The sequence below is a fragment of the Diceros bicornis genome, chromosome 15 (assembly GCF_020826845.1).
Source record: "Diceros bicornis minor isolate mBicDic1 chromosome 15, mDicBic1.mat.cur, whole genome shotgun sequence".
Classification (NCBI taxonomy): domain Eukaryota; kingdom Metazoa; phylum Chordata; class Mammalia; order Perissodactyla; family Rhinocerotidae; genus Diceros; species Diceros bicornis.
The window spans coordinates 43,017,095-43,089,183 of NC_080754.1; positions in this window are offsets into that span (position 1 = coordinate 43,017,095).

The following is a 72,089-nucleotide window of genomic DNA, read 5'->3' on the forward strand; positions in this document are numbered from 1 at the left end:
TTCCCGTGTTTTTATCTGTGTGTCCATATATGTCATCTGATATTTTCAAATTAAGAATATAGTGCATGGGGCCAGCCCGCTGGCACAAGTGGTTAAGCGCGTGCTCCGCTGCCGCAGCCAGAGGCCGAGAGTTCACCGGTTCGGACCCCAGGTGTGCACCGATGCACCGCTTGTCAAGCCATGCTGTGGCGGCGTCCCATATAAAGTGGAGGAAGATGGGCATGGATGCTAGCCCAGGGCCAGTCTTCCTCAGCAAAAAGAGGAGGACTGGCAGATGTTAGCTCAGGGCTTATCCTCCTCACACACACACACAAAAGAATATAGCGCATGTGCAGTTATGTGAACACCTAAAATTATGTCAGGAGAATTCTCCATGTTTATGAATATTCTTCAGAAATATGATTTTTAGAATATCTTTCTGACCCATCTCATTAAAAATAATTAAATGATCTTCTAATATCTGGATAAAAACAATAGCTGGAGAAAACAATAGCTGAAGTTTAAATTGAACAACTGATTTCACTAGTTTGGTTTCTAGTTCTCTCTTTTTCTCTTGTTGAAGTCATGGATATTAAATCTATTAAACTGATTATTTTATCCTGTGATGAGAAGCAGTGGAGTGGCCCCGTAGTAGTCGAGTCAGATCAGGATGATGGTACATTCCCGGGCTGTGTCAGAAGGGTTTTGTTCAGATCAATGAGGGTCATTTGAATCTGAAAAGAGTTTGGACTATGAGGCTTTATTATAAATTAGGAACTATTAATGTAATTCTAGTACAGCATCTGAAATATAAAGCTCTCAATAAATGTTTGCCCAAAGTCAAAAGTACAGGTGGCCACTCCACAAATAAAGGCTATTCTGTGATGTTCTGTAGTTGCGTTGTTCAAAATTCCAGACTCTCTACACATGCCACGAGGATTAATTTCACTTCTAATCATTTTAAAGTAGAGAAATTGAATGCTGAACATAAATTTGCCCCATTAGAATAGACATGAAGGATTCCAAGATTTTTTTTAAAAAAAACAAGAATACTGCTATTAGCCAGAGTTTAGGCTTAACCTGTAAATATTCGTGCAACAAATGGTAGTCTATTACTTATATACTCCTCCATAGACCTGATTTAGTGAACTCACTTTTTGAGGACACTTCTTAGCATCAGAGTCTCAGTAATATTCTGGGGATGTTGGGAAGTATTTAAACATATTTTCTACCTCGTGAGCCATAGCTGGCTCACTAACTAGGTACAGCAACTACTTATAGGTCAGAACAACATAGCAGAGATCCTTTCCTGGCACAGAAGGGGAGGGTCTTTTAAAAGAAAATTTGAAAGGAAAAGAGTGTTATTCATTGAGTATGAACCATGTTCTATGAATTTCACAAAGTAGTTTAAATGGTAAACATTGTATTTATCTGGAAAAGAAATCAATAGCTTAATTTCTGTCACTGTATATGATGGATTAGCCTTAAGAATGTGAGCATTCAAAAAATTGATGTGAGCTACACTGAGAACCTGCTTAAGGAGGACAAGTCTGAATTCAGTACATATTTCAAACCCTCCCTGGCTTATATTCCTTTTCCCTTTGTTTATGTGGTTCATATGGTTATACCTAACACCCTGCACTTTCTTGCCCATAGCTAGGCCCATACAGTAATAAGCTGTTTTTCCAAAAAGTGAGCACTGCTAGCTTTCCCTTTTCTCTTGTTTATTTGTAGTTTTTTATGTAGTTTTGGTTCAACTTATCTACTGATACATTATATGTGTCTAAGTCACTTGGTGGCCAGATGTTGAGAGGACCCAGATCCACAGAGTGACATTTCCAGAGCTAATGACATGGGCTATATGTCACAAGTTTCCCAGAACTCACAAGAAAAAAGACAAGGTTACCAGACCAAAATCCCAAATACAAACATTTGTGAATTCATAGCAAAGATCACATTTATAGTCTTGCTTATTCTAACCCTTCCAATAACTTCTAATGTAGTAGGATGTGGATTGTTACGGCGATAGAGCACAGAAAAGAGTACAGCCCAGTTTTTCTCAAAATATCATTCAAGAATTTTCTGCATCAGAAACACCTAGAATACTTGCTAAAAAATGCCACACCTGGGGGGCCAGCCCAGTGGCTCAAGCAGCTAAGTGCGTGTGTTCACTGCTGCAGCCCGGGGTTTGCTGGTTCGGATCCTGGGCGTGCACCAAGAAACAGCTTGTAGAGCCATGCTGTGGCGGAGTCCCATATAAAGTAGAGGAAGATGGGCACGGATGTTAGCTCAGGGCCAATCTTCCTCAGCAAAAAGAGGAGGATTTGCATCAGATGTTAGCTCAGTGCTGATCTTCCTCACACATACACAGACACACACACAAAATGCCACACCTGGGCTCTCAGAATCAAAATCTCTAAGGGTTAAGCCACTAAACTTAGATTTCTATTAAGTTCCCTGGCTGATTCTTATGCGTGATAAAGTTTGAGCTTCTCTGCTATGATGTATAACAATATTTATCAGAGTCAACTCCGTGAAGCTGGGCTAATAAGCAAGGGGCATCATGAATACAGGTCAGGAAATTTTTCTAACATTCTTCAAGCCAAGCTGTTCTCTGTCATCACACCTCGACCTGGATGCCACAGAGAAACCATGACGGCTAACAGCAGGTCCTGATGGCGGGAGCAGTGGATTCCAGTTGGCAAGTTACAGACTTTATGGTATAGATTTCCCTTTGAAAGTGCACATGGAGGCGTATGCACATACGACCATATGAGGCACCATGAAACAGTGAAATATATTGTGGAATTAGAAGATTGACTTTAAATCCTAGCTCAGTAGTTACTGTTTGTTAGATGATTCCTTACTCTGTCCAGTCCTGAGGATTTTCTATGTGATCTTGGGGAAATTGTTTAAATTTAAACCTCAGTTTCCTCACCAGAAAAATAGGGATTCATAGTGATTACTTCACAGATGTGAGGACTAAATGAGTCTGTGAGGACTAAATGAGTACCAAATGAAACTGGCAAACAGTTAGCCATTGATGATTAAGCAGCTAATAACTATGGGGGATTGGAATTGGCCCCCTCAAAATATGTCTCTGCCTGAAAGGCACTTTGAACCCCACCGCCACGAACTGACCATAAGAGTTTGGGACTGGAGGGCTGCCCCCAGAACAGGCCATTACCATAGACATTTCGGGGAATCTGGGAGGGTCTTTGCTAAGCTCATTCTTAGTTCTGGTTACCCTTTGTAAGAGACATTTACATTTGTAAAGGAAATCTCCATTTGCAAAGGTATTTTCTTCCTTGTGTTAGGAAGAAGAGGGGGATGGCTTTACCTAGAAACTTATCAGAACCGAAGGCGTGGACTTAAATCTGCATGATAAACTTACCCATTGTCAACTGTGCGGTAATGAGTGTTTGAGTTATTTTTTTCAGGAAGTGGAACCCTCTGTCCACTTCAGGGGTGGACATCAACCCATCAACCCATCAACTGGGCCCACACAGACATATGTCCGATAAGTGACCTGTTGACATCAAGAGGTTGGAACTCCACCCTCAGGGCATGCTAATGCAGCCATTCTGTGAACATGCGTCCTACAAAGAGGCATGAAGCCTGACTATGCTTGCACAGATCCTCAATTACCTCATCTCTCCTCACTTACCTCATCTCTCCTCACCTCCCATCATTTCAGACCACCTTGCCCCCTACCCCATAAATATCTCTGAGTCCCTATTTTTGGGGAAGCAGATTTGAGATTAATTCTCCCATTTCCTCACTTGGCTGCCTTGTGATTAATAAACCCTCTCTCTCTCTCTGCAATCTGGTCATCTCAGTGTTTGGCTTTCTGGGCGGTGGGCAAAAACAGACCTGGTGCAGTAACACAAACACAGTTCCTGAATTATAGTAGGTACTCAACAAGGCTTACTCAGTAATTCCTTTCACAGACGTGTGTGTGAACAGTGTGTAAATTATAAAGAGCTACACAGAAGGATGCAGTATTATGTAGTCAGAATGAGCATGAACTTGAGACAAACCTGTGTTGGAATTCCAGTTTAGTCACATACTATCCATGTGATGTTGGGCAAGTTACTTAATCTCTCTAAGCCTCAGTTCTCTCGTCTGTAAAATGGGGATCATAATAGTATCCATTTCATGAAGCAATTGTAAAAATCAAATAAGACAACATGAGTAAACCCCTTAGCACAGAGTCTGATACATCATAAGCACTCAATAAATGTTCACTATTATTATGTTAATAGTGTAAGATGTTAATAGCGATGGTTATAATTATATAATCATTATCTTAATTAATCTCCATGATAACTCTGTCAGGAAGGTTGATAAGTCTGTTTTCCTCATTTTACAGATGAGGACACTAAGCATATAGGGTCTAAGAGCGCTACCATCATCACACGACTAATAAATGGCAATTACAGTATGAATCTAGGTCTTCTGACTCTAATCTGGTTACGTCTGGTTCTCTGCTTCTTTTTCCTCAATAGTAGGAAGTTTGCTAAAATTATCTAGATATTTATTCCAGATCTCCACTTTATTTTAACTGTCTAAACCTAGTTTAGGACTAGTAAAACAAATTTGTTTAAAATTCATTTTCAGAAAAGTGTTTTTCATAAGGGTAGGAGTCAGAAAATTCTTAAGACTGGACAGAGTAAGGAATCATCTCCCTAATTTGTTTTAAAGACATTTGAACAGTATCTCTATCATCATAAATCCTAGGATTTTCTATTAAAGATGTGTTTATTTCTATATTAAAGACTGCCTAATAAACAAGACAATCTATAAAACTACTTTTTTTTGCAAGTTGTCATGGCACTAGTGGTTCTCTTTTAGATTCTGAATTCTCTTTTGAATTCTGCCCCTCCTCTCCAGTTCAAATTCCCCTAACCTGGTGTAGTACCTCATTGGCCCTCCCCATAACCAGCATATTTAGTCTTCCTACTCTGGTGAATCCTCTGCACTGTTCCCAGAAATATTCTAGAAATTAAATCTTATCATGTAACTCCTTGGTTTAAAAATCTTCATTGCTCATAGTGTCTGTGTAAAAAAAATCCTGTTACCTTGGCTGGTCATTAAGACCCTCGCAACCCAGCTTCCTCTCCAGCCTTGTAGTACCCCCTCCCCACTGCAGCCATACTGAACATTCCGGAAGGTTTCACTTGCTGCTCCCTCTGACTGGAATGTCCTTCCCCGACCAGACTCTTTATCTGGAAAATGCCTACTTATCTGTCAACTCTCAGTTTAAATAGAACCTTCTTTATAAGGCCTTCCCAGAGGACTTTGTTACACATGGTAAAATATAAAATGCATTGTGTTGCTCCTAAGAATATGGTAATTCCTTCCTCTTATGCCCTGAGGGCTTTCTTCTATGGATTCAATCCTCAGTAGCTGTTGATTACTGTGCCTGGCACATAGTAGAAGCTCAATACATATTTAATACACAGAAGATTAGACAATAAGAGCTAGTTTGAGCAGGGCTTTGTGGGAATGGATCCCAGGATGGGAGAAAGAAATAGGCAGGGATGCTGGAGAGAGGAGGCAGGAAATACAACAACTTTGTTTTGCTGGAGTTCTGCCCAGGGCTAATGTTTGGTGAAGACACTCCCTCAGGCTTCACATCAATCTTCTTGAACTCTGGTCACCTGTTTGCTATTTCCCATCCAGGTGGTTTTGAGCTACAAATGTCCCTTGAGATCCCCCTGAACCAGATAAGTACCAAAGATAATAGACAAGAAACAAATTTTTGGAGTTCACACAGAGGATAAGGTTGCCAGATTTAGCAAGCAAAAATATAGGATGCCCAATTAATTTGAATTTCAGGTAAAAAATGAATACATTTTAGTATAAGCATGTCTCATACTTACATCCTGTATTTTATCTGGCAGCTCTAAAACAGGACCATCAGTTCAGTTTGGCAATGATGAGTATTTTATTGAATTTATAAACGTCTGCTTTGCTCCAAAAAAATTTATACCAGCTTAAAGCAAAAGACACAAAATAGGTTAGTGAATTAGAAACAGAAAACCAAGAATGAGTAAAATCTATAATTAATATAATTGAACTTTAAATTTTGCTTTAAGTTTTCTGAAACAATGCAACAAGTCATGATGAATTGCATATGTCTTGGGATTAAAAAGATCATTCTTTAGAGTGAAAAAAGTATTATTATCATAAAGAAGAAATATGGTTTACTAGACTGCATTTCTAGTAAGAGAGCTTGGATACAAGTCCTTAAACAAGTCACAACAGCTCTCTAAACCTCAGTTCAGAGTTCATCTATAAAATGGTATTATTATTGTCTGTTCAAGTTATCTACCCATGGTTGTTTAACAAATTATCCTATAACTTAATGGCTTAAAACAACAACCATTTTGTTATAGCTCATGATACCTGGATCACGAAATTGAACAGGCCTTAGCGAAGTAATTGTCTACTCCATGCAGCATTGACTGAGGTCGCTCAGAGCTATTGAGCTTGAGTGTGGCCTGTTCTGAAGGTCCAAGATGGCTCACTCACATATCTGTGCCTTAGCAGGATTGTGTGGAAGGCCAGGCTCAGTTGGGACTGGGGGCCAAGTTTCCTACAGGTGGTCTCTCCAGCATGACAGTCTCAAAGTAGTTGGACTTCTAACATGGCAGCTCAGGTCTCTCAGAGAGATTGTTCTAGGAGACAAGAAGTGGAAACTGCCAATCTCTTAAAGCTTGGACCCAGAAATGGAGACAGTGCTACCTCCTCCATATTCTACTGGTTAAAAAGTCACAGGGCCAACCCAGATTCAAGAGGCGGGGACACAGACCCCACCTCTCAATAAGAGGAGGGTCAAAAAAATTGTGGCCATCTTCTACTCCGACTCTTCACCAGGTTCATGGGAAGATGGAATGAGGTGATGTATGCACAAGTACAGATAAGGTAAATGACCTATTAGGATCTAGGGTGCCAGCCCTATCAAAATCTCCCCTAACTATAGCCTCCACCTAATCCCTGCTGCAGACAGTCCTTTAAACCAGGGAAAACATATACATGTTCTATGTAAATCAGATGACTGGGATCCTCACAGGTACTCCTTGGAAAAACACAAGAACCCTGAATGTTAAGAGTGGCTGATAGATCAGACACTGATTTCCAGCTCTTTCTAGGATTCTGAACCCTGTCTTAGACCACTGGACCAGTACAACCACCTTGATTTTCTCAGCAAGTGACCCATATGCCTAAGAATATTTATTTTAATGATCGTTCCCAAGATTGGAAAGACAGTCAATATTTTAGGAAGAGAGAATACTGTAATTAAAAAAAAAAAAAAAAGGTAGCTAGTTCATAAGAGAAAAAACATGATTTTCTTTAAAAATATTCTAATGATTTTGTGCTTTGTTCATTAACAAAAGAAAGCCTTCTTTAAAACTTCACTTCACATAATGAGTTGCCAGCCTAAGGACTATGCACCAAGGCTTGATTCCGTACTATAGTATTTCTCCTGGAACGCTGGGCATTTCATCCCAGCTCCATTCACCAGTAGCACCAAGATTTGGAAACAAAGCTCCTCTCATTGCTCTTCTTCCCCAAAATAGTTCTTTGGCTATCACCTTGGGGTTATTAATCACTTCCTTGCGCTGAAGAGTTACTTTAGAGAAACCTTTGTTAAAATGGCATTTAGCACCTGTTGGACTTTAATAACCCACAGGACTTTAATGCTGGCAAGGACTTCACTGTCTTCATCCTTACCTACAGCCAAGGAAACAAAAGCCCAGGTAGGTTAAGTGACCTACATAAGCTCACAGAGCTTTGAGTCTGTCTGTGGAGGCAGAACATGATCATAACAACAACTTTACGTCTATATGATATTTGACAGGCCACAAAGCTCTTGTGCTTATTTTATGACATTCGATCCTCATAACCTCTTATAAGGAAACTCTAAACACCAAAGCATCCAAGACCAGCCAGGGGTCTTTCAACCACACATCTGCCCAACATCTGGGCCCCAGGAGAATGGGACATGGGACAGGTAAACTTTGCTTTGCAGGATCTGGGTGGGAGAGGGATGAGGGTGCACCAGGTAGGCTGGTCTAGGCAGGCGGGCTGGATGGGTCATCAGGGTGAGGAAGAATAGGAGAGTGCAAACTGGGGAAGGAGCTCCCAAAGGAAAACAGCTATTTCGCAAACTTCCTTAGGGGTTAATCTGAAGAGCTTATTCCTTTTCCATAAGTCTTTTTAACAGCCTTAAAGGACACTTGGCCTCACGTGATCATATCTGCAGAAGAAGGACTTGCCTGAATACAGACTGCTTAGCCTTTTCGTTAACATCTTGCTGAACTGCCAATAAATTCCCAACTGTTTGAGCTAAGCAATCTAGTAATAATTTCCTTTTCTGCTTCTCTCAGCATGAAAGAAGGCAATCTCTTTCCAATCCAAGGAACTTGAGTAGCAAACGTTAAGTATCAGGAGCTACCAGTTTCTGTGACCCTTTTTACTTTTTTAAAAAGAAAAGAAAAACACAAATTATTATTTTTGTTTGTTTCTTTTGCAGCAGGAAGTATTTGCCCCCAAGCTTCTGAGATGTTATTTCTAGGCTTGTTCTGTCATCTGAAGAACACTTCACAGCAAGGAGACAGCTTTTGGGAGCATGGGGAGAAAACGTGCAGCATACAGACCCTCAAGGGACACTGCTGCAGCCGTGGAGCCTGAGAATATGGCTCATATGCTTTATCCGTGTCAAGAGACCCCGAGTGGCGTGGCTTGCACCAACAAATCCAGTGGTTGCATTTCTAAATTAAAAATCATGGGGCTATTTTGCAGTATCTGAATTTAGATAGATTAGATACATAGATAGATAGATAGATAGATAGATAGACAGATGAGAGAAAGAGAGATTGATTCATTTAAATAGTTATTTATATATTAAAATAGCTAAACTCTATCCAATGTTTTATGAAAACCTAATTATAAGAAGGCATAACTGAGGGTAAGTACTGGGCCCACTGTGGTGAGAAGATAAGGAAATAATGGTGCCATCTACCCCAAATGTGTCTTAGTGCTAGAGACGTAAAGTGACACAAGATTGGCATGGACAGTAACAGCAATCCCAAGAGATGTTATTGTTCTAAAATTTTCAGATGCTCTCAGGGAGATATTTTTTAAAATTAATATATTTTGTTGTTTTTATTATAAAATTATTTTATAATTTTTGTCATCAAAGATCAAATAATAAAGAAAGTAGACCTCTCTTGGTGCCCTCCGTCTCCACACACTCTCCTCCCCACCCCTGCAACACATACATCTCCTGTAACCCCAACCCCTGGAGGAACCCACTATTAATATTTCTGGACTTCTATGCACAAATAAGTATTTTAAATTAATGTGTTCATACTTTACATAATGTTCTATAACATGCTTTTTAATCACCAGTATGTTATAGCCATCTTTCCACTCCTCACATAATAAAATCATCATGTCTTTTGTAATGATTACATAAAAATTCATTTCCCAAAGTCCACTTTAACCAAGACCCTACTGAGTTTAGAAGGTTTCCAAATGTTTCTATTTCAAAGAGTACTGCAATGGACATCCTTGAATTTATATCCTGATACACTTTAATGAGTATATCCTTATGGTAAATTTCTTGCAATGAAATTTTGAGCCAAAACATTTGCACATTTTGTAATGTAATACATTTTTCTAGATAGCCTTCTAGAAGATTATAACATTGCTCACTCCTTCTAAGAACTTATGAACATTCCTGGGAAGATTTTTGTGCTGCCAAAGCTGGCTTCATGGGAAGAGAAGTTTGTCTCTTCCATTCAATGACTATTGAGAAAGTGAAGATTTCTCCAGAAGCCGAAGAATCAAGGGATAAGACACCATGGGACTCAAAGACTGGTTCAAAATGGTAATAGTACCTGGATAGGTTTCTTCAAATCTGATGTCATATGGGATATATGACCGAAAAGCGTATATTCCCATGTCTTCATTGAAGCCTATGCAAGTCTTTCAGCAGCTTCTTGATGGGATGAATTTGAGTTATTTTCTTTTTTCCTTCCCTACAGAATGCACTTAGAGCACAGTATCATAGGTGAAGCATCGGGCAGGAAGTTATGATGCGTGGAGCTGATACCAGCTGTGCCACCAAGTAGCATGTGAAGTACCCAGTAGGGAAATTGATCTGTCAGGGCAAACCACAGATCAGGCTAGGCATGGCTATCTCAAGTCAGGCAAGCATAACAGTTGCAGCTATTGGCTGTGATTAGATGGGATCTGAGGCAGAAATACTGGTTTGTATGAGCAGAAGTCAAAATCGGGTGAGAAAATGAGAAGAACACACTTCAAAATAAGCAGAGCAAGAGGTCGGGTGGAGAAAATGCTTCACAGAGAAGCAGTGCCGGTTCTGAATACTGCCCTAGATAAATGTAACTTAGACTTAATTGAAAGTCCTTTGAAGTACAATCTATTCAACAAAGATATAAATACACACGTAATGCAAACATACATACATACGCATGTGTGTATGTATGTGTGTGTATGTATATATATGTGTGTGTATATTACATATTTAAGGATATAGCAGTAAGCAAAGTCTGCTCTTACGGAACTAGTGCTTCAGTTAAGGTGACTAAGGATTCTGATCACCAATTACAAATTACTGTTTGTGTGTGTTATGATAGGGGGTTTCCCCACACTAACAGCAATTCTCGGACACCAGCTGGGTGTCCTACCATTCAACTCAATTATGACGCTATTTACCCAGAGATAGCATCAGATTCCAAAAATTAAGGGCTCAGTCCCACAAGACTGCCCTCCACTTCAAATGCCAATCACAAGTTCAGGTTGTCACCTGTGCTTCTGACTGACCAACTATAGATGGAAGGGTCCAATAACCGCCTCCTTGGGTTCAATTAATTTGCTAGAGGTGCTCACAGAACTCAGAGAAACATTTTACTCTTTAGATTACCAGTTTATTATAAAAGGATATTATAGGATTTATTATATTATAAAGGATTATATTATATTATCTGGTCATTTCCATTGCAATATATTATATTATATTATAATGATGTTATATATTAATTAATTAATATACAACATTAACTAATAATGATGTTATATATTATATTATAAATTATTTATTATATTATAAAATAATTTATAAAAGTTTATTATAAAAGGATATAACTCAGGGACAGCCAAATAGAAGAAATGCATAGGGGAAGGTATGGGGAAGGGACACGGAGCTACCCTGCCCTCTCTGAGGCCACTCTCCCCAATTCTCCACATGTTTGCCAACCAGGAAACTCTCTGAACCCTGTCCTTTTGAGTTTTTATGGAGGCTTCGTTAAATAAACATGGATGATTAAATTATTGGCCATTGGTTATTGAACTCAATCTTCAGACCTTCTCCCCTCCCTGGGGGTTGGGGGTTGGACTGAAAGCTCCAACCTTCTAATCACATAGCTGGCTTTACTGGCAACCAGCCCCCATCCTAAAGTACAGTCCAAAAGCCACTCAATAACATAACAAAACATACCTTTATCACTCTCATCACTGGAAATTCCAATGGTTTTAGGAGCTCTATGTCAGAAATGGAGGTGAAGACCAAATACAGATTTCTTATTATAGATCACAATATCACAGGAACACAAAAAATAAACAAATAGAAAACTATATATGAAGCCAGGTGGTGATAACTGCTATGAGAAAAATTAAACCAGGATATACGGCATAGAGAGTAATCGGGGGTGCTGCTTTAGACAGAATGATCAGAGAGGTATCTTTAATAATGACTTTTGAGCAAAGGCTTGAAGGAAGTGAGAAAGTGATCCATGTAGATAGCTGGAGGAAGAATCTTCTATGTACAAATTACCAAGGTTGGAGTATGGTTGGGGTAGTGGAGAAGCAGCAAGGAGGCTAGTGTGCCTGGAGCCAACTGATGAACAAAATGAAGTGTAAGAGAAGATGAGATCAGAGAGGTTACTAGGGCAGACCATGTAGTGTTGCAGGCTGAGGACTCTGATTTGAGTAGAATAGTGTTTTAAAAGAGTTATTCTGGCTGTTGTGCAGAAGAGTCTGCAGAGCGGCAAGGGTGGAAGCAGGAAGACCATTTGGGAGGCTACTGCATGTCCAGGTGAAAGGTGATGGTGACCCAAACCAGAGTGGTAGCTGGAGAGGTGGAAAGAAGTGGTTGCCTATTTCAAAGGTAAAGTGCACAGGATTTGCTGATGAGTTGGATTTGGAGTATGACAGAAAGAGAAGAGTCAAGGATGATTCAAGGTTTTTGGCCTGAACAACTGGAAGAATGGGATTGCCAGAGGGAAAGCTGTGGAAAGAACAGATTTAGTGGGAAGTGGAAAACAAGATCTTGATTTGGGGGGCCTGTTAGGTTTGAAATGTTTATTAAGAATTTAAGTCGAAATGTCAAGCAAGCAGCTGGAAATATGAGCCTGGAGTTCAAGGATAAGAACAGGGCTGGAGATAAAAACGTGGAGTCGTCAGTGTAAAGAAGCCCTGGAATTGGATGACATCAGGGAATGAATGGAGATACAGACAAGGCTCAAGGACCGAACCCCAGGGCACAACCGTGTTCAGCTGAGGAGGACCCCGCCAAGGAGAGGGAGAAGGAGCAGACAGTGAGGTAGAAGGAAGCCAAAAAGTGGTGTCCCAGGGATAAGGTGAAGGAAGTGTTTTAAGAAGTGGGGGGTGACAATGTGTATCAAATGCTGCTAACAGGTCAAGTAAGATGGGGACTGTCAATTGACCATTAGATTTGATGATGTAAAGGTCATTAGTGACTTGACAAAGCAGTTTTGGTGGTACTTGATGGTCAAAAGCCCGAATAGATCAGATTCCTAAGAAATTAGAGAAGGGGAAGTAAACACATCTAGAATAGTCCAATCTCTCAAAGAGTTTAGCTATAAAGGAACAGAAAAAAGGATTGATAGCTGGAGGACGATGAGGAGGCAAAAGTGTTTTGTTGTTTGAAGGTGGGAGATATTATCCCTGTTTTCAGGCTAATGGAAATGAGCAGTAGAGTGGGAACAAATTACAATGTAAGAGAGAGATGGAAATAGTACAGGCATGAAGTTCTTGAGGAAACAAGAGAGAATGGGATCCAGTTCACAGGGGAAGAGTTGGCCTCAGGAGCAGAAAGTTTTGTCTTTTGAAACAAAAGGAAAATAAAGCATTAATTGGATTAATAGATGACATGGTAGGAGAATGTGGAAATTATCTTCTTGGTTTTTCCTATTTACCCAGTGAAATAAAAAACTGAAGTAGTCAGCTGGAGTGGGTTGAGGGAAGGAGGCTTTGAGGATCAGGAGCATGAGACAGTGGATTGACCAAGAAAATGAAGCAAGATTGCTGGGCAGCACCAAGGACCTACTTGAGATTTGTGGTCCCGAATTTAAGACGCAGCCAGCAATGTTTAGCAGATATGAAAATATTAGAAGATTGGATTTAATCAGAGTTGGGATTTTGCCAGGTGCTTGTGACAAAGGGAAAGGAGCAAGGGAGTTGAAGATGTAATCCTCATCATCATAATTATCATCAGAATAGTCAAAATTTATTGATCATCTGTATGTGCAAGACACTATGATCAATGCTCTACGATCAATTTGTCTACGATCTTTGCAACAAATCTTGATGGTAGGTATTGTTACCCCCATTTTACAGGTGAAGAAACTAAGGCTAAATGATATTCAATGATTTACAAAAGCTACATATTGTATACATCAGAGGTGGGATTCAATGATATTTTGCACATCTTAAAATAATAATAATGACTATAGTATTATTAATTTTAATTTCACAGCCATGGCTTATTAGACAGGTAACAGGGAAAAAGAAGAGCATGGCTGCTGGAGTCTGCTTTGGAAAACACCACACACACATCCCCAGACAACCAATGTTAGGGCTGCCATGACATACTAATTCAAATACTTGGAAAAGTTTTCTATTTGTATAGACTTTTGAGAGAATTAGGGAAGTATGGGAAGAGAGATTATGTTCTTTGAATTGAGCCACACCCAAGAAATTGATTCTAAGAGCTTTGAAACATCATTTAATTTCAAAGTTTCTGCATTTCTTTCTATGACTCACGGTGGGGGCTTGGTTTCATCTTTTGGGCTCAGGACTCTTGTTTGAAAAAAAATTCAATGGGCCTTTGGCAAGGCAACTAGAAGAGCAAGATCCTGATCTCTAATGGACACTGAGGAGCGACATTGCTGTGCGTGATAAATAAAAGGACCTCTTCATTGAGAGTCATTTCTGGAATCCAGAAATGTGTCCAGATTTAGGGACCCTGGACTCAAGAACAGACAGTACTTGGTCAAAGTCACTCCTAAATGGTAAAGAAGAACAGGCCCCTCTAACATGCCATTAGCCGAAGAAAATGGATGAATGGCCAGTTGGAAATAACAATACCTACCCTCCAGTTGTGTTTTCCATTTTCTGCATTGTAAACCTCATTCTGTTAACCTTAAGCCTTCTGTAAGTTCTATTATTTTTAATAGGCTGGTCTTATAAGTTTGGGGGATTTCAGATGGGACCTATGTCAACACATGGGACAAAGAGTTATGTGAATTGCTGTAGTAGACTGAAAAATAGTTATGAGAAAGCAAGAAACTCAAACAAGTCCTCTAGATGAACAAGGGATCTGTAAGTAATCTCTGGGAAGTCTCAGAAAGAGAAAGTAGGTACAAATAGGACTTCTTGCTAAGCAGGAGATACAAAGAACCTCCACTGCTCCTATTGAAAGACGAGACTCCTGAAGACTGGAGAACTTGGGGACAACTGAGTTACAGAAACTGTTTGGATTTCTCTACCACACAGTTTTAACAATACTTGTAAATATTCATGTTCCTTTTTTACAAATAATATAAACACAAGGTATCCATCTTAATGTTAAATGCCCCAAATTTGTGATTTGTCACCTACCTTGCTGGCTCCTAGCCTCTGGCTCACAATGCCACTCAAGAGATACAGAGTGACGTGAATTCTTAATATGCAAAAGAGAAAGAAAGAGGATCCTGGTGAGTAGTTATTCATAAACTCTTTTCTCAGAACCCATGTCATAAACTTAGCCTTTAACCTTGATAAATTTATGCAAAAACGTGTTCTTCCCACATTCCTTATACAAATGTGGTTCCATTTCTTCCCCCTTCACTGCAGTCACTGGAGTGATGTTCTGAAGGCCTCATTTATCTCTCTTCCTTCTTTTGCTTTATTGGAAAAACTTCATGCAAAACCTCATTTTACAAAATTCAGAAAATATGGAAATACAATGTAAAACTCAACATAAACTCACAGTATCACAGAGAAGACACAGCTAACATTTCAGAAGCATTTAATTCCAGTACAAAAATCAAACATACACACCCCCACACACAAGGGTCTCTCATTATCTGAGTATAACCTGCTTCTCAAAAACTATTGGGTAGCAAATTCTCAATTACCAGGAGCTGTATTTCATTACTCTAGATACACACACAAAAAATGTTCTCAGCCCATCAAAACCTTCCAAATAATTTCCTCAAATATCATTAAAATACTCTTAAATACCAAGAATTTCTACATGATATAAAACATATAAAACAGCAATTACATAATTATTAAATTCTTAATGAACTCATTAGTAGGAATGTTTACATGCCGTACGTATGGAACAAATACAAATTACAATTTCCCTCTCTACCACAGGAAATATGTACTATAATGTAAACAACAAAATAATGAATTAGGTAATAAAAATAGCATCTGAATTGGACCTGGGCTGGCAGGGCCCTTAGGTGCCTCACAGAAGTGATCACCGGTGGTGGTAAATGTCTAGACAATCGGGGAGAGGGTGAGGAAGACGACAATGATAACGCACAGTGTGTTCACACACCTGCCGGGAACAGGTAAAATGAGCCGGCATCCTGGCTGTACTGAACATCCTCTTGCCAGGACTCAGGGGCAACTAAAGAGTCTTCCCTAGACAATGCTTGCAAATTTCTTATAATTTTGTTTTTAATTTAGATAATGAATTTAGATAGTGAATTGGTTAGTCAATTTTTGGTAACTTGTTTTTACAAGTTATTACAATGAATGTTCATATAGTGAGAGATAGCAAGAAATTATATATATATGCATATATATGCATATATATGTTTATATATACATATGTACATGTATGTGTACACACACATACACCCCATATATACATACACATTCTGCTATACTTAATATTATGACAGAAACCACTTTTTTCGTTGTTTGCTAAGACATTTTCCATCCCATTAGTTTCCAAATCATTATTTTTAATGATGCATAGTGTTTTATCATATCTAAATTTATAAATTACCATTTTCTTATTGTTGGCCATTTGTTTCCAATTTTCCATTATTATAAACAATGCTTTATATATAAATCTTAGTGTAAATTTGTGATTTTTAAATTCTTGAAAGTGGAAATACTAAATCACCAGGTATAAACATTTTTGAAGCTCTTGATCCATATTGCCAAACTCCAGAAAAGCTACACTAATGACAATACCCCCCTGCAACGTAAGAAAGTATCCATCTCAAACACCTCTCCAATACTGAGCATTTTCTTTAAAGAAAAAAACTTGCCAACCTGATAGGTGACAATGACGCTCCTATATTTAAGTAACCATTTCTTTCATTATTATTTTTGCTAACTTTTTTATTTGTTGATCATTTATTTTTATTGACCATTTATATTTCTTTATTGTACGAATTTTCTATTCATGTTTTGCCTATGTTCCTTTTAGATTGTTTATTTTTTTTAATTTATTCATAAAAGTATTTGTATATCAAGTATAATTGCCCATTGTCTGTCTTTTGTGTTGTGCATATTTTTTCTTCTCAAAGTCTGAGAGATTCCAAAGCTTGATCTATATTCCAATTTACCGAATTGAATCAATCCCCTTAGGAGTACTTGCTGGTATAAAATGAGCCTCATCAGTTCATTACAGCGGAGAATTTATCAAATTTCCCACCCACCTCACCTCACCTCACCTCAAAAACTTTTCTTCTATGTATTGGATGGGAGAACCACATCTTCAACACTGGTCTAGGCCTCCCCTGGCCTGCCCTGGTTTTCAGGAAGGTCTGATATGCTCCTTTTCCTGAAACACTCAAGCCCTGGGATTCCAGCGCTTTTGACTTGGGCAAAAAGGATTGGCCAGGGCTGCGGCCTTGATCAAGTTAGTCTCTTAACTTGTCTAGGCCTGAGGTTCTTCATCTGTAAAATCAAGTGCATGATCCAGTTGATTTCTAGCATCTCTTTCAGCTCTACCCTTCTGTGGATCTTAATTTAGTCAATACTGCATGTGCCTAAAAGTAACTTTTCATTAGAGGGCTTAAAAGACTCCATTTGTTTTGAATGCCCAATTCCTTATTTTCCTAAGTAGATAAAACCCATAATTTCTTTCCTTGATTAGCATGACATGTTTCTTGTATATTTACTCACTAAACATTGACTGCATCACTTCAGAAAACTCAAGACATGTTATTAATGAAAAGATAGAAGTTTATTCAGTCAACAAACATTTAGTAAACACTCACAGTGTGCCAGGCACTGTGCACAGCGCTGAGGAAACAGAGATATGTAAGAACAATCTCTGCCTGCAAGGACCTCATAGGCTAGTGGAGGAGACAGATTTGTAAATAAATCATTACACTCTTGTGAGATTGATGACATGCATAGAAAACCAGCATGCAGTCACAAACAAGGCATGCCAGAATAAAGGAAAAGTTAAAGTGGAGCTGATTCTTGAGCGAAGACCCGAGACAAACATGGATTCCCCAGCACACGAAGAAGAAGGAAGAAGCAAAAGAGCTGCAAACGGAGGGAACAGCATGCATGAGGGGTGGAAGCATGATCCAGGCTGGCATATTCCAGGCACAGCAAGCAGCTGGATACTCCTGGATTATACTTGGGGACTTGTTGGGAAACGACGCTTAGAAGGAAAAAAATAGTGAAGAGCTTTTCTTGTCCTGAAAATAATGTGGATTTTATCCTCTAGTTAATGGAGAAAGTTGAAGGATTTTTTTAAGTAATTTACATTTATTTTTGAATAACTCTCGATACATTAGAGAGAATCGATTAGAATGGAGAGAGAGAGGAGGCTGAAGAAACTTAGAAGGCTCTTTTAAATTAGTCCAGAAGGGATATAATGAGTCTAAATTAAGGCACTATGAATGTTTATTACAATAATATACAATATTATATACAATATTATCAAACATACACAATAATATATACTATATATACAACACAATATATATACAATACAATATATACAATAATATACAATATTCTAGTGATTCACTCTTTATGGAATTAAAAAAAAATTAGTCTCTACCATCCAGCTAGAAAATGCCAAGGCTTTAATAAATACTAAGATTATTTTATTTTTAAAAAGTCATAATTTTACAAGCATTAACCCACAGGCATTTTATAGCACATCAAAATCTTATTTCTTCTTTCAAAAATAGCCTTAAGATTTCATTTTCCCCCATATAACTGTCTGTGGTAACAGTAAGTAAAAGGGAACAGGATAATCTAAGAAAAGAGAATAATCTGAACCAAGATTAGAAACCATGGACTTACTTTGAGAAATAATTCCCAATTCCTTGTAGATTGTATCACCTCTGTAAATTGTTTTAATATTGTGTATCTCTCCCTCTAACATGAACTCTTTAAAAAGTCAAATCCCCTCTCTTTGTGAGTAGCAAAAACAGGTCATTTTCATTGATATAATGTAAACTTTTGGTTCTATCACACTCTTAAAATGCCTTTGCAAATCTTTATGAGGATAGCTAGCTTTCAACTATTCAACCCAAGTTCAACTATTCATTCATTGCATTTTCTCCCTTAGAGTACTAATCCATTAAATAAATTTTCAGATATCAGCATTTTGTATCATGAACTGAATTTGATCATCACTAGTGTACTTTGAGTTAATTGTACTCCCAAATTCCTTTTTTCAGTCATAAATAGAATTACTTGTTTCACGTCAGTAAAAGCACATCAAGAATAAGGCACTTGGCTTGGTTGGTCCTCACATTCTTCATTTGAAAAAGGAGTGAGTCAGGCCACAAAAGCTATAAGCTTTTTTCCAGCCTTAGCGTTGTGTGATTCTACATAAAATCAACACATTTTCATTAAAATTTTATTTAAAAGAATTATATCTGAAATGTGCCATCAGAGTAAATTATTTTTAAATTATTTTATTTTCAAAGCTTTTATATTGTTCCAAATACTCCCAAAATAATTAATATTCTTCAATTATTATTTTCTATATACAAGATGTTGTAAGTTATTTAAGCAAAACAAAGAATAAAACAAGGTTCTTGTCTCCCTCTGCCTACATCTAATAGGAAGTTAAAAAGCACAGAAATAATTAAACAAGGGGAAAACGTTATGAATTAAGAGAATTTAGCATCATAAAAGAGTTCCCAGCAAGGGGGGTGTGTTCAACTGGAGGATCAATAAAGGCTTCATGAACGTAATGGAATGTGAGACCAAACTTGAACAATGAGTGAGCTTTCATTCCAAAGGAGTAGGGAGAGACAGAACATCCCAAGGAGAAGAAAGAGTCTGAGCATAACTTGGACTGTCTTTGGGAAATAATGTAAAAGTCAAGTTTTTACAAAAGTTAGAAAATACACAGAACTGAAAAAAGACAGGGGCCAGTTTGTGGAAGACCATTGTATTAATAAGTATTCTTTTGGTTACAAGTGACAGAAAATCCAACTCAACCAAAAGAGAGAATGTACTAGCTGAAAGAACTAAAAGTTCATGGATAGGCTAGCTTTCGGTGTGGTTTATATAATGGTTCAAATTTTGTCCCCCGGAGCCTGCCTAGACTCTTCCTCCGCAGGCTGATTTCCTTTTCAGGTTTCAAATGCTAGATTCCAGCAGCTTCCAGCTTACGTTATTAGAACACCCAAACCAGAGGAAGAATCAGTCTGCTCCCAAATAGTCCTGGAGCTGAGTCCGTTTGCCCCCGTTCGTTGACTTGGGTCACATGCCCTTCCCCAACTGTGACCACTGGGGATTGAATGCGTCAGTTGGCTCAGCCTGGATCGTATGATCCACCCCCAGAGCCTGATAGTAAAATGTTGCCCAGCACACAAATGGGCCAGAGTGGGGAAGAGATGGTTCCTCAAAGAGAAGAGACAGTTCTTCCTGCCACTAGAAGAAGATATGGTTCTGGGTGGCAAACTATATTCCATGACTACGAATAAAAACCTGAAGATTTTGGATATTAGTAGACAATAGGAAGCCAATCAGATTTTTGAACTGGGCAGTAATATGATCAATGCTGGCCTTTATGAAATTAATCTGGCTGCAATGTATATGATAGGTCAGATTGGGAGATGGATGGAGATGATAAAACTAGCTTTGAGGTTGGTAAGAGGTTTAGGGAGTCTGTGCTAGGATGGTGCTGGTAAAAGTAGAAAGAAGTCAAGAGCAAGAGACATTTTTGTTCCCAAATGTTTTATCACCACGACTAAGAAACTCTAGAAAATACATTTAATATTAAAAGCAATATTGGATTGCTGAAAGAAAAAAACAACTGAAAATTATTTTAGTGTAATTTCTTAAATTGGTTTAATAGGAGGCCCAACTCTGAAGCATCCAGCTTGTTTGTTCATTTGGAAGAACATTGCTGCCACCTTCTAGTCACCAGAGTCCACTTCCTTTTCTTCAATCATAATTCCCCCTGACAGCCTGGGGTCTGCTGTGTGGGCTTCTGAAATTCTTTCCTGATCTAATGCCCTGAACACCAGCTAATCCCATTCAATGTGTCAAAGGGACAAAAACGGCAAGTGGGTAAACTTGAACAAAATGTTCCTCCCTCTGATTGAACAATAAAAACCACTTAGTCATTTTAATTTGGGTCTACAGTTACTTTGACTTTTGTTCTCTCCTACACCATCTTTGAACAGCAGGGTTTGAATTGTACAGATTATAAAAGAATGCTTGAATTACCAAAAGACTGTTATCCCTGATTTTTTTGAGTCCACAAGCATACTGACATGATCATTATTACTCAGCTTTTTAAAAGATTTAATAAATCCTGAATTTTCAATACCATTTAACATTCAAGAGGATTCACTTACTAATAAACAAAATTTAATTTGGCCAGTACAAAACATATTCTGCTACCACTCAGCTCTTTAATTTTATTATAGTGATTAAAATTGCAAGTGGGATTAGCACATTTCTTGCTGTTAAGAAAGCTGGATATGCTATGATTTTGTGTCAAGTCCTCTGGCCACTCAAAATACAGTAATATTATCTTATTAATGGAGAGGGATATGCATTGTGCTTTTCTCTTGGTACTAGTGTTGCTCATGTGCTATTATTGCAAAAGGCAAGAGCTAGCTTTGCCTCTTACTTGAATAAATAAACCTTCTAGGCCACAGTACTGCTCAAATTTGATGATGCACACAAAGCAGTCAGGGATCTTGTTAAAATGCAGATTCTGACTCAGTAGGTCAGGGATGGGCCTGAGAGTCTGCATTTCTAACAAGCTCCCTGGAGACTCTGATACTGCTCAAAGACTACACTTTGAGTAACGAGGTTCTTTGAATTTAAAATGAGAAATATTTTCTGGACCTGGGATCTGGTATTAAATCATGCTCATTTTAGTTTGCAAAACAACAGTGTGAAAGGAATGAGATATAGATTATCTTTATTTTCCTCAGAAACAACGCACGCCTTAATAATATGAATTATTCTGGGTTTAGCTAGGCAGTCATGGCCCAGCCACTTTTAAGTCAGACTTGCTGATGGCGACATTACTGCCACTGAGATGTATACCTGTTTGCAGGTCTGATGAGGAAAGATTCATTGGTAACTGTTTCTCCCATGGTGTATAAGGAGACGTTCTTCTTTTGCTGTGTATGATGGATGTAATTGTTTGAGTTGACACATATTACAAATTCATCTTCAAAGTTGTTTTTCCATGATTCTAATTATTAATATGAAAGCTAGAAAATCTAGGGAAAGGTCAAATAAAGCATATAGATTTTTGGCAGAGATTTCCATTTTTATTCAAATATTTCTGGTATCAGAGAAGCAGACATATAGTTGTTGCCACTTGCCTTTGTTCCGAAAGAACCACACCTTTCTCAAACTGCGGCATCTCTGGTTGGTTGGTTTGCATTCTGCCAGTTTACCTTAATGATTCCCTGCGGGGAACAGAGATTACACAAAGAGATGCTTTCTCACCATTTCTGCGGGCAGAACATAGAGAAAGTTATACATTTTCTCCTTTCAAGATCTGGTAAAAACAAGCTACTTTGCAAAAAAGATTTCCACAAATATAATTATATTATAATTCGGCTTTTGTTATGTGTATCATGTAATTCTTAGGCTTCATCAGAATACAACTCACACCTGCTTTTCCTATCGATTTTCCACTGGTATGTCTACTTGTACATGAAGTTTCTTTTTGCACCAAAACATCATATTACTTGAGCTCAAATGCTGGATTTGGATGACAGTTTTGGGCCTAGCCAAATAAGATGTATAAATTCTAGATGGTTCTGTGAATCAAAAGTATCTTGAGATACTAATACTTGAATTGATAATTAGCCAAGTTTTTTTGCTTGAGACATTTAAATGCACTCCACCTATTTAACATATAGTAAAGACCCATTCAGTCAACAAACATTTATAGGGTACCAGAGTACCACGTGCCAGGAGGTACTGTACTGTGCTGTTATACATGGTGCAAAAACAGATACACTCCTCCCCCTAAATGTCGCGGATCGCATGGAAATAACGTATGTATAGAAAGACAGACAATACATAAAATAAATGTAAAATATACAGGATGTTTGATGATGTTAAGTGCTAGGGAGAAAAACAAATCATGGAAGGCCCTTTAGGGCACTGGGTTTGCGATTTTATATATAGTGCTCAGCGATGAATTGGGGATGGGGTGAGTGGGGAGAGTCCTTATTCACCCAGCGACACCTCGCTAACTTGTGAGAGCTGAATCAGAACAGAAGTAAACTCTTCGGAAACCCCCATGCTCAGCCTATGATGTCTGTAGGATGACGGGATCGGTCGGTATTGACGGCCCCCGGAAAGACAATTCATTTTCTTCCCACTTTTCTTGCAGCTGGCCATCCGCTCGGCTGCAACCTTCCTTGAAGCCGAAGCCGCACCTGCACGCCTAGCGCGACCACCACCCGCGGGCGCTTTGCCGCCGCGTGCGCGCATCCCGGAGCACGCGCGCGCGAGGGGCGCGCACCGCCCCCGGGCCGCTCCCGGGCCCGCCGGGGACGCGCGCGCGTGCCCGGGCCCGCGGCCACTCGGCAGCGACGCGGCCAGGAGGGCGGCGCGCGCCCCGCTCGGCAGCTGCGGCGGCGGCTGGTGTGGGCGCTCACGTCAGGGCTGGGAGGAGGAGGGGGTTCGCACGAAGAGAGTAAGAGAGACATGAGGCGGCCCGGCAGGAAGCGAGAAAGAGTTCCGCGGAGCAGGAGTGAGTTTTAGAGACGCCGGGCGAGCAGGACCTGCGCCTGCGGGAGAGCGTGGCCGCCTGGGCTCCTCGCCTCCTCCGCGCGCTCTCCTGTGTGCGCTTTCAGCACCCCGAGCGGAGAACAGTTCCCTGCAGCCCGCAGCGCGGCCGAGGGCCGGGCTACCTGGAGCCTTCGACCCACCCTCGGAGAACCCAGTGTGCACGCTGCCTTCTCCGCTCTGTTGGTGTGCAAGTAAACACGAGGGAAAAGAATCCGGCGGCCTCAGGGAGCCCTGAAGAAGCAGAAGCAGAATGTACCAGGGACACATGCAGGTAAGACATTTCCATTGAACTGGAAAGAAATCTTGGGGGCTAATTTAAGAGCAAGGAGGTTCACCAAGTTACTGTGGTGAAGTGCTGCCTTGACACAATTCAACAAGTGAAGTGATGCAACGTGACCGTGACATTTCTGTCTGATGCTATCGGTAAAACTAGACGAGTTTCTGAGGGTGGGAGAAGGGGAGGAAAGACCTTGGAACTTTGATTGGAGAAGTTTGTTTTCTGTGCATTCTCTGAGCCTGTTTCTCTAAACGAGATCAAAGAACCCAAACAGAGAAAACCTGGAGATGACCGTGTTTCCTTTGTAATCCTATTGATGCAACTCGGCATGTATGTCAACTGAAGGGCAAACAATAATAGGAAAGACAAAGCTTTTCTCTTACCATCTGCAAAGGTTTCTTGACAGAACACTTTGCCACTTCCGTATTGTTTTTTAAAGTGATAATTTTTAAAAAATGGTTTGTGCTGTATTTTTCCCCCTTCAGATGATGGGACATTGTCACCTATCCCTATAGTCACAGGATGACTTGGGAGGATGAATTTCAAACGTATGTCCAAGAGGCTCTAATGTCTTTCAGGGGAGATGCTGCCTCTGCTTATTAATGCTCATCGGAGCGGAGTCGCTGCTTCTCTCTAATGCAAACACTCTACTCTCTTGGGCAAGATTACTTTAACCTTGACTCCAGTTCTCATTCACACGGTTGGTTCTTCATCATAAAGGCAGGTGTATGCTTTGGGGAAAAAAAATGAAATACTAACTCAGCTTCCTAAAGTATGAACTGAGCTCTTTTTGCTGTTCGTAAATGCTTTAGTCATCAGATTTGATGTTTGGGCTTTCTTTCCATTCCAAAGATGGTCAAATACAGTCATCATATGTGGTGCTTCTATCCTTCTGTATAACATGAGTGAAAACTGAGCATGTTGCTTCTGTGTCTTTTAGAGCAATTGAAAATAGATAAATAAATATTATTACATTCGTGACTTAGTATTACCCAATATTTAATTTCTAAGTCTGCGGGGAAATTCTTTTGGACTATAATTTACTTTTATGTAAAATGGTGTTGTATTATACTCCTAAGTTTTGTAAGAATTCTGAATAAGCAGTATCAGAATTCCAAAAGCATTTCCCATATTACTGACATCATCCTGTTTTGAAAATTATTAATGGAATTATATCACAGTTGATGGACAATAATTAGTGACTGAAGTATATTTCTAAATCTATGTAGCAAATATGATCTGCGTGTTTCTTACTAAAGCTAGACTCATTGGAAAGTTTAGTAACAAAGAAGCATTCAAACAATGACTACTGAAAAAATTACCCAGGCATTATTACTATAGTTTTCTGCTTCATCTTACCTAAGAATGATACTTACAATTTTATATATTATCTATGTATTCTCCCTAAATAGTTTTCTCCACAGGAGTAAAATAGGAAGGTTTTAACAAATAGAGTCACTCTTCAGAAAATTGCTCATTCACACAAAATTCATAATTGAGTGCTTGGGCAATTTACAAAAACTTTCCACATTATTTTTTCATTTGACAATATGTTTTTGTGAATGAAGAATTGAAGCAACAATCTGGTAAATTCAGGCACTCAAAAACAATTTTAACTTAATTTTCTGAATATTTCAAGAGAGTCTGTTATTGAAACTAGAATTGTCTAGAACAATGTCTGAGAGTTTCATTTCTCTTTGAGAGAATAGACAAAATGTAAGACACTGCATATGCTCCCAACTTAATGATTTTTGCTTGTGCACTGCTGTAACAGCAAATATGATGGCTTGCAGTAAAACTCACAATCTTTGCTGCCAAGCTTAACTTGAAAATGTTACTAAATTAAGACTGTAATCAATATGCTTGCCAAAATTTCAGAGCACAATGCTTTTTTCCTATTTCCTATTGACCATTAATGTTAAACATAAAACTTCTAAGTCTTTAGTAGCTATTAAATATGATCATCTGAGTAGGAACCCCCTCCCTCAAAAATAACACCTATTACAACGTGATTTATGGTAGAGTTATTTTCTTACATTTTAAAACCCAAGTCTCTTTCCCAAAGAATAGTATTTAGCCTATGGACAAAATCTACATTGTGTTGGTATATTTAGATTAAATAAAGAATCTTTTCTTATCAGAGATAGCATCATCTTCCTGTGTGTACCTGACTCTAATCATAAGGGAGAAGAAACATAGCCTAAACACTCCAAAATATTTGTGATGAAAAATCTGAATACATATTTGGTAAAGTGCACCAGGGATGAGCAGATTTACTAACATTTCTGCCAACTTTGGAGTTTATTTGAAACACTGGTGTTACTTGGCTGATACCTTAAAATAGGAATGGAACAGAAAATATTTGCAATCATTTGCTGTGCCTTCTAATTCTTCTCTTTTCTGTATCCAAGAGATTTTTAAATGAAATGCTTTGTAAATAGGCAGTCTGGAGTGGAGGAGGCGTTCACATGAAGTCTAAAAAATAGTCTAATTTAAAACTCATGTGGTGCCTTTGTTTTATGATTTTAAATAAAGCCTGTTAATTCTTATATATGTGGCTAATTCATCCAGTTTACTGTGGAAACTGAATTCGTTTTAGAAGCCACAAACTTTTAAAAATATACATTTGGTTTACTCTGCTAGGTCAAAAGAAGATAAAAGTTGACCTCTGTTACAGATAGATAGACAGCATGGCATAGTAGCATGTATTTCTTGGTTTCGTAGTAAATGCCACAGATATATTTCTTAGGAGCAGGGCCCCAGAGATGTGCTGTTTTCCAACTGCTCACCAATTATTTCCAAGGGGAATTTATCACCCCAGCAACTTAAACAAAGGTTGTTTTCTTAGGGACTGTTTTAGATTTACTTTTTTTCCCCTTTTGACCAAGGGGGATGGTGGTGATTAAATATACTTTAGCCTCAGTTCTGACCAAACTCTCTATTCCTAATAGATGACCTGTGGTCTGAATCCCCACAATACCTCTGTATGCTCTGTACTACCATGCTCGTTTGTATACGTACATGAGTTAACACTGGCAATTAGAGCAAAATAATTACATGGCTCTGAATATTTCTTAACTAAACTTTTTTTCTGAAATTATAGAACAACGTGACTTCAATTTTGAACTAAGATTTGTTTTGTAATTGTTAATAAAGTACCCAAAGTAATGTTTTTTGTTATAAAAGAAAATTATTTCAGAACGCAATCAAACAAAAATCTATTTTTAATTATAGCTAGTCTTTATTACAGGCATTCAAAACTGACTTTTTTGACTAATTCAAGTTGACTGAGGAATCATTCCATACTCTGTGGCTTCACAAAACATAAACTAAAGAAAATTTAAATGACAAAAATTATGAGATTATTAAAGGCTCTAAAAGTAGCCATTTTATTTGTCTTTCCCCAAAGGGGTTTTGTGTTTGTGTTTATCTCTGACTTTACTTAAGCTTTTAAAAAAAGTCTTCTTGAAGGGGAACAGCTTGAGTGTCATAAATTATGTGAATACGTTAGATCTGGCCACTTGGGATTTGTTTGGGTTCACTAGAAACAACAGACATAAGAAACCAATCCAAAGCAAGATTATAGAATGGTGTTTTCCACATCCATACCAGCAGTTTGTTGTAACTGAGACCCTAAGCAAAACTATAAAATAGACAGTATTTAGCATAGGTACTTCCACTTCTCTAACAGATCCATTTTTCCTCTCCTGATGCCACCATTTTCTATCCTGTGTCATTTCTTTATTAACCATTTGCTAACACAGGTATAATTAATACCAATACACCACACACACACACACACACACACACACACACACACACACCCCACAGTGGTATTTGCATTTTCAGAGGAGAATCTTTGAAGACTACTTTGGGGGGTGGCATGTTTTCAGGAGAATGGAGCAGTGCTGGCCTAGAGCTGGAGCTGGTTGTGTTGTTTTAGTCAAGAGTAGCTGCTGCCCTCCCCTCTCTCTCCAGCTCGGATGGCACCTACCTCTCCTCCTCAGAGCCTTCCTATGACTGATAATGAGCGTTAATACGATGAATTTATTGTCTGAAATATTATTAACTAGAAATCTATTGAAGGAAATTCACATAGAGTGAAGCTGATGTTCAAAATTATAACACAAGCTCCAGGAAGATTCTGAAGTACCTTCTGATATCTTTACAAGCAAATCATGCTTGATATGAGTGTAGTATTGAGCTTCTAACACTTAAAAATTATAATGCTTATGGTATAATATTACAGAATGTTTGATTAACCTGAAAATTTCATTCCCCAGCCATACCAGCCAACAATTTACATTATGTACTTACTGTAAGAAACACAATATGTTCTTCCTAGATTTTGTTGATGGTTTATAAACATTCTTCCTAAAAACATGTGTTTGAAAGAAAAAATTCCAGCATATGAATGTTTTGACTATAAAACATTTTTAAAGTAAAGAATAAGAAAAGGTTAAAATAGAACTTGTTAATTTTAAAATCTTGAATCTCTAGTATTGCCAGTGCCAACCTAGGAAGCATTAAGATGTGGTGCATCGTGTAGTCAAAACATCTGGCAGGCTGCTTTTTTACACTTTTCACTGAGATCACATGTTGCCAACACAGGCGTAAGCTAGAGCTGTTTAAAGGTTTTATATTCTAGAATTAACTTCTTGATATGTTTATAGAATAACTAGTGTGCATTTCCTGCACTAAATGTGAAGGTAAACCCCAACTTGATGTTTCCTTATCAAGAGACCTAAGTCCGATTTGGGTGTTTTCAGACATCTAAATGTGATGAATTTCAAATACACTCATAGAGAAAATGGGGTTGCCAAGTTTCTGAAACATGTAACACCTTTTTATAATTCAGAATTTGTAAAAGGAAAAAATCGTCTTGAACTCTATAGCATGTAACCCACGGATCAGAGACCAGAGTGCTATGAATTGGTGCTTATATTTCTTTCAGTGGCCTCTTCCTTCCTCTCCACCTCACCCACTTCCACCCCTCCTCACCCATGCCATCCCCTTTACTAGGGATACCAAATGGAAGACTTCTTCCCCAGTCTGTTAAGAAAGATTTTGATATTTTACATATTATTATATTATACAGAATATCAAAAAGAAGATAGTTAATACCCCATTGGTTAAACATCAAGACCACGGCTGGTTGTTCAGAGCTCAGAGTATAATACAACACACTGCCAATGTTGTCTTATAATGTCATTTTTGACTGATCCTTGTTGGTACCAATATACTTCTTCTCCTGTTAAAGCTCCGTTAGATAAATGAGGATTATTATTATCCATGTGAGATTTTACTAAATTGATCATCCTTATGTATTATTTTTAGACAATTACTGTTAGAAATTGCACAGATGAAAAATAATGAGCTCATTTAGATAGGAAGAGGCAGCTTATCCACCGTTTCATTCAAGAGAAATACGTAGAACCCTGCCAGCAGCTCTGAGGTGGGGTGAACCTGAGCCAAATGGGCGAGTTTGCGTTGCAGGTGCATACACAACTCCCCAGGCCCCTGCTCATGCACAGACACCTCTGAGAAAACAGACAAACCCTGCAAGTGGGACTTGGTGTAGCAAAAACTTTTTTTTTTCTCCCAAAGAGAATGCCATATGGTGATCTATGAATCATGTAGGTTCCAAGAGAGGATCGGTGCTGTTGGGATGCCAGAAAGCTACCTAGGGAGCTACAGAATTCCCACTCCCACACCCCTTCTTAAAAAGTATGTAGTTTTTAAGCAACTGGTATGGCAGAGCAATTCAAAACCATTTCACATGAGTAATGATTAAAGGAACTGGGGATGTCTAGCTTAGAAAGTAAAGACTCGAGGAGACCATGATGACTCTTTATAAATATTTGAAGGGTTATTTATGTAGGAAGGGGATAGAATTGTTCTATACAGGCTTGAGGGTTGAAACCGGTTTTATATCGGGATGAGGTAAAAAGTTTCCTCAAGGCAATGACAAGGAGACCCTGGGTACAGTACCCAGTTCCCACTGTGGGGAGATGCCTGCTTGGAGCTGGAGGAGGCCTGGAGTGAAGAGGGAGCTGCAGGTGAGCAGAGTACAGCGTCCCTGTGCACACACAGGCCTCTGTTCCAGGACCATTATGCCCTGTGAACGAAATCCAGTGAACAGCACCATGCTATGGCATGTGTGATTGTGTGTGCATGACTATGTGTCCTGCCAAAAATGGTTGTAGTCAACTGAAGTAATGACCTAAAACAAGTGAAATCCAACATGTCCTGGGGGGAATATTCGCTGGTTACTTGAAAGTATATGGGTGAGTGTCAGACAGAGCCATGCCAATGCCATCATGCAAAGTGATCAAAAATAATAAAGGAAGTAAGAAAGAGGAAAGCATTTAAATATCATGAGAAGATGAAGCTGCTAGAGCTGAAAAACATCTTTTTCCCTCCTTTCACCTGGGTGTAACTGTAACACTAACACGCGTGCTTATACTGAATGGTATCCTTTGATCATGTGGGTATGTAACGTCTAATTGACAGGTGATTATGTGCACATGAAACACCTGGGAGCTTATTGGAAATGTGGAATCTCAGGTCCCATCCTAGAACTACTGGATCAGATACTGAATTTTTCAAGATACCCAGTGATTTATACACACATTAACATTTGAGAAGCACTGGCCTGAAAACGTCTACGTAGAGAACAAGGCCTGATCTGTTGCACTGAGACCCTAGCAAAAAGCGTGATTCTTGAGTAGCTTTCTGACATTACAAGGGCATGATGAGGTCCCTGATAGATTTGCTGGAAAGAGCGACTATCACAACTATGTTTGAATAAAATTTCTTCCTTATGGTGACACCATAACCTCCACCCAATTGGTTGTACTTTTTCTGTCTGGAGAAAGCACAACCGACCTATTATGTTCCACCTGAATGAAGCAAATCTTCAAATATTTAGAGAACTGTCATATCCTCATCCCATTAAATCTTTTCTTCTCTGAGATAAACAGCCCAGTTGACTCAATCGTTTCTCATAATGACATTTCTGATGTTTTAATGGCTCCGTGAAAGTATGGCCCTCTGAACAAGACACACTGCTCAAGATGTGATGTGACCAATGCCAAGCACTGTGAGATTATTTATCTCTTGGGAAAGACATCTACACAGACAGCCTAAGACTGCTTTAGCATCTTTAGACTAAATTGTTCTTATGTTTCTATTCTCTGAATAACTTGGGAGTTATCTCACAGGTGTTAGGTCTTTATACTAGAATAATCTTGGATCCAAATGTGCTCATTAGAATATTCTAGGTTAACAGTTCCTTATGTCTCCTACAATTGCACTAATGTTCAGTTTTGAGTCATAGAATCATGAGTTTGAAGGACTCTTGAAAATGTTTTGTTCAACCATTTCATTTCACAGATGAGGAAATTGAGGTCTAGAAAAGTAAGAGACTTGCTGAAAAAGTCCCACATAAGTTAGTTAGCAGAGCTGGTACTGGAATGAAAGCTGCCTTACCCCAATGTGCTATTTCCATTACACTATGATTCTTTATTTTGATGTTTATTATAATAAAAAATCTAAGTGAAAAGTCAACATTATAATAAACTGCTAGATGTTCCAAATATCCAGATGTTTGGCATTTAGTCACAAAAATTGATATTTTCCTGCTTTTCAGTTTCAGTATAACTGGTAATTCGATGTTTTATTTTTATTTTTATTTTTTTAATTTATTTATTTTTGTGAGGAAGATCAGCCCTGAGCTAACATCCATGCTAAACCTCCTCGTTTTGCTGTGGAAGACCGGCTCTGAGCTAACATCTATTGCCAATCCTCCTCCTTTTTTTTTCCCCAAAGCCCCAGTAGATAGTTGTATGTCATAGTTGCACATCCTTCTAGTTGCTTATGTGGGACGCGGCCTCAGCATGGCTGGAGAAGCGGTGCGTCGGTGCGCGCCCGGGATCCGAACCCGGGCAGCCAGTAGCAGAGCACGCGCACTTAACCGCTAAGCCACAGGGCCGGCCCTCGATGTTTTATATATTCAATTTTGATAGTTATTTGGCTGACAGTAGGAAAAAGTATGGTCTGTAAGTGTGTTTTAAAAGTGGAATGAGGTTCCATGAAAAGTTGTCATTTCTTTTCCTAAAAGTGTTCCCTGCTGTCTTTCCTTGGACTGACTAGATTGACCATTTGAGTGAGCTGATTTGATAGGTTCTTGGAACTAGCTGCCAAAATATACAAGTAAATCAATCAGGCATTCTTAGTTGTAAGCAACAGAAACCAACTCTGGCTCATTTAAGCAGAAAGGGGATCTATTAAAAGTATATTTGGACAATTAATAAATTTAGAAGGAATGATGAAGCTAGAAAATCACCATTTTGCAATCATCATAGTAAAAACTGATTCAAGCGAGAATGATCAATGGATGCTAAGTTTGAGGAAGGGGGCAGTTTGAGGAGAAACAGGATATTTATATAACATCAAAATATCACTCATGTAAATTACAGAAGAAAAAGTAACTTTTCAATGGAAAAATTGGACAACACCTTAAGTAATCAAAATCAGCATTACCAATAATGTGATCATCTGGATGTCCATCTCTGAGTGTGATGCCCTGAGAAGGACACAACATAGTTTATGTAATATTACTACTGAGAATGCACAGCCTGAATCTAATCTGAGAAAATCTCAGACAAACCCAAATGAGGGATATTCTGTAAATTAAACAGATTATGTTTTTCAAAAATATCAATATCATGGAGCTGGCCCAGTGGCGTAGTGGTTAAGTTTGCGCACTTCGCTTTGGGGGCCCGGGTTCGCAGGTTCGGATCCCGGGTGCGGGCCAGCATACCGCTTGTCAAGCTATGCTGTGGCGGCATCCCATATAAAGTAGAGGAAGATGGGCGTGGATTTTAGCCCAGGCCAATCTTCCTCAGCAAAAAAAGAGGAGGATTGGCAATGGATGTTAGCTCAGGGCTAATCTTCCTCACACACACACACACAAAAAATCCATATCATGAAAAACAAGAAAAAACTGAGATGTTTACAAATTAAAAGAAGACTAAAGAGACGTGGCAACTAAATGCAATATGTGATCCTGGACTGAATCTTGGACTGAGAAAGAAACTTTTTATAAAGCACACCGCGGGCACAATTGAAACTTGAATATGGACTGGAGATTAGATTAGCATTAGTGTTATATTTCCTGAATTTGATAACTAAACTGTGGCTAAATAAGAGAATATCCTTGTTCACAGGAAATAGATGCTGCAGTATGAGGGGGTAAAGGGACGTGGTGTATGTAACCCACTCTCAAGTGATTTGGGATAATGAAAATAATAATATGTATGCTGAAATTATAGATATATATATAGAGAGAGAGAAAGCAAATGTAGCAAAATGTCAAAAATTGGTAAGTCTGGGGAAAGGGTATTATGGGAGTCCATTTACTATTCTTGCAATTTTTCTATAGGCTTGAGATTATTCCAAAATAAATTTTTTTTTCATGTTTTAAAAAAAAGAACATTGGGGCACTCACAGACTCCTAGAACTATGCTCAGGATGGAGGGACCAGGCAACAGGCAGGGGCACAGCCCCAGTCAAATCCCAAACTAGGCTAGTGTGGCCCCCACTGCTGCCCTCACAGAACAAGGAACATCAGAGCTTGCACCCCTGACACCCCAGACTTGGGCACTGGTTCAGCCACTCGCCACTGCTGCTGCCCAGGGAAACCCCATGTTGGAGCTTCATCCACTGCCCCCCACTGCCAGGATGAATTCTCTACCATGACTGCTTCTATCTGCCCCCAAATCCCAATTCCAAGTGGGGGCAGGTAGCGTGGAGTCACACATCCATAGCCCATCAGCAAGATAGCGGGGAAAGTGCATCTCTGCTTACCAGCAAGACTCCAAAAGTGGGCAATTTCCCAAATACAGAGTTTAGATTTGGAAAAGTTGAAAAAAAAAAAAAAAAGACAATGTCCACTATCACATGTTATAGATATTGCTTGAAAGTAAAATAGACCCCTCTGTATCTTTTTTTTCCTAGGAAGATTGGCCCTGAGCTAACAACTGTTGCCAATCTTCCTCCTTTTTTCCTTTTTCCTCCCCAAAGCCCCAGTAGATAGTTGTATGTCATAGTTGTACATCCTTCTAATCGCTCTACGTGGGACGCCACCTCAGCATGGCTTGATGAGTGGTGCATAGGTCCGTGCCCAGGATCCGAACCGGTGAACCCTGGGCCACCGAAGCGGAGCGTGCCAACTTAACCAATATGCCACTGGGCTGCCCCGACCCCTCTCTGTCTTGACTTGACTAGAGTCCAGTCTGCCTTGAAGGATAGGAGTTAAAAGATCATTCTCTGTAAGCACTGTGCTTATTTGGTACTACCTGTCATTACATGCAGGCCTGTAGGAGAATATAGTAAAGCTCAAGTATATTGGTTTATTAAATCATGCAGCAAAGAAGAGCAGACTGATCCCTCCATAATTCATCAATGTCCATCTACTGCTCACGCCTATTCTTTCTGAGAAATTGTAAAGGACCCTGTGAAGAATTTAGTAATTAATCAGGGAATTAAAATACATATCATGTACCTTAGTGATAAGAACATTTTTTCCCTCCATATGCAGGAATTTAATGTGGAAAACTGGGCACATTAGTGTTTCATATTCATCCAAAGGATGATGATAATCAAGATGCCCCTTACATTTGAGTCATTAATATTGATATGCAGTCTATTATATAAGTCTTTAGGAAGATTTATGTAAGACAAAAAGGAAGTGTTCTTAAGCTTGGGGCAAGATTAAATTAAAGTAGAATTTTGGAGCTATAAAGGTCTTTAGAGTTCACATAGCACAACTTTGTCATTTCACATATGAGGAAACTGAGGGCTAAGTCTTGATGACTCAGATTTCTGGAATTAATTGCCTCTCCCCAAAATGGAAAAAAAAAAAAAAGTATTCTGAAAGACTTTTGATGGCGTGCACCAGACGTCGCTTAATAATCCCACACATTTGAAGAGGCTACAAAAACATACTGGTTAAGAGCTTCCTCTCCAGTTTCAGACAGCCCCTAGTTCAAATCCTGGCTTCACCGCTGGGTATTAGCTGTGTGAAGTCGCTCTAATAATTTATCCTCTCAAACCTTACTTTCCTCATCTGTGACATGGCGATAATAAATGTACCCATACATTGCTATGGCTTCATAAGGATTAGCTCTTATGTTTTTATGGTGCTGGCAGAATGTTTCATGTACATTGTGTGTGGAAGAAGGAGATTAGTCACGGCAGTGCCTATTATATACTTGGTTGCTTGCAATGGTGGCAGATGCTTGATTTTCTTGTTCTTGCACAGTTCTGGATTTTTTTTTCATTTCCCCATCCCCAAAATCTTGCCTTTCATGCACTGAATATTTACTCATCTTTTAATATTCCACTCAAATGTTGTCACCTCAGTGAGTGCTGCTCTGTGCCACACCAGCACCCTCCACTCTCCCCCACACACAATGTAAAATTAGGAATGTCTTCCTTATTGCTTCCTTAGCACCTTATATGCATTGCTATTACTATAATTAACATATAACTTTAATTGTTTATTTTTGTCAGTCTCCTCAACTACTTGTCAGCCCATCTGTGGCAGTGACTATATTCAATACATCTTTATATCCCTGAAGACTAGTAGTGCTAGGAACATATTATTAATCTAGTATTTATTGAATGGATGGATGGATGGATGGATGGATGGATGAAAGAAGGGATGAAAGAAAGAATGAATGAATGAATGAATGAAATACTCAAAAGAGTCCCTTACTGTCCTGAATAAGGACTCCAAAATGTAGTTGAGATGGTCTTCCTGATTCTAAGAAACACACAGCCCCAGAATCTGGTCTTTTCCCATGAGTTTCAGGAGCAAATGTGTATCAAGTGAAGTTTCCACAGACTTGAAAGGGAATCAATTACAGGGAAACCTTATAAACCATATAATTAGATTGCCACTGTAATTAACCAACACTCCGCTGTCAAAGCAGTCTACGCAGTTTAATGGGTTCAACCTCTTTAAAGCCTGAGGACAGTCTGAGGCTGCAGATTTAGAAATGTAATAAATTCTCCTATTGGTTTCTAACTATATCTCTAACTGGCCAAGGTCATTTGGAGTTAGAATCTGTGCCTCTAAGGTTCTAGACACCTCCTCACCACCTCAGCTAGTTGTCAACAGCGATTTTGATAATAGTGTTAACACGCACACCCCCGAGACCACTGAGACGACAGAACATCATAGTTGGAACTGCCTTAGGAGGCCATCATTTCCTTACACCCACTTGTAAGGGTCGCTGACACTTCCAGCCCTGACCTCTTTAGTTATACACAGACATACACACACATTTTTCCAAGGATCCAAGGAAAGAGCTGCACTCACAATGGTCATCCAGGAGATGTGTCTATTTTGTGAGCCTGTCTGAATATGGAGTTCTTCTTATTATGTCTCCCACACTTACTCTGATATGGGAGCCTGAGATATGGAAGAATCATTCTTCCCATTCAGATACAGGGTAAAAAGATTCAAGAATCACATGCCAAAGCTCTCTCTAATAAGAGAGAGGAAATACCTATGCAAGTGAGGTGTGCCACCTCTGGGCAAATTATAAAAAGGGACCTCCTTTGGGTGAGCCAAATACACAAAGACTCTGCTTTTCCCTGGAGGACACAATCCCACACTCAGGCACATGATTTGGCAAGGAGACTTAGAGGTTGGATTTCAGACCTAACTTGTGCCCTCTCATCTAGACCTCCTTGCACAACCAATATGTACAACCATATGTATGACTCTGAAGGGAGTTTCCTCTATCAACAGTCTAGTCTGTGTGTGGGTATGTGTATGTGTCTGTGTGTGTGTGTGTGTGTGTATGTGAAAGTATATAATGAAAAGTGAAGAAATGATCTCTATTTTACCAAAGATATTCAAACACACATTGGATGTGAGTTTGCTCAAGTCTTAATGGAAGATGGTTAAAATGGTTGGCTTAGAGGATTGCTAGCTTTCCTTCCAGCTCTAGGATTCTATCATTATCAGACCCTTAATTAGTGATACAATACATCTCTGAGTGTTTGGTCAGGGCAGATTGCCCCAGTTTACTAATAACCATATCATAGAAAATAAATTAAAATCTTTGCTAAATCAAGATCCTTGTTATTCTTACGAAGCCAAAGATCAACCGCTCCTAATTCTTCAAAGGTTATGCTGCTTGGGAGGATCCTGCTGTACTTCTCCTCCCCATTTCTGCAAATAGCAAGAGATACTTTTCTACAAAGCTATCCCCAATATGGCAGAACTCTCAGCCGCAATAGAATACTGATTATCTCTGCTACAATAGTCACTTTTTGTGAGAGCCTTATAAAAGTCAATCTTTAGAATGCTTCAGTGAGGTTGGCAAAGGGTAGATACTTTATCTTTGTCACGCTGATAAAGAGAATGCAGCTCGGAGGGATTGACTGCCTCACCCAAACTTCCACATCAGATCAGTCGGGGACTGAGGGGCAGAATCTGTGTCTTCTGTTTTTCACTCACTTGAGCCTGCATAGCCAATTCAGGCCACGTTTCCACGTCAGTACCTCAGCTGTTGAAAAATGACTCAACTAACAAGGGACAAAAAGGATTTTGCAAGTTTTCTGGAGCATTGCATAGCCTTGGAGGGTAGAAATCTCTGATGCATTCTTCCTACCATTTACACAAGACAGATGCTAAATCTGTACAGCTTTATCAATTCTCTGAAATCAACATCTGTGTATATTAACTTAGCACCTTGAGAGTACCTTTCTGTGTGATGGGGTGCACTCTCCTAGCGGAGTACAGAACAGCTGTGAAACATCCATCTTTTTGTGTAGAAAGCCTCCGTAGAATCAGAAATGCCCTGGCAGCCAAGAGAATAGTCAGGCTGTGGGATTAACCGGTCCCCAGAAGCCCAATGTGGAGTCACTCTGCGTCGCCTGTGTAGAAGCAGAATCTTGGGTTGTGTGTATAAACTAAGCCAAAATATTGCCCCCCCTAAAAAATCTGTCACTTACTTAAATATTTTACTTTTATGTTTTACTTTGTACTTTGCTATTATAAAAAATTCAGAAATAATATGGTGGTGAACCAAACGTCTTATGTTTTCCTTTAATGCTTTAACCTCTATTAAATCCATCTTTAAAATACCTGATTTAGTATTGAGCAATTAGTCACTACTGGTTTGGGGGAGCTCTCTTAATTTCTTCTGCTCTCAGAGATCTGTTTTTTGCAGGGAATGAGAAAATACCAGCTCTGTTGAAAGAGAACTTCTAAGTGGCATCAAGATTACTGTGGAGGAAACATGTATAGATCTTACTAGTCTCAATTGATATTAAAATATCTACTTAAAATGGAACCACTGTTCCTTATTTCTTAAAGTTAATTTAAAACTTTCCATTACTTGAGGAGTGGAAGGCCAAGACGTAACATGATAAAAATCAGAATGTGACAGTATTGATCAACTAACTCAATGTAAAATTTAAAGTATCAAAATAAAAATCATCTTCTTTCATAGTTGATTTTGTTAAAATTAATTTTTTCAGGGATCAACTTGGAGCACATTCATGTGATTATGTCTTGGTTTCAGAATCAATGATAAAAGAATTTAGATGTTCTGTGGTATGTCAGGAAGCATTAATCTAACTAACCTTCTATTTTAGGAGTTAAAACATAATTATTCTGCACGTAGCTTGTCAAAAATTATTATTTTACGTATGGCTTGTACTGCACATAATTCTTCCATTTTAATAAATATTTAAGTGGATAGCCTGTTTACAGGTAAAGAAATGTTCAAGTAACTGAGCTGAAAACATAGTTAATCTAGCATCTATGCTCATCCTAAATATATATCTACAGACCAGTTATTTCTTCCCAATTAAATACCAGTATTACTATCTGTCTACCTCTACCTGATCCAACACAAAGTCAGCATGTTCCAAACCAGGCACATTATCGCCCCAACAACCTCGGAAAGCCAGCCTCTTCTCTTATTTTCCTGGATTGTTTAATAGCACCACTGCCCACTCAATTACTTAAGTCAGAAACCTGGGAACTGTCTTCTCCTCTTTCTCCCTCATCTACTACTCTTTCTGCCTCACTCCTCAAATCAAATCTAAATGCTCTAGCACTTACTTCCTAATTCACTCCTACTCTGCCCTAGCTCTCCATCCTCACAATCACCATCTTAGATCACTTTATCATCTTTAACTAAAGAGTCACTATAGCCCCCAACTAGTCCTTCTGCTGCCAAGCCTACCTGTATCTTACCGCTGTCTTTGCTACAGCATTAATGTGATCATATCACCCTTCTATTTAAAGTCCTTTCAAGGTACACCATCATCTATAACAGTGTTTTTCCAAGTGCAATATTCTCTAGAATCATTATCTAGAATACGTAAATACTTAAAAATGTAGATTCCTGGACGCCACTGCAGCCCTATTGAATCAGGCTCCATCAAAGTAAGGCCTGAGAATCTGCACTTCAACATTCTGCAGGTGACTTTAGTGCATGCTGAAGTGTGAAAAACACTGGTCTCCAGAATAAGATATGATTTTTAAAGCCTACTTAGCTGGCCCTCTCATCTACACCTTCCCCATAAGCACCCTGGACTCTAGCCTTGCTAAATTTTGGTGCTTCCCCAATTTGCACCTGTGCTTCCATGCCTCTGACCTTCTTTAACAATGTTCTCTTTGACCAGAACACCCACCATCTCACCCACTTGGCTAATCCTTGCTTATCCTTCAAAATTCAGCTAAAGTGTTACTTCCTGCAAGGAGTCTTTCCCGAGTCTCGGGGCTGGGGTAGATACCCACCTCCATGCTCTCATATCACCTGCACCTGTGCATACCTCTGTCTCACCTCCCCTCACCCTGCTCTCTGGTGAGTTCCCTTGGTGTCTTATTCATCTTTTTAACCCTGGCACCTAGCACAGAGCCTGCTCATGGTGGGTGAGCAATATATGTTGGATTAAGTCATGAATCATTGAATTAATTCATCTTTTAATTAGCCTGAATTAATCTGTTTGGTTTGATTTAAACTTCTGGAGATTCCCTTAGACCAGTATAGATTGAGCATCTTATCTGGGCTCTTTGAAGATGGAATTAAACTAAATTATGAAAATGGACTATTCCCTTTAAAAATCAATTAATCCTGAGTAATGCATTCAAATTTCTATCTGATTAATTTAAAAAGGGGAGGAAGGGCAGGTGTGAAGAGACAAAGAGGGAGTATGAGCCAGCGGACCAAAGAATTAGGTCCCAGGCCTCTTTCTGCCCTAACCAGTGTATGATTTGGGAGCTCTTCTTCATCTCTGGGAGTCCCAGTTTTTTCATCCACAAAATGACTATATAGAATCTTAATCTTGCCCCAGTGCTATTATTTTATCATTGTAAACTAAAGTTTAGTAAATTATCATTTTGAGCTATTACTTACTGCAGTAAAGAAGCAATTTCAATAAATGACATGTAGAGTTTATCATACATATGAAAATGGATTTTGGGGAGGAAAAACTTTTGATCTAACTTTATTATCCAATATAATATTACACCAATATTATATTTATTCTACTTTTTTTCTACTTAGTTGTAATATTTTGTCATGTAGGTTTGGATTTTTCTTTTATTAGTTCATTGCATGATTTGCTTGTTACATGAAATGATAATCATCTGTTATTCATCCTCATGAATTATATTATTATGAAATGAATGTCATAGCATTATTTGACTGATGATCTTCACATTTGCCTTTTGGTTTTTAAAGACATGGGGAAAAATTTTATGTAAAGTATTAAGCCAAGTTGTAGCACTCCCCACCTGTGTGACCTTGGACAAGTTTCTTAACCTCTCTGAGCATCTCAAAGTAGAAAATTGAAGTGTGCAATCAGTCATACAAAAGCCTGATGTCTTGGTATCTGACTCTTGACAATAAGAACACAGATTTGTTATCAAATTTTAATACTGAATTCTCTGCTTAAGAAATACTCTTATGTTATTGAGGATGAAAAAAGTTGCTCACAGTATCCAATTAACACAGAGTGTCTTATTAAAACAGAGACTAGGGGCCGGCCCGGTGGTGGAAGCGGTTAAGCGCACGCGCTCTGCTGCAGTGGACTGGGGTTCGCCAGTTTTGATCCTGGGCGCGCACCGATGCACTGCTTGTCGAGCCATGCTGTGGCCGCGTCTCATACAAAGTGGAGGAAGATGGGCACAGATGTTAGCCCAGGGCCAGTCTTCCTCAGCAAAAAGAGGAAGATTGGCATCAGATGTTAGCTCAGGGCTGATCTTCCTCACACACACACAAAAAAACAAAACAGAGACTAGCACTTCCTCTTTTTAAAAATTCTGCAATAAGATTATCATAATGGAAATTATACCCTCAAACTAATTAATGGAATAAGTTAGTTGCTGTGAGAAGTATTGCTATTTCCTTTCATCTCTCTGATTTCCATGAACCCCCAGGAAATGTGGGGGGATATTGGTGTGCTGCTCCTCTGGTCCAGCTACAGATCCTTTGTAAACTGCCTTTAGTCTACCCATTTAGAGAGAATTAGAGGAGCAAATGTGATGATGTATAAAAATGGGAATCCAGACCCTAAAGCTATGCTTCTAGTTAAATCACTGAAATTGCCTGTTTGAAAATTTAAAATAAGGTGACCTTGTAAGTCAAAAGTAGAGACCAGAAGCTAAAACTCTAACCAAAACCAGGAGCTCCCTTTTCTAGGAGGCTAGCAAATTCAATATCTTGGGGCAGTGAAAGTTTTTGACTAACATTGATTTATTAGAGAACAAAAAAAGCTGATCAAATGGGAGGTATATTTATTTATTCATGCATTCTTTAAGTAAGCATGATTATACAGATGAATCACAATCTACATAAAAACCTAAAAACCCAGAGACTCAGAGTTCGTATTCTTATCTTTATTCCCATCTGTGGCTCCGTATGGCCTTAAATAGCCTACTTGATCCATTCCCTGGCCTTCTCCACAGCTTGTCAGATGCTCCCCCACTTGATAATGAGAGAGATTATTGCCACTTCTTCCCTCTCCCTTCCCACCCCCTTGCACACACAATTAAAATAGATACCAATACATAGAGCTGGAAGAAATGCTTTCTCCGTAGTGACCATTCACACCTGACCATCAAATGCCTTTAATAGAGCAGCCCAGAAACTCGAGCCCTGCTGTTGTGAATCACAGTGAAAATCCCAGGCAAGTTGAACAAACTGAATCTGCAACAATCTCCCAGAGCCATCCCAGAGGCAGGGGGAGCCCTTTGAGAAGCAGAGCAGCTGGATGTCACCAGACAGGGTAGGCAGGCGTGGACGACAGGCTTGTTGGGGACTGGCTAAATGCTGGACCTCAAGCCTGTGAATTGTGTGCTGCTTTTCAGGGCAGCAGTGGGTCTCCAATTGCAGTGAGCAAGGTCTCCAGGCCAAGAGAAGCTCTTCTCCTCCTCCTGCCTGAAAACAGACCCAACAAAAGGCAGGTTTGGAAATAGCTGCGTAGTACAAATTTTTGGATTGTCTTTAACCAGCACTTTTCGCTTAAAAAAAATGTTCTAATTTATGTTGTAGTTTATGTTCATGATATCAATGTCAAGTCAGAAGGACAGATCATACCACTAACAGAGGCGCAGATTGTTAGTTACTTGGCATTTCTGGTAATTGTCCGTTACAGCTGGCTAGTGGTAAAGCCAGGACTCGCCTCTCAAAGTTTCATTCAATGTTATTTCCTTTGGAATATACTTGCATGACCTACACACTGGCCAAAACAGCTCCAGCCCATTCAATAATAAGGTTAACACAGACCTACCAAATGATGGAAAAATTGCAGGTATAAATCTAATCATAACAGCAATTAATATGTATGTTTTGTTTTTATTCATATGACGTATCATGGTATATAGGTGCAAAATCAGAACACTACCTTTGGAGGGAAAAGACATGCTCATGTAATGTATATGTTCCATAGAGTGCCTGACACACTACACAACCATAATAAATATAAATCACTGAAATCCAATTTATTTTCTGGCCACACTCCCAGGAAAGCTTATCTGATTTCCAAACTGTGGGTGCTAAAATAAAATCTGAGAAACACAGAGCAGAATAAATAATAGACGTCTTCAGCATATCTGATATCCACCCACCCTGAGTCCTCATTCTTCATCTTACTTTTTCTTTATTTTAAATCCTGATCCCTTTTTCTGAACCTAAACCCTTTCTGAAAGTTGTGTATGCAAGTCTTGTTGATAGAAGTAAGTGCTCATTCATTCATTCAATATCGAATGTTTTTGAGCACCTTCCTTTTTATAGAAACAAAGCTTTATTATAATCCCTCTCTTAGGAAAGTTAAAATTTATCTGAAAAAACACAAGAAAACTTATATGGGAATAGAAGATTTAAATAAAATAAGGAAACAATTCAAGAATTTCACCAGGCAATATAATTAAATGTGAAGTATATGGAAAATAAGCTTTTAAAAATATGGCTCAGTTGGACGTGACTTACAGAAATGGTACACTCAGTTTGAGTGTAAATTGATAGACCTTATAGACAGTGTTTTGAATTAAGTATTAAAGGATAGTCCCCAAATAGAATAGTTAAAAAAAAATTCCTCTATTGAGAATGGCAGCTTTTCACATAATTCAAACTGACTACAGCTTTAAAATACATTTTAGGAACGTACAAAGAGAGAGAAACCTGCGAAGGCGTCCTGGGGCTCGAATCAGTTATCCATATATTCCTTTTTTACTGTTATTTCATAGCCTAGATGTTATGTGAGGAAAAATGTCCCTTTCCCAAAAGAGCAGAGAGAAAATCATAAAAGGTATTTCCATCTGGGGATAGGTAAACATTTAAGTTTGGTAAACTGCTATTTCAAGCTATTCCTAAGTCAAAATATAGTGGCATAGTGGTTCTTCCAAATTTCTTTATACCAACAAAATTAGAGTCAAATCTGTAAACAGATCTTTTTTCCTTTTATCATGACACAGCAATTATCCACTAGAGATAATCTTTTATGGAAGTTTATCCAGTGTAAAATTTCATTGTGGAAATATGACTTTGTATGCGAATATAACGTGTTAATGAACATTACTCACTCTTTTTACAATCAAAAAATTTTAGTAATAAAATTTTAAATTAAATATTTGGCTTCATGAATCAGTAATGCTCTCTTCTTCAGGATTCCCATTGATTTAAGTGTATTGATTAACAAAGCAAACAGCCCAGATGATAAAGGCAAAATTATTTATATGTATTTATATTTATAATATTTATATATAAAAAATGTTCAGACATTGATGCAAATAAATTAACTAAAGTAATAAATAGCAACACTGAAGAATAATACCTTACAACTAAATATAGTATTTACATCCTAGAAGTGATAGAAATCCATCAGCAATCCTCTCTCTGAGTCCTTGGAAGCTCTGCATCATTCACCTCAGAGGTGAAGGTTAATGCCAGGCGTTTACCAAGAGCACGTCACTTCCAGAGCTAATCCTGGCTCTGGCTGCTCTGGTGGCATACATCTACTTCTTTTGAGAGGGAAACCAGTAAGAATATTCTATCTTGTTCATCTTCGGACAGATAACCCAGCCAGATATATTCAAGGACAAATTAAACAACCGAATTAAATGTCACTTGGGGATAGGAGTTCCCTGTTAGTATCTTGCAAGTCTCATCAATTTTAAATTAGAAATTCCTGAAAGACAGGAGCAGGATCTTAAACATTCACATATAGAGAGAAATGGATATAGATATGAAAAAATATTTCATAGCATTGAGCTGACATCTAGTTAGTAGGAAGTTAAAAATTAGAGATAGCAGTAAGGATTTATATAAAACTTTGGCTGCTCTGATCTAACGATAGATCAAAGTCATTCTTCTCCGTCTATGACCTGCCACATTTTCCTGAGTATAAGATTGAGATGTTAGAATAAAATGAAGGATGGAATTAAGGACAAAAAGGGAGATATTTTGTGTTGTTCTTGGTGGTGGTGGTGGTGTTATAGCATTTACTTCTTGCTTTTAATGGAAAGGAATGTTTTTTTCCTCAGATTAGTCATGCCCATTTATGGTTGCCTGAATCACTATTAGCCATTATTTTTCTGTCTCTATAAACTTAGGCCCAAATACCCCCATTATATTTTTCTATAATTTTACATGTTGATTATTCATTCCACTTTTACCCTTTTATTTATTCATTATACATTGATTGAGTGCCTACTATGTGTCAAGGCAAACGTCCAGACCATTCGTTTTAAATCTCTTCCATTATTGCCTCCCATTCTTGTAACTTGGGTCCTCTCTACAATTTGGCTTCCTCACCTGAATAGTGAGGAGGTTAACATACAGAGTGGTCTGAGGGTCTCTCCAACTCTAAAATTCTAGTTCAATACAGTAAGGCATCAGGGATGTTGCTTTGTTTTGGTTTTTAATAATGCAAGATGGTGATCACTGTAAAGAACATCTCACTGTCTGAGACAATTATAGATGCCTGTGCCGTGAATGGAGCTTATTCCTCTCCTATTTTACCGAGAACCGAGAGTATATAACATTACATCAGAATTTTTTAAAAAAAAACTTATTTTGGAGAAAACAAGTTCTCTGTAAATTATGATTAAATTCCAGTAGCTCATTCTCTAACTTGGCAAAGGTGAGATTTAAGCCCAGAAAATCTGGCTCCAGAGTCTACCCACCTGTGCACAATTTTATTAAACAAATATGTTTTAAGCATTTACCAGAGTGTTAGCAGCAAAGGATGCAAAGATGAATGAGGTATGGTCCTGTCCTCCAGGGGTTTACAGAGCCAACTCATCTTTCAGCAGAGCAGAGCATTTCGCTAAGGTTCTGCTAAGGAAGAAGACAGAGCCCTCTCTGCTTAGCATCCCCACAGCACTTCATCAGTCCCTTTCTCACATCACCTTTACAAGTGGGTTATTGTTATTTGTGCTCACCTCTCAGATCCCTTGCTTGAAAGGAATCTACCTTATTCACATTTATACTCTATGTAGGTGCCGAATAACATGGTTTTAAAATAGCGGACATACTACACTGCTGTTTACATGTAGCAAGCATCTTATCCTAAGTACAATGCCAGGGTGAAATAAAAGCCTTTAGTGAAAAAGCTGCAATTGCAAGATCAAAGTCACCGCAATAATCCCAATTCAGATTTCAGGGTGGTTATTTTTTTCCCCTACCAGAAGAAAAAAGAATTTAACAGAAAGAGAGTTGGCTTATTTTTTCAGTAAGTACATATAAGACAGAGCACACTTTTTATTATGCATTTTTTAAGACTATCCTTATAGGACTTAAGAGTTCAGCTTCTCTTAAGCCAGACTACTCTCTGTGGTTTATTTTATTTTATTTTTTTTTAACAAATTCCCAGGCTTAAGTTTCTGACATGCTTTCTGGAAACTATAACCTCTTAGCTTGTTTTTAAAGTTTTAGTTAAAGTAATAGCTCTGCATGCCTGTAGTGTGGAAATTTTTTGTCTCCTTTCTTTGCCTTTTCTTGGTTCTAAAGTCATGTACATTGCACGTTGTCCCTTAATTGAAGCACAGAATTCAAAAGGATGCTTCCTTCCTCAACTAATAGTTGCCTGAGAGACACCTGCTGATGTGTCACAGAAAACATGAAACACATTTCATTAATTTTCATTCTGCTCTCAGACTCTTCAAGGGCATCAGCTTCGCTGCATTATCACATTTCCCGTCCGTCGGTGCTAGGATTTCTCAAGGCCATCAGTCTACCCCGGTCGTCCTGGCAGTTCACGATGGAATGTGATAAACAGACATGCTAAAGAAGTTCAACAAAACTTAAAAGGCAATTACAAAATTAAGATTTGATTTTTTTTCTGATCATAAAAATCATAGTTTCTCATTGTAGAAAATTTGAACAATAAATAAAGGTAGAAATAAATACAAAATCATCCATAAGACAATAATTATTAATTTGTTTAGTCATTTTTCCTGGACTATTGTTTTTATAAGTGGTGGTGAATATCCTCAGGAAACTGTGAAATACTAATTATATTTTAATGCTGTTGTATGAATAATAATCATAATAGCCAAATTTTATAGGATGCTTACCGTATATCAGGCATTCTGCACAGCATGTCACATACATTATTGAACTTAATTCTCTCTGGAAATGAAGTTCTGAGGGAATGTTTGTAGTTCCAAACCATGGTTGAAGACAGCAGGTAGAGTCAAGACTAATGGTCTTAGTCACAAGTGATCCAAAATTTTGAAAAATAAGTATTAAAGTAATAAATTAAAGATTAAGACATAGATTTAAGGAATTTCTTTATAATAAAAGTAAGAATTTTAAACATAGTAAAACTTAACCTTATGTATTGTTGTTATCCAAAAAAGGTTCTTTGCTATCACTTTGAGTTACCAAGACCTAATCTGAAGGTGAGAAAAACTGAAGTATTGAGAATTTTAAACACACACGTGCATGCACACATGAAGACTTACACTCATATGTGTTACATTTAATGCTTTCACGTTACTAAATGTATCATAGAAAATACATTGTCATGCATTTTCTTTTTTAAAAACCAATCATTTATAGTTTTACGTTTGCATGTTCGATTATATAAAAATAAATACTAATTTACTCAAAGAAACAAAACTAATCAACAATCTAGAAATAAAGTGCTGCTGTGAAAACTACGGAAAGCTCAATTGAGAACCATTTGCAATTTCTTACTGAAGATTGCTGAATAATTAAAAAAGAAATTTCCTTTGTAACATAATTGTGAATAGAATTCTATTCTTTTTAGCTCTGTGGAATGAATATTTGATTTTTCACTGTGATTCAGAGAGATATATTTTAAAATTAGCTCTGCATCCCAAAGAATTGTTTGATCATGTAAAGTCAGGAATATTTCCTACGATAAAAACATTAAAAAGGGATTACCATAGGTATTTTAATTTATTCTTCTCATGTATGCTATGTATTCCATATACTGGAATTTATCATTCTTTGCATAATACATATTCCATAAAATGAGGATCATTAACCTTTTTATTTCCTCCTTATTGTTGGTCTTCTGCCTATATTACTTTATGTCCTTGCCTTATTAAATAAACTATGTTAAACATAAAATTAAAACAATTCAACTCTTTTTTTTTATAGTGCCTAAACCGGGGCCAACATTTTATACATCAATTTTCCTTGCTGAGTACTATAATCATATAATTCTTCTAAAGAAGATATTGGGCATAAATTGCTCTGACTCCAAGACAAAACTTACCAGTTTCAGGTTGTTGCTTTCCTCTTATTTATTTGTTTGTTTTCAATGAAATCTCTCTTATCAGTTTGTTATGATCATTTGCGTCTTTCTTATAAAAAGATTGTACAAAAATACTCTACTTAGTTAAATATTGTTTTATGCTAGTGTTCAAGTAACCCTAAATGGATCATGGTTGATAGATGCTATCATTAAAATATAGATAAGGCAAAATATCTGTCTTGGGAATCCTTTTCTTCCTTGCTCATCTCAGAGTGATTTTTAAAGGTCTAATTACAGATTGTATCAATTCTCTGTGAGGGGCTATTTACTAAACCTTGGGCAAATGGAATTACCATGGAGGTGGTGGATATAAAGCCATTTAAGGATTAAGTTATTTTAGGCTCCATGATTCCCTTCCACTAGGCAAATTGCCGCGAGATGATAAGAGGAGAAAATAAACTTAAGGGGGCAAGATTGTTTTCTTTCTGTAAGGATTCCAGCTGCCAAGTTCGATATTGAATTTTATGGTTTCTTCTGAGACAGGCAGTGCTAAGAAGCTATGCTCGTCATCATTCTTGTCTTCCAAAGTTCAGCTCCTGGTTGCTTTCTGCCTTTGAAAAGCTCTCTTCGATTTTCCAGAGCTTTTTAAATGTGGCCCTTTAATGTGGTCTGTTGTCATTTCTTTGAAAAAGATAAGAAGGGAAGAGAGAGGAAGGAAGGGATAGGAGAGGGAGTGAGGGATCACTCTCTAATTGAACCTTACAGTTCAATCATGAAGAGTACAAGCCTGCTTTAGCAAACTATATCTTATTTGCATTCAAAATCAAATATTCCATTTCCTTTAAAGTCACTTAAGCAAATTATCACAAAGATTTATTAAACAATAATCTTTATAATTTTCTGTAGTGGTAAAAGATGGGAGGAGAAGAACGTCACATTATCAAAAATGCTTGGCAACTTCTGAGTTATTAAGCGTATTAGTAACCATAAGTCAAATGCATTTCCCCAGTCATCTTTTCAGGAGAGGATGCTACTGTTTTCTTACAGTATAGTTTACACTGCCCTTTCTGGTAATTAGTGTAATCTGACACGTTTTAAGATAATGAAGCCACCTGCTCTGAATAGCTAAATCACCATTAATGCTTAAAAGCTTTTCTCTCAGCAACAAAAAGATACAAAGGAACTCTTAATCCAACTTTGCTTTTGAAGTTTCGTTTCCCAGAGAATTTTTAGAATCATCGTGATTTGGATTTCAATAATACACTATCATTGGCGACTAACCTTGTTTTAGGTGGAGATTACCAAGGAAGTTTTTCAAGGTGTATTAGTTTCACGTAGTTCACAGAATACTGATGGGAAGGAAGAGAAGGTGTGAATGGATGCAGTTTTCTACTGTGTCAGCCCCCATGTGAGGTGCTGTCAGTTTTGCACCTCATTTAAGTGGTGCATCTTGCTCAAGGCCACGTAAGCTAGTCAGTGGAGGACCCTGTATTGAACCTAGGTCTTCTATTGACCAGCACTTTTGTTATTCTCTTTTATTATTTAACCCATTTCATAGGGGAGATTAAAAAGGAGTAATATTAAATGAGAATTTTTAAAAATACTTTAATGAATCACACAAAATTAATAACAATGCCACAAAAAGTACACAAGAAAAGTCATTTGGGGCAATGGGATATGGCAGAGATGAAAAGATATTATTCAAGTTTTTAAATGAAATGACAGTTTTATACAGATAACAGCGTAAGATTGATACTGAGAAAAAAGTCAGCTGAAGAATATCAGTTTTAGACATATTTTAATTTCATTTGCCTTAAATGTAGGTGAACTAGGAGAAAACATTAGTAGTTGAGTCATTGGATAAAGCACACCTGTAATTCAGTTTTGCCTCTCCAGACTAATTGTTATATTTTCTCAGTGGGCAATCCATATAGAGAGTCAACTAGAGTTTCTCCATGTCAGTACTATGAACATTTTAGTCTGGATAATTCTGTGTGTTGGGGGGCTGCTGGACGAGGGGATGTTTAACAGCATCCCCCTCGTCCACCCACTAGATGCCAGTAGCACCCTCCCAGTTCTGACAATCAAAAATATCTCTAGACATTGCCAAGTGTCCCCTGGGGGGCCAAATCACCCCCTGCAGAGAACCACTGGAGTAAACAAGCATTTACTGAGCAATTGCTATAGACCAGGCACATAGAAGGGAACTAAACAAAGACGGTCTCAGAGAAATTGCATTCTAGTGAAGAAGACAGGAAAAAAAAAAAGACTAAACTATATAATGCAGTGACAAGTGTTGAAAAGAAAGATAAGGCAGAGTAAGGACATAAAGAATGATGTGGATGACATTTAGATCAGCCCTCTCCAAGGAGGTGTCTTAAGCAGAGACCTGAAGTGAAATGTGACTATCTGGAGGAACAGTGTTTCAGAAGGATAGAATAGCAAGTGTGAGGGCCCTGAGGCAGGACCAGTTTGGAATGTCTGAGAACAGAAAGGGGCCAGTTGTTGCTAGAGCTGAGTGAGTAAGGTGAAAGGAAGTAAAGCGTAAAGTCCGAGAGGCAGGCAAGGGCCAGATCATGCAGAGATGTCTAGACCAGCTCTGCCCAATAGAACTTGCTGCCTCGATGAAAATGTTCCATACATTGTACTGCCTACAACAATAGCCACTGACCACATGTGGCTGTTGAATGCTTGAAATCTGGCTATTGTAACTGAGAAATTAAATTTTAAATTTTATTTAATTTTAATTGAAATGTGTGTAGACACAGGTGGTGAGCTACTGTATTGAACAATGCAAGTGTAGACCATAAGGACTTTGGATTTTATTATAAATATGATAGAAAACTACCAGAAGATTTTGAGAAGAGGAAGAACATGATCTCCTTAGCTGTAAAAGTCATAAAATCCAATATATTTCTCCACATTTTAGGAAATCAGATCTAAATCCAGTGAGAACTTCAACTAAATAATTCATGCTGGGTTCCTACGATCTCCTACTTCCTTGGTCCTTTTAACTTTCTTCTGTTTTTATTTTTTTAATTATTGTTTGCTTGTTTGATTGCTTAATTTTGTGAAACTGTTTCAAATCCTTTTTGGAGTAAAGATAAATTTAATCTAGGTAAATAAATGGTGAAAGGTAGGCAAAATCTCCATTAATGATTGGAAAAAAAGAATTAATTAAGCTACTGTGCTTTATGAAGACATATAACAAGAGAGAACCCAAAATTGAAAGATATAAGAAAAGTTAAGGAATGTGATCTGGAAACAACCCCCTACATCTACACATTGTATTTACTCATTACTTGTTTAGTAAATGAATCCATGAAAAAAATGCCATCTGCAGACTGTCTCAATTCTTGTGACCAAGATATAGAGAAGAGAGTATAATATATAAACATTGAATTCTGATGAATGAGAAAAATAAATTATTTTAAAAGTGGAAATATCCTCAACCAATTGGAAATAGCAATGATGAGTAAAATTATCGTGTACCCATCAACGCTGTGTTTATACACAATGAAATGAGGTTAAACTTTGGCAATTATTTGATTAATCTGAAGTATGCAAACAGATTAATTGAAACATTTCGTTCTAAAAATCAACTGTTGACTGAATGAAAAAGCCAGAGAATGGCACCAAAAGAGTCTAGTCATTGGTAAATGTCATTTCCGGGTTCATTTCCTCTTTTTGCGTACTTCTGGGGGCCCTTACTCCATCCTCCCCAAGTCTGATACTTTAACAAAAATAGGTATGTTTATCTTCCACAAGTTTAGGACATGCTTTTGACCTTGCATGTTTCTGCACTTCTGCAGGGATTGGGTTTATGTACACTTGTAATAACAATAATTAATAAATAAGGAAGGAAGTGGTGAAGAGAATGTAAGACCTTGATATAAAGGAAAATGAGGTTGCTGAAGTAATTAATTAAAAATGTCATAAACTGCCATTAAGGGAGGGATTAGCAGTTAAAGCAGAAAGGTTTTGTTAATTACTCAAGGTTGAAGCACAGAACAACCTGAGAGCAATGAATCCGTTGAGTGTTGTTTCAAGGGAAAACTGGGTAGTTTTTGGTGTCACTTGATTGAAATTATATTGAAAAAGTTTGAACTAATAACAATAGCAGGAGGCTTCTCAAAAATAAACATGGTAAGATGGATGCCCTTATGCCTAGATATTTCATTTCTGATAGTGACATATCACATTTGTAAAAATTTCAATTTTGAATAGATAGGAAAGGAAAGCATACCTGTGCTAGAAGTAAATTAAAACTTACCAATTCATTTACCCTTAGTTACTTTCAATTTTATTTTTCTGTTCTAAGAAGTAGTAATTTAATGCCAAGTAATTCGTTATAATTTCACCATTCTTAATGCCTATTTTTAATACATTATTTCTCTTCCAATCAGAAAGATTACACCTTCCAGCTATATATTATGGAAAAAGAAAGGTTACTCTCTAATGCTTAAACATTAACACAATAAGATAAAAAATGTTCATGAGCTAAAATTTTATTTTAAAAATATTTTTAAAGGCCTTTGGCAGATTTTGCAAAGTTACTTTAATATATTCTAGATCTTGCATTTACAAAAATATTAAGCAAAATTTTGACTAGTCAGATTTATGGGAAATACCTAAGTTTTAATTCTAGTTTGTATTTTGCATTTCTTTTATTCAAATTCTTATAGAGTGATTCAGATCAAACAGCTGATGAAGCCAACTAGATATTCTGCTTTGTCCAAGTCAATGATGTTCAAACTTGAGTGCATTAGAAGTCCACCTGGAGTGCTTTTGAAAGCACAGCTCCCTGGGTCCCATCCCAGAGATCTGACTTCAGTGTATCTTGGGTGGAGCCCAGGGATGTCATTTTTAACAAAAATCCAGGTAGTTCTGATGCAGCAAGACTTTGAACCTCTGCAAAAAACAGCAGGTTAGATAGCTCAGTACCAAGTTTCCACTTCATGTTGTTTGGCATTTGTTTGAGTCCCAGTGAAGAACTGATATCATTTTCATTCATATTAATATACCCAGTGGTTTTGGACATTATTGCAATGTTTTGTGAACCAGATATAGTTTCCTTTATCTTGACCAAAAAGCTTTATCTGCAATTTGAGTCTCCATTCTATCTTATTTCCAAATTTTACCAAATGGTAACCATACAGTAAATATTTTTAATCAATAACTAAAAATGAATTTGGCTTGCCTATCATAAATATAAAACTGAAAATATCATCTGAAATGCTTTTACTAAATTTGGCCATCTGTACAGCTAGCAACAGAGGTCTCTAAACATTAAGTTTGAGGACCATAGAAATCGACTGGTAAAGTATTCAGGATTTAATTTTCCAGCCAAGTGTTTTTAGTCCGTTTAAGAACAAAAAATAAATTTATAGGATGACCTTTCTAAACTCTTACTATTCAAATAATATTGCTTCCAATTTGGAAAGGCCATTCCAAATAGCATTCTCTCTTCATAACTGAAATTGTCAGATCTCTTGTGGAAGGGAAAATATAAGATTCTCTATACAAATAGTCATGGGAGATATTGATTGGGATAAAAGCCGTAGTCAGTAGCACTTTCTAGGGCATTACCTCACAGGCCTCACTTGTAAATTCAAATCATTACCATATAAACCCTCTTCACTTATTTGTGCATCAGATTTCCACTAGATTTTAAGAAATTTAATTACTCTTTTAATGTTACCACTTTAGCAAGCAAAGGGAACCAAAGAAATATTTTAAGGAGCGTTAGGTAAGATGTAATTTTTATTTATTTGCCTTTTGTTCTTCTTGAAAAAATTTTAGGTTAAATTCATGACATTTTCATGTAAAATATATAAAAATATCTTCCAAATTGAAACATAGTTGTACCATAATTAAACTTGAATCAAAGATCTGAGGCCTCTAGACCTTTTAGATAGGGAAAGTTTTTTATTTTTATTAAAGTTTTTATTTTTATTAAATCTTTGAAATAATAAAGACCTATATATATATATGGTTTTCCAGTTTACAAAGGTTTGGGCACTTTATTTAAAGGATTAAAATATCAGTAATGTAAATTTGATCAAATAAGTATATTTTGCCTCTCTGCAGTTTGGTATTAAAATGTATGGCAGTTTGGGGTTTTTTAAATTTGTTTTTGTTTTTGGTTCACAGTCTGAGGCCACAGAAATTAGACAGTCTTTTTTGAAACCTAGTATACTCCTCATTCAGTTACACATAAGCATGGGGTATAGTACAGATTGTTCTAATAATGGATTAACACCTAGATGTTTTCAGTGTTTTGCATGATAGAATAGAGTGAGCTAAGCCCTCTTTGGAGACTGCGTTTTCTGAATCAACTTGTTTACAGAGCTGCTCAGACTTCTGGCTTTCTTTAGAAAAGTCTCAATAGGGTATTTGAAGCCAGGCGCCAAATCCTCACCTGAATTGTGTCAGTTTACGTCTCTGTTAATAACCCGGAATGGATTAGATTTATATCACTTTTTTCTCTGTTTGAAAAGAGAAACTCTTTGGTGTCACCTATCATAGTTTCCTAGCCGGTGAAATGAGTGAGGATTTTTCTAAAGATAATATTTAAGATCCTCTCCAGATTTAACATGCTACGAAAATATAAGATAATTTAGATCTTTATGGGACATTCTATATTGCTATTGCAATTGTCTCCTGATTTAGGAAGATTATTGACTATACTTGTCAAGGAAGGAAGGAAGAGTTTCATTATGTTTGCCATTATCTCAGTTTTCTCTCTAAAATACTGTGTGTTAAGTGGTCTCTCCATAATTCTAGCGCAGCTGAATTTCTAGCAGCAGTTGAAACTCAAGTAAATTTTTTCTTGATGGAAAAATTAAGAATATGTACCAAAAAAAGGATTATATTGATAGACGAGTGTAGCTTTGGATAAATATTTGTAACATAGTTGACACAGGGTTATTTATTTATTTATTTTCCCCCCAAAGCCCCAGTAGATAGTTGTATGTCACAGATGCACATCCTTCTAGTTGCTGTACATTGGACGCGACCTCAGCATGGCCAGAGAAGGGGTGCGTCGGTGCGCGCCCGGGATCCGAACCCCGGCCGCCAGCAGCAGAGCACGGCACTTAACCACCAAGTCATGGGGCTGGCCCTGACACAGGGTTAATAGCCATTCTATGCAAAAAGTGCTCACAAGCTGCCGATAAACAGACCAACAACCCAATTAAAAACTGGGGAAAGGATACAAATGGGACTTTTCTAAGAGAGAAACTCCAAATGGTCAACAAACATGAAACGATGTTCAAATTAACTCATAGGGAAATGCAATGAAAGATATCACTTTACACCCATCAGATCAAGAAAAAAATTTTAAAGCAATTAATACCTATTGCTGTTAAGGATGGAGGAAAGGTGTATATATAATGCTGATGATCTGGCAACATTTTTAAACAATTTTAAAATTAAAAGTATGTACACTTCTCTATTCCGTAATCTCACTCCTAAGAATCCATCCCATAGAACTAAAACCACCAGAACCTAAGGAAATATGCACAAGGATGTTCATTGCAGCATTATTCGGAAGTGGATGAAAAAGGAAACCAAGTGAATGCCCATTAAAACAGTGGTTGAAAAAGTCATGGTACATCCATACCTAGAAAAACATGCAAGCATTAAAAGAATGAGATCGAGCTACGCAGTTGATTTAGGTGATTGTTTATGAGGTATAGTTGTGAGAGAAAAACAAGAAACAAAGAAGTAAGTGTAATATCATATTATTTGTAAAACAGTGACAACTTCAGCTAATGTATATGTGTATATGATTAAATGTATTTACCTACAAATATGTGTTTGACTATGACTATGGTTAAAATGGAGAAAACTCATATTACATTGTTAATTATTCATGAGAAGGATAGAATCTGTATTTCGTAAATATGAATATATTGGGAAGCAAGAGGAGTAGGCTAGCAAAAAAAAAAAAACAAAATAAAGGCTAAACTATAAAAATAACACACATGATATGATCCCATTAAAGCATTTATGTCAAGTTACATATGTGTGTAATATATACTTAAAATATTTAATTTAAAATGATTAAAATTTAATGTTTTTAAATCAAATTCACAGATCATTGCTGAGAGCACAATGAAAAATAAATGTAACTTACATTATTTATTGACCCCCCTCCAAAGGATGTGCACATAGGTTTATCTACAAGGACGTGGTTTGAAGCCTTATATTATGAGCAGTGACAACAAAATTCCATAAAAACTTAAAATGTTCACCACTAGTGATAAACTATGTAACACTGCACAGCCGTTGAAAATGATATTGTGAGAGTACACATATTTAAAGGAAGGGAGTTCACAATACATTAAATAAAAAAACAAGTTATAAAATGATATATACACTATGATTCCTTTTTTATTATTTATGTATCTATCAAAAATGCAATAGAAAAATGGGCAAAATCAGAAATAATTGATAAGCTAGATTTTATTAAAATTAAAAACTTCTGCTCTGCAAAAGACAATGTCAAGAGAATTAGAAGCAGCCACAAATTGGAAGAAAATATTTACAAAAGACACATCTGATGAAGGACTGATATCCAAAATATACAAAGAACTCTTAAAACTCAACAATAAGAAAACAAACAATTTAGTTTAAAAATGGGCCGAAAACCCTGACACCTCACCAAAGAAGATATACAGATGCAAATAAGCATAAGAAAAGACGCTCCACATCATATGTCACCAGGGAAAGGCAAATAAAACAACAGTGAGGTACCACTCACACCTATTAGAATGACCAAAATCTGGAACGCTGACAACAGCAAATGCTGGCGAGGATGTGGAACAACAGTAACTCTCATACAGTGCTGGTGGGAAAGCAAAATGGTCCAGCCACTTTGGAAGACAGTTTGGTGATTTCTTATAAAACTAAACATACTCTTACCATATCATCCAGCAATCACACTCCTTAGTATTTGCCCAAAGGAGTTGAAAATTTACATTCACACAAAAACTTTCACACAGAAGTTTATGGCAGCTCTCTTCACAATTGCTGAAACTTGGAAGCAACCAAGATTTCCTTCAGTATGTAAATGGATAAATTGTGGTACATTCAGGCAGTGGAATAGTGCTAAAAATAAATGAGCTATTAAGCCACGAAAAGATATAGAGGAAACTTAAGTGTATATTACTAAATGAAAAAAAGCCAATCTTAAAAGGCTACATACTGTATGATTCCAGCTATATAATATCTGGAAAAGGCAAAACTATAGAGACAATAAAAAGATCAGTGGTTGCAGCAGGGAGGGGGGAGAAGGCACAGGAAGATGAACAGGCAGAACACAGGATTTTTAGGGTAGTGGAAAGACGCTTTATGATATTATAATTCTGGATATATGTCATTATACATTTGTCCAAAGCAATAGAATATATAACACCAAGAGTGAACCCTAAGATAAACTGCTAACTTTGGGTAATTATGATGTGTCAATGTAGGTTCATCCTTGGTAACAAATGTACCATACTGGTAAGCGATGTTGATAATGGGAGAGACTATGCATGTGTGGGGGCAGGAGTATATGGAAAATCTCTGTCCCTTCCTCTCAATTATGTTGTGAACCTAACAATGCTCTAAAAAAATGAAATCTTAAAACAAAAAGGGCAATGGGCCGGCCCCGTGGCTTAGCAGTTAAGTGCTTGTGCTCTGCTGCTGGCAGCCCGGGTTCTATCCTGGGCGCGCACCGACGCACCGCTTCTCCGGCCATGCTGAGGCCGCGTCCAACATACAGCAACTAGAAGGATGTGCAGCTATGACATACAACTATCTACTGGGGCTTTGGGGGAAAAAATAAATAAATAAAATTATTTTAAAAAAATGGGCAAAAGGTATGAGTAGGCATTTCACCAAAGAACTTGTGCAAATTGCTAACAAACTTATATGTTCAAATTCACTAGTAGTCAGGGAAATGAAAATTAAAGAAACAAATACTTATATAAACTCTGGAAGAGCATACAGCAAAATGCGAACAGTGAGCTCGGGGTGGTAGTTTTATTAATTTTTATTTCTGTGTCTTATCTATATTTTCTACAATAAACGTGTTCCTGTTATAATGAGTGAGAGTTTTTTTAAAGTGCTATCCAAACCCAGTAGATATGATCATACGATCTTTTAATTAAATCTTATTTTTCATCACTTAAGAGCCAGGTCAAGAATCAGATATTTCATAAAGTCTTCTCAAACAGTGCCATCCCACATTCTTCTTAACCATTCGGGACATTCTTGTGCATTTATAGTCCATTCCACACAGTTTAATAATTGTTCTTTAGTTGCTTCATTTTTGGAAGTTTTATTTATTCAACAAATAATTATTGAGGGCTTCAGTGCTACACACAGTACTTCCTTAGGAGTAGGAACTATTTGTTACACTTCCATTGCATCTCCTGTTTTACCTGCTCCAACTCTGGCGTAAAAGTAGTGTTTGATAAACACACAGTGGTTGATTTTTCTCACCTGCATGACAAACACTTATTGAATACCTACCATGCATGATGTGTGCTAACTACTAAAATGAAGCTTCGAAGAGATCTTTATTCCTGATAAAGTAGAAAGAACCCTATCCTAGATGACAGACAGGCTCTAGCCCCAGCTCTGTCATTAATTAGTTGTGTGACCTTAAGTAAGTCACTCAACATTTCTTGAGCCTCATTTCTTCTCTCTTTTGTATTGTGGGGAGAACAAAATTTGGACTAAATTTTCTTAAGATTCCTTTCAGCTCTAAAAATGGAATAGTTTTGTTTCTGCATTTTCCAAATGCACCTGGCTTGACTAAATCTTTAACAACAAATGCACCTGGCTTGACTAAATCTTTAACAATCTGGACATTTCTGTGAGGCTGGGCAGAACAGACTACATAAAGCGTCACTTCAGAGCTTTGTCTATGTCCACTCTGTCTTCATTTGAATCACTAGACTGCTTGCTCTCAGAGAGCACAATCCGGATGGGATTCCCTCATATTCCTCACAGACCCTCACACATAAATAGGGCTCAGGAGGTGACATCACTAGTTCCTCTTTCTGTTTTTAAGAACAAAAACAAATGTCTAACATACTCCTTTCATCAGTAAGCACAATGTTTATTAAACATCTAGGATACAGAACAGTCTAGATTTGATTTGTTGTGTCAAATAAATGACTAAAGAAAATATACTTTGTTATATGTTTGATATTATTTATTTTCTTGAACATTCAAAACACAGAAATCCTGTGTGTTTTAGAGGGAAGGGGGAGAGAGAGGAAGAGAGAGGATATACAGTCTTAGAAATGACTTAGGCAGCAGAAGAGCTGTGCCTGTTTATGCACACAGGGAGAGAACTGAGAGAGAGGGAGAGATGGAAGATGCAGGTGAGAGAATAATTGGTGAAGCAAATTGGTAAAATCCTTGCGAGGGAATGAGATCTGAATCACAGGTGCAAAGCTTCATCCTGTTAGGCAATGTTTTATCCTAAAAAATAGGCAAGAAGGAAGAACCAGAAGGTGAAGACACAGAGATGAGTAGAGGGAAAGAAAGGATGTTGAGGCCCTGAGCATCTCAGAGAGCAGCTAAGTCATCCTGTAAACGAAAGTGCTCCAGTTGGGCCATAGGCAAAGGGGGTCAGTCTTTGTGGCAATGATAATAAGAAATTGCCAGCAGCTGTGAAGACCCAGCTGCTATAAAACAGTGTGAGTCTGCAGTGGATATAGTCACCTTGGCCTTATGACTTAGCTTGTAAAACTTGATGATCTGGACTTGGCAATGCATCCGGGATGCTGTAAGCACATCATTGACATGTCTTATGGGCAGCCCCAGTGCTATGATCTCAAGGGATAGTAGAGAGGGTAATGGTCAAATGGGGAGAAGTTCAGGAGCTCTGTGTCGGCTTAAAGACAAAGAGCAGGTCTGGTGCTATTTCAGTGGAAGTGAGGAAGCGGGCTGCTGAAAGATCAAGCTGTTGTGGTGGAGGGGTGTCCTGACGGAGTGCCCAGGGTTTGCAGCCGCACCCACGATTGCATGCAGGACACAAGGAGCCAGGCAGTCCCTAAGTCTTGGCCACACTCTCAGATTTTTGAGGGATCATGGCCTGCAGATCCTGTATCCTTTGGGAGTATTATAGAGTTGTTTATACACAGGGATAGGAGTTATACAGATGGGTTTGAATTATAGCTCCCAAACTAACTAGCCAAGTGAACCGATGGAAATGTACCCAGTACCTTTATATATCAGTTTCCTCGTCAATAGACTAGGTATAATAAGAGTACTTACCTTAGGAGGTTGTGAAAATTATATGAAATAATGTAAGTAAAATGCTGAGCAAAGTTCCTGGGACAAGGTAAGCACTCGATAAATTGTTGGTACCAAGAAGCAACAGTTTAGATATTATCAGAATGACAGAAGTGATAAGAAATAGGAACTAATGGAATAAAAAGAGTTTAATGTTATATTAAAATGTAGGGAAAATATGTAAGTAAGATATGGACCAAGATCTTTTCTCTATTGAAAATAATTAGTAATAGCACCTTCTTGAGATTTCTAAATGCAACAACCAAAGAGACATTCTTTTATGAGTATAGATGCGTAGAATAATGGAGGTGGAAGACACTAGAAATAATCTCATCTGATCCAGTCATTTTATATATAAGGAAACCAAGATTCAAATGCATTAAATAACTGGCAAAAGGTCAAATGGTATTGACTGGCAGTGGCAGCACTAAAACAAAGATATCCTTTAACGAATTACTTGACATATTTGTATCTAGTATTAGTAACCATATTAAGCAATTTCATTTCCCATTTATTTTGCCTTATGCATTTAAGATCATAAATGCAAGATCAAGATATCCTGATTTTTAGCAACAAAGCACTGTCCAATGTACCTACATATAATTTTTAGCTCAATTATGCCATATTTGATACTATAATTTAATAACTGCCCTCCATGTGAATATTGGGAAATACATGCTAAGGAGTTGATCAGAAAGTGGCAAAATCAAAATGTGATTTTATAGTATCCAACAACATATTCTTAATTTCAAGGCACCTGTATATTGATACAAGTCACATTTTTATCGTTTGAGTTGAAATGTACCTGTGAAAAACAGCTAGGTTTGATGTTTTTTTATGGCATTCACTTAGATGACCACTTTTTTTACAAATAATATTCATGGAATCATCATGTCAAAGTTTATTGGAAAAGCCACCATTCCCAGTGAATCATTTCCATGATCTAAATGCATAATGCAAAGTTAATGAGAAATGAAAATTGCTTAATATGATTATTAATACTAGATATAAATATGCCAAGTATATCATTAAAGAACATAACACTATTAAGTATATCATAACATAGTATGGTGGAAATATTATATATCCATGGTTAAATTTTATGTACTAGTTATCTGATAGTTCTGTGGTTTAATTTTTGTCTACTAAAAGTAAAAGAGGGAATATATGTCCCTCCCCCATACCTACTTCATGAGAGGTTTCTAAGTGGGAATTTGAATATACAAAATAAACATGGTGAGCATTTTTGAAAAATTTACACATAAATATAGAAGCTCTGTTCAAAACAGCAAATGATTAGTAGAGATAATCCCATTGAAAGTGTTATCACGCTCTCCTAGTAGATTGTGATGATTATTTATGTAACTCTTTAAAGCATCTGCACTTTCCAAGATTTGCCAAAGAATACATTTAAGATGCCAGACTCCATATATTGAGTTTTTATACTAAGATGACTAAATAAAAACTGTATCTGTATGAAGATTTTAGAGTCTCTATTCATAGCAAGGTGCCATCTTATTAGAATAGTGAGACTTAAAAGTTCAAAGTATTTAATATTTTTGTGATATGGGGGATACCTCATTTATGGACAATATGATGGTTTGGGGGAAAATGGTAGCTGTGGCACCACTCACCTTCCATTTAATGTTTAAATTGGAAGCTATATCTAGATGACCATGGCCACTTCAAACCAGGGGACCCAGAGTTCACTTGGTCTGGTGCGTAGTAAGTGGTTCATCCATATAGTCCAAGACAAACAAATCTGAAAATATTGCTTAGCATGCTGCGGGCTAAGCTGGCCTCTGGTACGTTGGTCTGTCCAAATCTATTGTGATATATAATTCAGGTAAGGTCCCTCACTCTATCGTAAATAAAAAGAAAACTGTTGGCCCTGAATGTAGGAACAGTAAGCTTTAAAGTTAGCAAGGGCAGGTTTTTGTAAGTTGGCCATAGTCCTTCAAACAGGAAACGTATAAGAATCACCTCAGTCCTAAGAAGTCTTGGCTGCCCACTGCCCCTGTACCTGAATCCTGAGTCCATAACCTTGCCTGTTTACTTGTCCCATTAATTTCTGTCTGATGATATCTACCTCTGTGTGTCCTGCCTGGAACTCTTTCCTGCCATACAATCCAGCTTTGGCATTCCACCCAAGCTTCGTGGCTCCAACATTCTGATCTTCCTACTTGATTTGGCTTTACCCTACCTTGACCTACAATGATGGTTACACTTGACCACACCCCATGGTGCAACAGATAAGAGAACCCTCCAACTGCACAGCCCCACATTTAGAAATTTGTGTCAGAAAGGATTTCAGTGCTTCAGTTTGTACTTTATTGCATTGCTGTAGCACAGGGAGCAGCTGAGTCTAAGGACTCATGCTAACGGGGGCCATATGCTCTCTTTCTCTAGTGCTTCACCTCTGCTGCAGACATTAATAAATCTGCCCTCTGTGATTCAGCCAATTCCTTAATATAGTAGAGTCTTAGATTTCATGGGGTCTATAGACTGTCTAGATTGCTCTAAATTTAATCATTTCTTACATTAGTCAGAAATGCAATTGTTCTGATCGTAAACCACTGCTTAGTTGGGAACATTGGCTTTACTCATTTCAACTTTAGCTGTACATTGGAATCATCTGAGGAGTTTTTTAAGTGATTACTTTTTTTAAGTAATACTGATGCCCAAGCCCACCCCAGAATAATTGTATCAGAATCTCTGGGAGTGGGACCCGGGCATTTGTGCAGATTCAAACCCTGGCTCTTCCTTGGCAAAGCTTTTTTTTTGAGGAAGATTGGCCCTGAGCTAACATTTGTTGCCAATCTTCCTCCTTTTTTCTCGCCAAAGCCCCAGTAGATAGTTGTACATCCTTCTAGTTGCTCTATGTGGGACGCTGCTTCAGCATGGCTTGATGAGCAGTGCACATGTCTGTGCCCAGGATCCAAACCGGGGGACCCCAGGCTGCCGAAGCAGAACGCGCGAACTTAACCACTACGCCACAGGGCCTGCCTCGTTGGCAAAGCAATTTAACCTCTCTTTTCCTCAGTGTCCTCATCTGTACTATGAAGGTGATAAAGTTCCCATATGGCTATAGTGAGAGCTAGGTGAATAAATATATGTAAAACACTTAGAATAGCCTGGCCCATCATAAATACTCAATAAATGTTAGTTATTATTATTACCCCATAGGGTTTTCGTGAGAACAAAATGACAGTATGTTCAATAAGTATTAAACAGACAAATAAAAGAACTTTGTAAACACTGATGTGCTATTCAAATGTAAAATATTTGCAATATTTTATGTTTCATGTAGTGTATAGGTCTGTACATTACAGAAATTTAAAGTTTATTTAAACTTTACATTGCTATAATGCCAAGCACAACGTATGTGCTTAATTACAATTTTAAAGTTTATTTGGTTGCATTTTAAAAGATCACAACCACCAGAAACAATTCCATAATGACTATTGAAAATCTCTTGACAATATAGTAGGGCAGGAAATTTTTGGAAATAGTTTTATCTAGCTAGTGAGATTCTGGAGGATAGGGTACTGGCCTAATTCATTTCTCTGTTGTACAGTGACTGGGACATGTTAGGAACTCGATAAATAGAAGGAAGGAATTGGGAAATGAGGACAGGTAGGGTGTACATCTCTTAGTCGAATTTACGAACCCAAAGGAAAATATTATGGGATATGTTCTTAAGGACATATGTTGTCTAATTTTTATTGATTTTGAACAAGTGATTTAACCATTCTGTGTGATTCAATTGTTTCATCTTGAATATTAATATTAGCATATGAATTAGTATAACTGTTCTACTTGATTTAACAAATTTGAATGCATTTTTTAGAAGTTTAAATAGTTTTTAATACAATGGCAGGGAAGATAAAGAACTGGAGGGAGGAGTTGGTTTGAATTAATTCAGTTGGTTCCATCAATACCACAGTGTTACTTAAGCTGGGGTGGGGGCTGCTGATCCTTGTCAATTAAATAGTTAACTTTTAATACTTACCGAGTGCCTATTCTGCATCAGAAACTGTAATCGTTGCTGGTTGAACAGACAAGGCAAGTACAAGCCGTGGTCCCTGGTTGCATATAGTGGCTAGAGCCAGGCAACTTAGTGCTGTTCCATGGCCTCAGATTTATCCCTGCTACTGAGTTCTGCTGGTTTCCTTGGAAGCCTGTGCAAAAAATGCCACTGAATTCAGTCAATTCCAAGACCAATGCCAGAAAAAGCATTCCAAGTCAATCCTCCATTCTTTGTAACATGAGAATTATACTTATCTTTTAAAGTTTTATCTTAATAATGGCATTTTACTGACTTTTCAGTAAAGAATCTTCCAAAATAGCACAAAGAATGTACATCCAAATTTATCTCTATGTAAACACCAACTTGCCAAACCCTGGCAACTCCATTCCTTTTGCTGGTGTCTTCTTTCAGGCTTGTTACCTGTGATCTGGCTCCTAACTACATTTGTGTCCCCACTTTTCACTCCCTTCCATGAATTCTATACCTTGTTGCCTGGTTAGTTTTCCTGAACAGGTGTTTACACATTCACTTAAAGACAGTTGAGCACCAACATACTCCTTCTTGAGGAATATTTTCACATCCAATTTCAACTACTTCTATTTGTTGCATTGGAATGGAGAGTTAAGTTTGTTGCAGCCCTTTCAGTTGGTTATTAAGAAATATTGAGTTTGACAGATATGAAGGAAGTGTACACAGCAGCTTGTAGAAGACACTAAATCCTCCTTGGTATTTGAATTAATGTTATATTTTATTAGGCTTAGCTTCTTTCTTTAATTAACAATGGTCCTCTCCTTAATCACTACAAAATTACTAATTAACTGACTTCCCAATAGTTTGAAAAGAAATAATAGAATTAACAACATTAAAGATCATCTAGTGCAAACCTGTACTTTGAAAATAGGAAAACTGAGCTCAAAAGAGTTGAGATAACCGGCCCTCTAAGAAAAAAGCAATAAAAACAAGGATAGGACCCAGATGTTGACACAGACCAAAGTCCTTCTCCACCTACTTTCCAAATCCACCATCTGTAGTCGTTCTTTTTCTGTATCCTTAATATTTTGCACCATCTCTGAAACATACTGTAAAAAATCCAGTTCGTGTTAAAAGTAGATTTAACAAAGAGAGGAACTTCAAAAGGGTTCACAGTGAAGGCTCACTGCTGGGATTCTGCTCCAGTTACTTGACAGCAGCACCTGAGTTCGGTTTAGTTGGCTTTTTGTAAGGGGGGGTTGGTCAGGCCAGAACTCTTCATGTTGCTTGGTTTTAGGTTCACAGGAAAGCGAACCGTCAAGGGGATGTTCTGATGTAGCCATGAACTGCAGCTAAGCCATTTCAGGGTCTTCTTAAAATAAAGCTCTGCTGGGTTTTCTCAGTACAGCATTCTAAAGTTGACACAGCAAGAATTGCTTCTCACCAGGTTCTATTTTTAAATACCAGTCAAAAAAATTTTTTTTAACTTCAAGATTGAGTGTCTGAGCCATCTTTGGTGAGTCTTACCATCATGCTAGAAAGATTGCTTAGGGGTTACACACTGTCAAGTCAACCTGTTAGAAGAGGGAATGGAGAGATGGATGGAAGGGAGGGAGAGAGGGTGGGAGGGAGGGAGGAAGGAAGGAGGAAGGAAGGAAGGAAGGAAGGAAGGAAGGAAGGAAGGAAGGAAGGAAAGAGAGGGGAGAGAGAGGAAGGAAGAGAGGGAGGGAGGGAAAGATATCAGCTAATAATAGCTAATATTTATTGAGTGTATTAAATGTCAAGCACTGTTCTAAGCACTTTACATGTATTAATTAAATTTTTCCCTCAACAACTCAAGGAGATAGGTTCTGTTATTATTCTCAAATGAGAAAACTTAGGCATAGAAGAGTTAAAAACTTGCTCAAAGCCACACAGCTAGTACATGGCAGAACTGACTTGAAATGAAGCCATCTGACCTCAGAGACCAACCACTTACCTCTCTACTATATGTCCTTGAGCTGGGTGTTTGTCTAAAAAGCACTAAAGAGCTGTTGACTTTTCTTGCATTTTTTCTTTTTCTCCTTAATCAAATGTGTATTTTTGCATGATGTCATCCCAACTTTCAATCAAATGGAAATATGCTGGAGGCAGAGGGCTGAGCTGAAAAGAATCCAACCTTTTGGATTAGTCAGAAAATCTTAGGTTCTAATTCTGCTCTGCTGCTTATATGTTGTGTGACCTAGGACACAACTCTGAAAAAAATCCTTAACCTTTAGGACTTTCCATTTCCTCATTTGAAAACTAAGAAAAATATAAACAAACTCATAGTATTGTTATGAGAATAATTGAGATAACAAATGTAAAGTCTTCATTCTAGTGCATAGCAAACCATCCCCCCCAAGGTAAACTTACTATAACAAGTTGAAATTTTTAATGGGTCATTCTCATTTTATTATTGTTGCATAAAGTTGTATATATCTGTATAGAAAAAAAAATGAGATTGTTCCTGTGAGTATTAGCTGTTATTATCTCATTAGGTATTAATATGTACATGTACTACATTGGGATCAATGTGCAAAGACAGCTAAATTAATACCATTAATTTTCCTCTGCTAACAAACTACTTCCTCCAGAAACTCTTACCTCTCTTAACTGCCAGAACTTGGCTCGTCTTCTACTTCCACACCCAGCCAAATCTTAGCAGCATTGCCCCTGAATGTCGCGTAGTTGAAGGGTTCTGCAGGAGCCACTGGGAATCCTGCCTCACACTTGCCGCTGTGGGGCCTCTTTTTAACCCTAGTACTGAATCCTCCTACCTCTGCAAGTAGGGCTGAACCTGGGTCAGAAGCAGACCTTGTGTGCAACCAAAGTGGGACTGGGGTGAGGCAGATAGGGCTCTAGAGAGGCGCTAATCAAGATCCAGGTGAGTCATCCAAATGGTGCATCGTTCTGAAGGGACTGGGTGGAGAGAGGCTCCAGGTGTCAAGCCAATAGGACCAACACCATGTTTACAGAGCAAAGAGAGTTTAAAGCTAAGGTTGGATGGCCTTGCCTGGATTCTCAGGGCCTTTTGTGTGGCTGAAGCAGCCTGAGATGGGGACAGGGAAGAAGCCATTAAAGGTGGTGAGGTCCAACAGCCACTCAAAGCTGGTTTGGACCAGGCCTGGCAAGCAGAAGAGTGACGTATTGTCTTGTCTGGTCACCTCTAAATTTGAACACTGAGTCGAGGTGTAGGTCCACGGAATATATAGAATGACTTCTGGCTTCTGGCCTAGAAAAGCCTGCATTTCTATTGTTGTTGTTCAGGCCTGCAATTGTTCTGAAGCTTTTTCATATGCTATTCATCTATTTCAGTCTTATTGACTGAGTCCTTTCATACTTGCCCTAAGAGTTGAGTGCAACCCTAGCTACTCTGGTCATATGCAGGGTTACATTGTTATGCTAAGTAGAAAAGATAATAATAACAAGACCCAATATATACTGAGAACTAGTCCAGATGTCTTGGCATATATTATTTCCTAAAATCCTTATATGTAGGCAGAGGAAATGGGCTGGGACGTCAGGAGCCTTGACCAAATCCAAAAAGTATGTTAATACCCAGCCCTCGTTTCAGTTGTACAAGAGCTGAAGTGCATAGTCTATGCTGATGATAACCACAAGACTATTTTTTCCATCCAAAGATGAAAAAAAAGCACAGGCACACAAGGTCAGCAGACCTGAATTTGATTTTGTGTTCTAGCACTTTCTAGATGAACAGAGTACTTATTCTCTCTTAGAATCCATTTTCTCAGCTATAAATAAGGAGAATAATACCTATCTTCATGGAATTGCCTATGAAAAGTAAAGGATATAACCCATGTATAAGTATTTGTAAACTGTAAAGCTAGAATCATTAAATATAATTCAGATATATACTAAGTAATACACAGAACAATTTATCATAAGACTAATTGGATAATTTTTGACATGGTTTATTATGGAATTTCCCACCAGAATTTAAAAGAGATGAATTGACTTTATCATTATTAGAGAAAGGGAAAATAAATAATTTTCCAAGGACAAATTGTTCTACCACGTCAGAACAAGTTTACATTCTTTCTAGTATATCAATGGTTTTCAAACTTTTGTCTTAGCTTCCCTGTATACTCTTAAAAAAAAATACTAAAGACCCCAAAGAACTTTCGTTTATGTGTATTATATCTATTGACATTTATTGTATTAGAAAAGAAGACTAGAAATATTTTAACTATGCACTTACTAATTCATTGAAAAATAACAATAAAACACTCATTATGTGCTAACATCAATAACTTTTTTTAACTATTTTTAAAAAGAAATTTTAGTGAGAAGTGTGACATCATTTTACGTTATTACAAATATCTCTAATAGAAGAGCTTAATAAAGGAAAATAAAATTCTTTTATTTGCTTGTTCATTTAATCTGTTGCAATATGTTTTTTTTCCATCTTCACACAAATATACACTTGGCAAAGGAAGGAGTATTTTAATAGTCTTGTCAAATAATTATAGATATTCTTTGACATTACACCAAAACTTGACAAATGTCATTTCTTAAAGTTTAGCAGCAGTGTGGAATCTGAAGTGATAAAAATGAGCTTTCTGTATCTTTTACGTTAAAATCCATTGGTTTTCCTTACATTTTGAATGGATCTTTAACTCATGCATAGTTTTGATAACATGCCATGTATTGGTTATTTGGAAAATATTGGTTAACTGAGTTATTCATATCTTCCAAATGTTGCCATACTTCATTGTACAATATTAAAAAATACTTCATTAATATCACTGATCTTATCCAGAAGCGTCTTTAACTATTGAGAAAGTATCAAGCTCATAGTGGTAGATACAAGTTTTCCAAAGGTCTAACTTTCATTGAAAGCTTGAATTTTGACAACAAATATTGTTGGTTGTTTTCCTTGAAATGAAAGGCTCTCTTCATTTATTTTGGGGGGCAAAAAAGCCAGATTTCCAAGTTTGAATAACCATAATTTGTCTTTCAGTCATTTTTTCAAGTAAAGATGGTATTACGTTTATTTTAAAGTGGCCAGTTCAGTTCCCAACTGGTACAGTTTGGTGCCACCACCTTGACTTGTGCTAAGATGCTAACAGTTTTACTCGCTGTTGCTTTTGCACCACCAATGCAAATCTCAACACAGCAAAAGGGGTAAATAACATCTTAGTACTGTTATGAAAATACTTGTAACTTCACAGACCACCTGAAAGAATCTCAGAAACCACCAGGGTTCTTGAGGCAACACTTATGTGCTAGCGTTGTCTCTTAAGTGTTAAGTGCATTCTTCATTCTGATGGTTTCCAGGATTTCTTAAACTTTCTTAACAAAAACTTAACGTAAGGTGGATTTGGATGTATGAGGTAGATATGGATGTGTGTTGACATGAAAAGATATCGACAATATATTGTTGAGTAAAAAGAGTAGCATTTATACTATAATCACATTTATGTCATACACATATATGTATATATAAATATATATTCATATATAGATATATAAATATAAATGTAAAAATATAAAAAATAAATATAAATATATATATTCATATATACATACATATATGTGTATGTCTGTGTATAAACATTTTTTTTAGAATGTCATCAACAAGAAGGAATAAAAGGGGTTACGAGTAATGGGAGTAATTAATCTTTTCCTTTTTGCTATAAAGCAAAAGTATTTCATTAAATATTTACTAAGCGCCAACAATGTGATAAGCACACTTCTGTACTTTTTAAAAAATTTTTTAGTGTTTCCTATAGGGAGAAGTTGCTGCTTTTATAGTTTTAAAAAGCTTTTTCCAGGGCTGGCCTGGTGGCGTAGTGGTTAAGTTTGCACGCTCTGCTTTGGCAGCCCAGGGTTTGCAGGTTCGTATCCCAGGTGCTGACCTACGCACCGCTCCTCAAGCCAGGCTGTGCCAGCATCATATATACACAATAGAGGAAGATTGGCACGGATCTTAGCTCAGGGACAATCTTCCTCAGCAAAAAGAGGAAGATTGGCAACAGATGTTAGCTCAGGACTGATCTTCCTCACACATGCCAAAAAAAAAAAAAAAGAAAGAAAAGAAAAGAAACATTTAAAAAAAAAAAACTTTTTCCATTTGGGACACGGTACTATCCATGGCCACTTAGCTGTTCCTTACTAAAGCCTTGCTTCATCTCTCTTTAAAACCCCCACACTCGCCTACCCAGGACAACTTTACAAGAGTGCAGGAGTTTTTAAATGACTCTTTGTTAAAGTCTACATCTACTTCCAAAGACATATTTAAAGTACTTGAGCATCAGTCATTCTGTCTGTCAGTACTCTATTATCAATATATTATTCACTTTGGGATATTACTCAGAGATTGCAAGTTGAGTCTTCAAAGGAACCCTTCCAGTGCTCTTGAGTTGATATGAGCTTCATGCTCTTCATCATGGAAATTTCTCTGCTCTGTGTTGTTCAGGAAGCCTTTCTCCTTGTCTCTTTAAAATTTTATGATGACCTCTCTAGTAGAAGCATCTAAGATTTGGAGTTTGATTCCCAAAGAGGAGAAAAGGGAAAAATGCAAAGATTAGAGTTGCAGATGGAAGAAGACTGTCAGTGGTCTCCTATACTCACTGGAACGCTGTGGCCTTGTAGAAAGAAGTCCATTCTGTAGCTCTGAGGTTTGCTTACATCTAACTAAATATCCTTCAATATTTTGCATGTAACATGTAATTATTTTTAAATATTAATAACAAAATAGTGTCTCATTAAGTGGCAAGAATCCCCACACTTTGAGCAAGAAGATAAATATCATGGTTGAATCTACCATACTCTACCTTAACTCAGTCCAGCTATCCCCCATTATAAAGTTTTATCTTCTGATAAGTTAAAAACAAATGAAATGCAGTGGAAGCATCTGTTTTGGTTTTTTTTTAAAGAAGCTCTAAATATACTATCTCAATTCTTTTAAAAAAACATTAGATTTGATGATATCCCAAATACATTTGAGTAAATACATTTCTTTTCAATATTTTAAACTCCCTGGGCAGTTCAGTTCTTAGGTTTGCATATAGAATTCCTGTTGTTGATGTCCAAAAATCACAATAAATCCTTTTAGATGCTCTGCAGCACTGAACAATTTCACATTGTATTTTTTAAACAGACTCCCTTTGTTTTTGTCAAATAGCAAGAAAGTACAAGAAAAGTTTAGATATTGCTTTAGGACTTTACAGAGTGCAAAAATACTTATCCTTCACCATGTGCAAAATGTTTTTCTATATTAGTCAAAGTATATTTTCTCTCTCTCTTTCTCTCTCTAGCTATCTATCTGTATCTTTCAAATGTTTTTTGTTTCATTGAATTTTTCCTAAAATAATTTTACATATTACTAAGTTGAGTGCCTAGAATGTGTCTGTTGTAGACCCATTCACTGCTAATTTAATTCCTGATTGCAGAAAATATGGATGCTTTTATCACTTATAGTAGCCAGTATTGAAAAAGTACTCTCATGATACACAAAGTGACGAATTACGCATGTCATAATAAAATTGGTGTATGGTCAGCTATCTCAACTTCTGTTGTAACAGGCTCCTTGGGTGTCACACACTGACCACTTCATTAGCCCCTGACTGCTCTCCTTGCCTCCAGTCTTCTTTCCTCAGATCCATTTCTCACACTTTGCCGGAGTGGGCTTCCTAAAACACAGATTTGAAAATGTCACTCTCCTGCTTAAAACCCTGC